The sequence below is a fragment of the Eulemur rufifrons genome, chromosome 15, assembly GCF_041146395.1.
Source record: "Eulemur rufifrons isolate Redbay chromosome 15, OSU_ERuf_1, whole genome shotgun sequence".
NCBI lineage: Eukaryota > Metazoa > Chordata > Mammalia > Primates > Lemuridae > Eulemur > Eulemur rufifrons.
The window spans coordinates 38,966,977-39,039,065 of NC_090997.1; the positions used below are offsets into that span (position 1 = coordinate 38,966,977).

Sequence of the window (72,089 nt, forward strand, 5' to 3'; positions counted from 1 at the left end):
GCCCAGGGCAATCGCTAAAAACCTGTGTATTGGGAAGACAGCCAAATCAGCTGAATTAGGAAAGGACAGGCAGTGTAGTCTGGCTAAAACATATGTGAATTAAAAGAAAAAAGTGTTAGGAAACATTTATGGATTTTTAATTCGTCCATCTAATTTTGTGGTTTATTCTTACATTTTTCCCTCTGCTTTTGATGACACACAGAAAACCATCCACAAATTGCTTGATAATGTTACAAGAAACATTGGGTAAAACCTTATACTGTTATTATCAATTAGGAGCAGGGTAAATCTTGGAGATTACTATCTGCCTTGGAGACATTAAAAAATCTGTAAGTCCAGATGGTTGTTAATTCCAGATATAAATGGCTGCAGCAGAGTTATTGTCATAATGAGATGGTTGGGAATGAAAAATATTTCTTCTATTATCCAAACTATACATGCAGAGCATTGTTTACATCTTTAAGACTTTTCCTCCAAAGTTCAGGTCCAGTTGCATCAGGCAATGAAGATCACAGGCTAGGTTGGCAATTAAGCGTACACCTGCAGCATGCTCAACAGCTTACCCTGCACATTTCAATGTATTACTGCACCTGAGCTGACAATAACCTTGAGAGGTCAGCCCAGCAACTATTATAGTAGCAGAGCAAGAAAAAGAATCTCACGGAGCATGAGTCAGATTATGTGGGAAAATTAATTTTCCAATATCCATTTTTCTACTTATTGGAAAATTAAAACACTTGAAGATATATTAGGTTAAATATTAATGGAAATAAAAAAAACCCCACTAAGATGATACTGTGCCATCAGCCACAGCCAGCAAAGCTGTTCCCCAGCTTTTGGGACAATCCAGGTTAAATGGCACATTTCAGCAGAGACATCTGTGTTTAGCAGAGCACGGTGATAGCACTGTACCATCTTAATTAGATATGACACATTAGTCTGAAGAAATCTGAGAATTAAGGCAAACAGAATCATTCTTAGCAGCTTCCTCAAAATAAGACCAAAGCTAAAGGTTCTGTCATCAGAGCAGCAGGGGTGCAGGAGCTGCTGGAAGCAGCTGGCTCAGTTACACCATCACATCACATCGACTCCCAGGCCTCCCAGGATGTATCTGGGACTTCACAGGCTAGAGTTAAAAGGGGCTTTAAATGTTCGTTTAGGTTTTCCTCCCAAATGACTCTTAGAAAAGATAGATCCCAGGAAGTATAGAGTCCTTTAAATCTCCAGAGCAGGAGATAACACAAAAATCCTTCCTCCTATGATTTATTCTTTTTAGCTAAAAGGTTACTTCAAAGTAGGTGCCAAAGATGTACTTCTAAGAAGTTTTACACCACGGCACAGTGCTTGGCTGGTCAGGAATCATACAGTTCCTTAGGTCACACTGCCCCGTCTACAGCATGTGTGGGAAAGAAATGTGCAGCCTTCTCTCGGCATTTTCAGAATTCTCTTCTGGAACCAAGGCCCTGCTCAGGAAACTGCTCAGGAAACAGTTCTTGATAGAGTTTGCTGCTCATGGAGACTTCTAGATGAATGAGAAAATTTCTAGCCCGGGCAATAGACATAGCCTAGGTACAAGTGAGCGTCAGAGAGGCTCTCTGCCTTCAGTGCTTTGGTCATTGGCCACAGCCTGTGGGCCCAAGGAGGGAGCTGTTGGGTTCCTGCTGATGTCCAGAACTATTGAGGCTTATCACTGTCACGACCTAGCTCCACTTGTCCTGTTAGCTGTTATAATTAATATTGTACTGCACTGTATGGTCATCAGCACTTGGACACATACACACATGGCACAGACAGCAACTCCACATGGTGGGCAGGGCAGTTATTATCATCCCCACTTTGCTGCTAGGGAAACTTCCTCAGAATACTACTACTTGGGCCCGAGGACACTGCTAGCTAACAACCCCTGGCTTCCACCCTTCAAGACAATGCTCTGTGCTTTATGTCACATATCTACTTTTCTTTTTGTCCTGTGTCATGTGTCAAGGAGACAATCTGATAAAGTAACAGAACACTCAAGGGAGGAGATCAGAAGTACTGGTCGCTGTCTGGATAAGAATTCTAGGCAGGAAAGGACAGAATTTTCTTGTAGCTTTTAGGGGTTCTGAAAGCAATGAGTAAATGTGTTGCCTATAGGCAACTCACCCCCAGAATCATTTGACTCTTTAAGAAAACTGGCTAAGATGATAGGATTCTGCTACACGTTGGGATGGGGGTGGAACTGAGAGATAGGTCTTGGGTACTATTAATATATCAATCAACTGTATGAAAACCCTCTGCCAGATCACTGCAGTTACTCAATTATGGAGTCATTCAGGATGTCTCTTGTGAACAATGGAGCAATTATTCTCACATATTTTAGTTCTGTTTTACTGGATTTTAGCAGCATTTTGGTGTCCAGAACAGCAGGATCCCTGCAGAAGAGTTATGAAGTGCTGTAAGACAGGACAAGAAAAGAAGAGTCAATGGGACTGTTTGCCTAAATGAGCCCTGGTCCAGAATATTCATGACAAGAATAGCTTACTGGGTCTTCTGATAAAGAAAAAGAAACTAAATCCTGAGGAATGCTTCTGGAGTCTCACCCAGAGTCAATCACTGGCTGGTAGAGAAATTTTAGCCCTAGTTGCTTCTGCCTACTGTAAGCAGTTATCACCACCCTTGTGGAAAATTTCTAAGAAAGGGAAAAGGTGATGATTCCTGAGTAGAGGATTGAACATGCTGGATTTTGAGAGATAGGAAACGCAGAAGCTGGGAAGCAGCATTTGGCCTCCATTAGACTAGTTAATCCCAGTAGCCTAAGATTCTACTAGTCAGGAAACTGTACTTCTATGAGCATGAAACACTGGAAAGCTAAAAATGACATTTCCCAGGCGTACTTAGATCTAGGATTCAGGAGGCTATCTTCCTCCTATTTGGGGCATTTTTCTGGTGGCAACCAAAACTGTGGAGACCCACAAATACAGTTTCCAGCTGCTGCAGGGGCAGCAGGAACCAAACGCTGGACTCCAGTATCCAGCAATTGTGGTGGTGGTGGCTTCCTAATTCTAGCTTTCTGTTCCCTGAATTGCAGCTGTGATGATGCGTTCCTGAAGACAGTTGGCCTCCTGACTGTGGCAGAGGAAGTGGTTCCCCCGTAGGTCAGTCAGCGAGGGTTCTGTAAATCATTCCCAACAAGAGCAATCTAGAGCCCGCTCCTCCAGTTCTCCTGATTTCATAAGCACCTCACTCCCTGTACTAAGTCCTTTCTGTTTAAAATATCTAGAGTGGCTTCTGTTTTATCCACTGAGCTCGATCTGATACACAGAGTACCAGAAAAAAAAAAAAAAAGAGAGAGACCTACATTAAACATGTCCTGTTAGCATTTTCATTTCAGTAATAGAGAAATAAAATCTAGGCAAACAAAAAAATTACTGGAAATGTGAATTAAAATAATAGTTCTTCTCTATAACACTGAACACCAGGAGAATGGGAGTGGTATCAAATTTGGGAATTGATGTATGTCCCAAAGATTCATAATCTGTAATTCATAATACAGACTCTGAGAAGCTTGAAATAAAGAAGCATCCTTAATTTTGTTTGCCCCAGTGTTTTCTAAATTCACTTCAGAATTAGTCATTGTTTGGGAAAGATTAGTTTACTTAATTTTGAGAGGAAAAGTATGGTTTCAATATTTGAAACATCAAAATTTAAAAAGATATGATATAGAAGAAAAATCAGTAAGCAGTAAAACCAATAATTAAAGTCTAAATAACAGTTAAAATGGTTATGAAATTTAGTATGTATATTAAGCAAAAGTCTTGAAAGGGAATATTAAGTAGAATAATGATAATATGAATTTAAATTGTATAATATTTGAACAAAAACTAAGAAATGGGAAAGGGAGAATTTTTTAAAATGCTAATGTTTTTATCTTCCACTGAAGGGGTCAATAAATTTGGGTTCAACCTAGACCCTGATAGAAAAATTTAGGACATAAATAAATGAATGAATAAATAAGTATTTAATGCAAAAGTAAGATAAAAGTATTATGATTGATAACTTTAAAATCAATAGAGAGGAAAAATGAAAACTTAATAGAGAAAAAAGATCAAGAAATCCTAATATTAGATAGCCAATGCTAAACAAAACCTAGTAGTGATGACTGTAAGTATAAAAAGCAAAAAACACTTATACAGGCTTTTAAAGAAATCCAAATTTATGCTCTTTATAAAAATCTATCAAAAACAAAATCATATAGAAAGCATAAAATTAATCAAGTGATGGACAAAAATATGAGAAATGCAAAGCAAAGAGAAGTAGAGGGGTCTTGATATCAATATCAAAACAATTCAAAGTAAAATAAATTACTTGGAGCAAAAGAGAAATTTTTATGTTGTTAAAAATTACACAGACATGACAACGGAGAGGGATGCCATTTTCTCCCTCTCTGAGTGCTCACCTCCCCTGCAATGGGAACTCCTCCACCTCTCAGAAGTGTTGAGGCCCACACCTCCAGAAGTGCTTCTCTTGGCTCTCATTTGTTCCTTCCACAGGGATGACTTATTTGATTAGTGAAATCAGAAAAGGATCATTGTGCAGTCCTGGACTCCTCTCTTTCGCATAGTCTCTTAGATTCACCTACCTGAAAACAGTATGAGTTCTGTGTGGAAACCTCCCTGCATGACAGAATGGTAGAATTAACATCTGGCTTTGGAGTAATTCAGCCCCTCCCCACCCAGGCCACTCCAATGAACAATAAATCAGTGTGCTTGCTGTGCAATCATGGCCTCAAGATATGCTCCCAAGCATGCTCTTTCAACTACATTGTTGCTTCTAGCACTGCTATTTACGATAGAAATTCTGGGGCCATCACCTTTTCCCATCCTCACTATTCCATTTATGACTAAATAGTTAAAGTGAGTGAGTACAGAAAGTGTATTTTGGCTAGAAATCCAAGCTAAATCCTCCATTCAGTGTAGCATGCAAGGAAGCTAATATTTCATCTCACTCTAATTTCTGAGTATCTTTCTCAATTAGTTTATAAGCTGGAAAGGAGAAAGTGTGGGTAATTAACACCCTCCAAACCTCCAAAATGTGGGCCATTAACTTTAATGAAAGTACATTAAAACAATATATAAGAAGAAATTGACAAAATCATGTTCTAAAAGAGAGACTTAAACACTGTCTTTCAATCCTTAACTGAGCAAAAGGACAAAGAGCAGAACAGGAGATAGGGGATTTAAACAAGTAAGAAGTTGAATGAAAGATAACATTGAAATTTGTGCTTTACAGAGTATACTCATTCTTTCCATCTGCAAAAACGTGATCATATACTAAGCCCCAAATAGAATTTCAATAAATTCCAAAAAGTGACAATTCTACCCGCCATATTCTGACTATAAAAATAAAATTGGAAATTAACAAGGCAAGAGTAGAATAAAATTAAAAATGTATTAGAAATAGCAAATAATCCTAATCATCTGGTCAAAGAAACAATTAAAACCACAGTTTCAGATAATTAAAATAAATTATATCATATGTCTCTTGGGTACCACCTCTCATCCTCTTGATCTCACTTCTGATTCCAGCTATATTGATGACAAATATTTCCACATTAAGTTACAACTTATTTTCTACAGAGCAGTCCTTGATAGGGTGAGTCAAACCCAGCATTCATGGATTCTCAACCAAGAAGTGTGGGGAAAGTTAATGCCTCCAATCGAGGGGGATAGCAGTCAATGGAGAGATACTTCTCCCCTTTGTAGCTTGAGGAGACAATTCTAAGACACATTCACTACAGTCCTTAGAATGTCCTTATCAATTCACTAATGCACACACATGTCAGCATTCCTTCTTTTCTGTTTCATTCTCTCTGCTCCTTCACTCCCACTTTCTGGAATCACTTTCCAAATCAACTACTTGTACACAAGTACTTGTCTCAGGCTCACCTTTCCTTTGCCCAGGAACACAAAGTCAGTCAAGCATGGTCCTGGAATGCAGACACTCAGGATAGTACCTGGAGCCCAACTCACCAGTCGGATGGCAACAAGAAGCCCACCATGGTGGGATGAACTTCAGAAAACTGAGAGGTGACTAGGGACATTACTGCAAAAAGATTGCCTATAAGCACTAAATATATCTGACTACAGAATTAAGACTAAAGCAAATGCAGAACAGGGTATCAGAACAGAGTGCAAATGTTTTATAACTTGATATGGAAATTATAAAACTAATAAAAATTGAGAATAGAAAGGAGAAAGATATAGTAGGTACATTGATTGACTCATCTGTAATAGTTTAGAGTTGAAAGAGATCATTTAAAGCTAATAAACCAGGTAGTAGAAATATATTAACATTTAACAATATAAAGAATAAGAAAGACAATATTATCAACTAAAATACGTTGTTGGAGAAAAGGGGTCAGGGAAAACATGCTAATTTTTAACACTGCTAAATAGGGAACTAATAGATACTGCCCAAAGTAATAGAGGGCCAAGGGTATTAGGCATTAGGAAAAAATCTGCAGACGTTTCTTAATATCAGGAAAAAAAAAAATACATGCACACTGACAAAGAAGACAAACCACATAGTGAAAGACATTTTAGGAACTGCTAAAACAGAGTACATAAGCTAATACAATGTAACAAAGTTCAAACTTATCTGAATATCAATAAATGTCAAGTTACTTAATTTATATGTTGAAAGAAAGATTTTCAGACTGGATTACAAAACAATATCCAACTCTATGTTTTATACAAGAAATATCCCCAAAACAAAATAATCCAGAAAGGGTAAAAATAAATACTAGGCAAATACCCCTTAATACAAAAATAGGATCAAGATCTTAATATCACAAAAGGTGAAATCAGACCAAAAAGCAATAAATAATCCATAAAAATAAGGACTTTCTTAAAGCTAAAGTATACAATTTACAGTAAGGGTATAATTATGAATCTTTTATGCATCAAATAATATTCCTTCATATCGTATAAGGCAAAAATTACAGAACCTACAAGGAGAAATTAAAACACATTCTACTAACATAATTAACCACATTATTAGACCTAAAGAGACAATCATATAATCCTATCTATAGGCACCAAAAAAGCATATGAAAAACAATTGAGCAGCCATTCTTGACTAAAAATACTCAAGTAAAATGGGAAAAGATGTATTAATATATTTGGTTAACATGATAAATCAGCCCAAAAGTCAGCATCATGTTTAAAGGGAAAACAATAGACACATTCCTATTAAAAATACATACCAGGCAATTATGACCACTATCGCCATTATTTTATGTGCTGAAGGAAGGAGCCAATGCAGTTAGCCAAGAGAAAGAAATTAGAGAGATGTAAAATGAAAATGAGTAAAACTATCATTATCAAAATGATTATGTACCTGGAAAACACAAAAAAATAGCTTTTACGTATACAAATAGTAATCAGATAAAAGATATGATGAAAGAAAAGAGTACATTTACAATAGCAACAAAAAAAGATTAAAATTCTAGGAGTCAGCAAGAAATGTGTAAGGCCTATACAAAAACTTAATTACAACAAAACTTTAAACCATTACTGAAGTATACAGAAGAAATGAACAAATGCAAACACTTACTATAGTCTTAGGTAAGTAGGCCAAACATTATAAAGGCATCAGTTTAACATGATTTTAATAAAAGTACTGAAAAACTTTTTTAAAAAAAGCTAAACAAAATGATTCTAAAGTTTATAAGGCAAAAATATATACATATCAAAAAAAAACTGAAAAACTTGAGTCATGGGGTAAAAAGTCTAGTACCACTAAATATTAAATACATTTTATAGTTTCAAAAATTAAAATAGTATGATATTGGTGCATGGATAGGCAACTAGTGAAACAAAATAGAAATTCCAGAAATAGATCCAAATACATAAAATAATTTAGTATATAATAAAGGTAGAATTTCAAATCAAACTCCAAAGATGGGCTTTTTAACAAATGGGTGTCAGGACAACTAGACAGCCATTTTGAAAAAAATAATTAAAGCCATATCTCACAGTATATATATGTATAAACTCTGTAGTGCCTGTAATCCCAGCTCTTTGGGAGGCCAAGGTGGGAGGATCCCTTGAGGCCACGAGTTTGAGACCAGCCTGAGCGATAGAGGTAGACTCTCTCTCAAATAAAAAAAAAGAAAGAAAGAAAGAAAGAAAAAAAACTTTAAGAAGTGTTAGATGGGCCAGACGTGGTGGCTCATGCCTGGGAGGCCAAGGCAGGGGGATTGCTTGAGCTCAGGAGTTCGAGACCAGCCTGAGCAAGAGCAAGACCCCGTCTCTACTAAAAAAATAGAAAGAAATTAGCTGGACAACTAAAAATATATAGAAAAAATTAGCCAGGCATGGTGGTGCATGCCTGTAGTCCCAGTTACTCAGGAGGCTCAGGCAGAAGGATTGCTTGAGCCCAGGAGTTTGAGGTTGCTGTGAGCTAGGCTGACACCATAGCACTCTACTCAAGACAACACAGTGAGACTCTGTCTCAAAAACAAAACAAAAAAAAAAAAGAGAAGAACTGGTAAATTAACTCTGGTATATCCATAAAAATGGAGTACCATGAAGTTATGTTTTAAAAGTGAAGATACTTTCTATATAATGATATAAAAATATCAGTGTATTAGTTTCCTAAGGCTGTGGGAACAAATGACCACAAACTGGGTGGCTTTAAAACAACAGAAATGAGAATATTCTTTCACAGTTCTGGAGACTAGAGGTCTGAAAAAAGGTGTTGGCAGAGCCATAATCCTTCTGAAGGCCCTAGGAAGGATCTATTCCATGCTTCTCTCAGCTTCTGGCGGTTGCTGGCAATCCTAGATGTTCCCTGGCTTGTAGACATTACTCCAATTTCTGTCTCCATCTTCACATAGCATTCTCCTCTAGATTAGTGTTTGGTTAAATAACTCGGTACTATAGCTAGCCAAGCTGACACATAAAACTAACAATCACAATAAGAAATATGGTAAATAAAAAATAAATCAAGGTATTACAGTAGTGTGTAAAATATGCCATCTTTTATTTACAAAATGGGAAGAATAAGAATTCATATTGTTTTTATTTGCATAAATTCTGGAAGGATTCCCAAGAAACCAATGAAAAGAGCTTTTTTATATATATGTGCATTTGTAACTAGTTAGATTAGAGACAAGGAAAAGAATAAGAATTTACTGTATACCTTTTTATATAATTTTGATTTTTGAGCCATGGGATGTATTGCCTAGGCAAAATGTTTAATTAAAAAAAAGATACAATAGTAAGATCTGTGGTACTGTGGCAGGAAAAGGAGGATCATTAGAACAGGACACAAAGTCCAGAAATAGGGACACACACACACACAACAACAAAAGTGGCATTTCAAATGAGTTGGTAGAACTATAAGTTAATTTTATGTTCTTTTACTTATCTGCATTATTCATTTCCTCAATGAACATAATTCTTCTATAGCAATAGAAAAACAATTTAAATGTCTTTAATACCTTTTAACATATTTAGCAGAGGCAAACAATTAAGAATCAAAGCCTTCTGAGAATCAAAAAATTCCTCTAGGCTGGGTGCGGTGGCTCACGCCTGTAATCCTAGCATTCTGGGAGGCTGAGGCGGGCGAATTGTTCGAGCTCAGCAGTTCGAGACCAGCCTGAGCAAGAGCAAGACCTCATCTCTACTAAAAATAGAAAGAAATTATATGGACAACTAAAAATATATGTAGAAAAAATCAGCTGGGCATGGTGGCCCATGCCTGTAGTCCCAGTTACTTGGGAGGCTGAGGCAGTAGGATTGCTTGAGCCCAGGAGTCTGAGGTTGCTGTGAGCTAGGCTGACGCCACAGCACTCACTCTAGCCCGGGCAACAGAGTGAGACTCTGTCTCAAATTTAAAAATAAATAAATAAATAAATAAATAATTCCTCTTCTTCCTAACAATGTTTAAATACTGATAGCCTCTTCTATTTAAAAAAAAAAAAAAAAGTATCCTTTTTACCTTGAAGGATTTGAAGAGAAGGAAGAATGAAGAAAGGGCCAGCAACTTCGTTAGTTGTACAATTCAGGTATTTATGAAACTCAGAATTAATAGTGGGAAATGATCTTTAGGAAAGTCATTTCCAAAACTTTGCTTTGGCATTAGGATTTCGTTAAAGGGAAACCATTTCCAAAGTGGAAGCTGTTTCACATAATCATTTTTTGTTATTATTGACTTGTTTGTATTCATGCTTTTTATATACTGAGTAACCTTGTGCAGATTCGTGGCTACAAATTCCACTTATGTGTGCCTGAGTCCCAGATCAGCATCTCTGGTGTAGATCTTCCTTCTGTTTGCTGCACATGTCCATATGGAAGTCCCACAATAAACTCAACATGTTTAAAATGGAGCTACTCACCACCTCCTACCTACCAAATCTGTTTTTTTTCTCATAGTCCCCATTTCCCCAGTGTCACTGTCATCTCCTCAGTTAGTGGAGGACCCTTCTCTCTCTCTCTCTCTCTCTCCCGTACATACAATTGATTACCAAGAGTTGTCAATTCTGTCTTATAAATAACTCTGTGATTCGTCTCTATAGTATTAATATATTCCCACTCTCATTATTTCTTATCTGAAATTCCTGAATGGTTTAATCCATCTTCCACATTAGTATAGAAGTGACTGTTTCAAAATGAAAATCTCATGTCATATTGCTATCTAAAAATCCTCTTATGACTTCTAGTAAATTGCATTATATAATAGGAGCTCCATAAATGCTTGATAATGAATGAGTAAATACACAACTGCATCATGGCCAGAAAGTAGATTCAGGCATAGTTCTTTTCATACTTTTTAGCCATAAAACAATTGTTAGAAGAAATGCCACCCAGTTAAAGCCATTTGCTAGTCTTTAACCTCTGAAATAACTGTCCATTTCACGTCAAACTATAACAGATGAAGCTCTGTTTTCCTTTATATGCTTCTTGATTTTATTTTATTAAATCAACCAGGGGAAATAATTTCAATTTATATGAAATTTTGGAATCAAATACACCAATAAATAATCACCATAATAATCACAATAGGATTTCTGCAGGACTATAGACACAATTGAGATGTATTTCCCAGGGGTGGTTTAAAATCCAGAGTTTTCTTCAGCTTCAAGTCCATATACATTGAGCAACCCAAAGGAATGTTCTCCCTAAAATAAAAATGACTAATTCTCATCCACTAAATTGTTATTCAAAACACATTTTTGTTAAGTATACCTAAACACATTTCTGCAATGCTAAAAGCATCCAGAGATATATAGCATTCATCTTGCTATAAATTTAAATGCAATCCTGACCTGTATTTTTATGAATTAATAAAAACGTTACTTCGGCAATCTGGTTTTTACAGTTAATCAAGAGAATTGTATCTTTAAGAGAGTATCCTAGCAACCTCTCAGCAGCTAAGAAAAAACCCAACTGACAATATATACCGATTTAATTATGCTGTTGGACTCCATCAAACTTTGCAGTTAATCAAAAAGATATTTAAAAACAGAAATAGAAATTAAGCTACAGCTGAAAATGAGAACTACTCATGAAGGGGACTAAAGGGAGAATTTCATAACTAAATGAGAACTTTACATGTTCTTCACACTGGAACATGTTTACCAATAAGCAGAGTAGCAAAAAAAATTGATAAAGTTATGATTCCAGTGGGAGTGTCAGATCAGAACCAATATGTTAGTTACTCTAAGAGATTGCTAGTTCCAGGGCCAAAATTATAATACATTGGGGTAATCACAGCTTTATAGATATATTCAAAACTTGCAATTCCACTACATTTTCATTGGCCTGTCCAAATGTACATTTTCTACTGGTGATGCATTTTATAAGACCTGAGCCCTGGAGAAATATGCTTCTTCTCTCTTCTACATTTGGAAATATAGCTATTTTCATCACCACCACCAGCCCCTGCCCCATCATCATCACCAATATTTAATACGGCCAAATACTTGGCACCACATACACACATTACACAGAAACAGGTCTGTTCCAGATGAGGTAGGTTTTTGTTTTGTTCTTGTAATACACACAAAAATCAAAGAAGCCAAAGAAAGACATGTATACTTTGTATAGCAATCAAAATCCAAACTTATGAAAACATGATCGGCTTTGTTAGTAAATAAACACTTCCTCTGGATGCCTTAATGTACAGAAATTCTTATTTATATACATGTCTTCACAAATGCTGAGGAGTGGACACATGATAAATCTAAATGCTGAGTTCTGTCTTATTTTTCTTTTATTTAAAATAATCCCTGTAAATAGGCTAATTTCTTTTAGATAATTTTAATGTTTCTTAGACCTTAAGCACAGAAATTGCTTGCCTGGACCAGTAAGTACACACACACACACACACACACATTTTTTTCTCAAACTTTCAAAACCCCGAAATTTTAAGAAAGCTATTGCTATAACAAAATGCATGTTCACAAAGAACATCAAATTTATATCACATTGATTAATTCTTCTTGAGGGAATGCTATAAGAACAATGCTTTAAAGGTTTTTCTGAAAGTCTGGGGATTATAGGTTATAATGGAGGAATACTTTGCGAATAACCTAATCTTTTTTGTTGTTGGTTATTCCAATAGAATTCCTCTTTCCTGACTAGTTCAAATTTTCTGACACATTAACCACAGAGAACTGACAGTTACAGATCACAAGACAGTGGTTTCTTTATAGTCCTGCGTGCAGTGTGAGGAGGGGAGTCTATATACTGCACCTGCCACACTGTGACCACAAGCCCTAAGTGCTAGATTTGAATATGCACAACCCTACTGGGTATCCATTTCTCTATACAAAGGAACACTCACTTGCTCCCACTAGTGTTACCTTAGAATAGTGGTTCTCAAACTTGAACTGCATCAGAATCACCTAGAGCAGTGGTCCCCAACTTTTTTGGCATCAGTTTCATGAAAGACAACTTTTCCATGGGCGGGGGGAGGGGGTTTGAGATGATTCAAGTACATTACATTTATTGTGCGCTTCATTTCTATTATTATTCAAACCTTTCTGCTAGGGATAATCTGTATTTGCAGCTGCTCCCCAGCACTAGCATCACTGCCTCAGCTCCACTCAGATCATCAGGCATTAGATTCTCATAAGGAGCGGGCGACGTAGATCCCTCGCATGCGCAGTGTACAGTAGGGTTTGCGCTCCTATGAGAATCTAATGCTGCCGCTGATCTAACAGGAGGCGGGGCTCAGGCAGTGATGAAAGCGCTTGGGAGCAGCTGTAAACACAGATGAACCTTCACTTGGTCGCCAGCTGCTCACCGCTGTTGTGTGGCCGGGTTTCCTAACAGGCCACGGACTGGTACCAGTCTGTGGCGGTTGGGGACTGCAGACCTAGAGAGCTTGTTCAAATCGATTGCTCACCCCCACCCCCAGAGTTTCTGATTTAGTAGTTCTGGATTGGAGCCTGACAATTGGTGTTTCTATCAAGTTCCGAGAGGACACTTCTGTGACTCTGGAGGACATACTTTGAAAACTATTGCCGAAGTATAAAGCAAATTTGACTATTTAAATAATGCTGAACCCATTCTTCAAGAGGGAAAATGGTGATTATTTTCCAGGAAAACACCACTATTTCCTGCCTAGCATGAGGGAATGCATGACATTTACTATAAAACTATACTTTGGAGTTATGGGTTCCATTGTTCTATATTCTGGACCCTGGTCATAGTGTATGAAGCAATAACAGTAACAGATTTTCCTAGCCTATGTTCTTTGGTTCTATTGATCCTATTTCTCTACCAAAAATTATTGTAGATGAAGAGCATGCGGGTTTGTGCTGATTTACTTGAAGAATCTCCTTTGTAAGTGCCTTGGAGAGTAAAATATTATGGGTAATCACATGGATTAGAAGCAAATAGTGAAGCTAAATTTAAGACTTGCGAGGACATTCTTACAGAAGGAAAAAAAAACGACTTCCCAGGTGTACCCACAAGTTTTCAGTATCCATGATTGTCTATGTCTTGGGATCTTTATATCAAGGTTAAAAAAAAAATCTGACATCTATGACGTCCTGTTATATAACAGATTGTGTGAAAAGTATAGCTAACCTGGATCAATGTTAACTGGGACAGGAAATCTGAAATTTTAGACTCAGGTCAGTTAAAAAGAGAAGACAGACGGCTGCATTTGGGCACAGTCATCAGGGCATTCCCCTAGCTCTATTCACAGGGAGTCTATCCTGAATTCTAATGCCCTGCCTTCAGACCAGGGTCTGCACTCCCAATTCGTATCTATTACTCCTCCATGGAAATGGCTGGTGACGCAAACTATGTGTGCAAAACTGCTTCTCCCACAGGCTGCTTGTCCACAAAAGCAGCAAAGTGCCTTCTATGGAAGACTATAACCTCTGATGGGTCTGTAAAGAAGAGAACCACTTCCATCAAAGATGACAGACTATGGGGTAAGATAACACATTTAGTTTTTAAGATTCCATATTGACAAGCTTCTGTTGTTAAAAAAAAAGCTGATATAGAAATTTTTTTTAAATGTCTCCCTCTGATATGCCTATGACTTATTTTTGTCTCTCAAAAATATGCTAACTTTGTAAGTTAATATCTAACTTTGTAAGATATGATCAGTCCCATTTCCCATGTGAAGAACATTAAGTTAAATTATTTGACTAAAGTTGTAATTAGTTAAGTGGCAAACTCCAACTTAACTCCTGACTCCTAAGTCAGCGTTGTTTCTCCTCCACCCTGACTGCCCATTTCTAATTTTTATTTTAGACTGAAGTAGCATATGCTAACTTATATATGGATATATATTTCACATATGTAGCGTCTAGTAGGGGAAAATGTTTTTGAGTCTCTCTTTTCTGTGAATTCTAAAATGTAAATGTCTTGCACATCGATCTTACCTACTGCTAAAATAGCTTACCCTTTACTAATCACCGAACTTCCTAGTGCAACACCATGGTTGCAATCACATCTTATTACAGAAACGCCTTGTTCCTGGGAATAATGAGTGCTGAATAAGTAACTAATGTTTATTCCATTAAAAGCCTTCTAATGTTTATTCCAGAAATGCTATTAGTTTAAAATTTCTAATTGAAAAATATATTAATAATACAGTTTTTTGTACATCCAAAATTCCTTCATCAGGGGAACCCTGTCTTCCCTATTCCACGGAAATCCTGTTAATTCCATGAAGAAGGTAAGAGTAGGGAGCCCATCCTTCTCCTGCACAAGAACACCAGCCCTGAAGGTGGGCACATAGCATAAATTGGTCCAATCAGGCTTCTACCAAAGCTATAGGAAAGATTTTTTGGGGTGTAATGACAACTGAAGAGATGAGGTGGCTTTGAGGCTGCCAATTGCGATATTATTACCAAATGCAAAGTTTATCTGAAAAAATGAGACCTAGCAAGGCTAAGAGGTATACACAATAAGCACTACTATTTGAACCTCCAGGTCCAACCACACTTTCTTGAGCTTTCCAGATTTGGGACAAAAGCAATGTCCTTATTTTGTTTAAGCTAGTTTGATTTGAATTAGTACTTATAAAGTACTAATACAAAACTTTCTAAAATAGACTATTTCTTTAGAATTTCTATATTGAGACTTTTGCCAATCTACTGTGTAGCCTAATGTGTAATCTATCACTTATAGATTATAATCTATTAGACTCAACTGTAAAATGGGAATAATAAAGTGGACTTGGAAAAAGCTTTGTGAAGAATAAATGAGCTAAAGCACATAAAAACACCAGCTGCTATGCCTGGCATTCAACAAACACAATTGGTCTCCTCTTTTCTCAATTGTCTTCCAAAACAACAATAGCAGGCAATATTTGAGTGCTTCTAGTTCTAAGTGTATTTCATGTATTAACTCATTTAATGCATGCAACCACCATGAGGTAGGTACTCCAATTAGCTTCACCTTATAGAGGAGGGAAAGGAAGTGCAGAGAGGTTTTGTAACTCATCCAAGATACACACAGACATTGTGGAATAGCTGGGGTATAAATTATCATATTATGTAACCAACTGGTTGCATGTTAAAGTCTCCTTTTATATCACTTGAAATTGCTCTCCTTTTATTAAATAGTATTTTTATCACATACTACATATTTTTTACATTACTAAAAGCTTTTAAAGACAGATTCTTTCTTGACAAGAAAAGTCCTGTTTTCCGGGTTTCATTTTCTCTTTGCTGTGAGGCTGTTAACTCTCACCTCTCCTTATGGCACTGAACCTGTCTTCAGAAAATCCTTCCAAGGTTTAGTTTTTCTACTCTTCTGTAGATTAGGAAACAAGCTCATCATCTTACTGCACATTTAATACAGAATAAAGTTAGGAAAGTTCTAAGTGCAGATCTAAGAGGCATAATATATTTAGTACAAGAGTTTTATGATAATTTGAAGGTTTAGAAGCTTTTTCTGCTTATGTTTTGTGCAAAGTATAGCATCAATGTATTATTTATACATACCTATATTATATTTTTTCAATTATTCCTTAAAAGAAACTCATAATTAGCCATGATAACAGCAGCTAATGTTTACTGAGTGCTTATAATGTGCCATGCACCCTGCCAAGCATTAACCTAAGTATTTCATTTACTCATAACCACCATAAGTATTGTAAAAGACCAACAACAGCCAAAGAAGCTAGAGACCAAGAACACACAGGGAACAGAGGGAGGGCAGGACTAGCTCACCATGCTCTTCATGCATTCTGTGAGGGCAGGAGCCCATCTGCCTTACTCTCCAAGCTCTCCTGCCACCTAACATAGTTCAGGGCATCCAGGAAGCACTCAAATATTTAATTTTAAAAATGCTTTCATAAAAGGAGAAAAATTTGAAGTGATATAAAAAAGAGACTTTAACATGGGAGAGGCAGGTATTGTGTAGAGGGGGAAAAGCTTTTAAAGGCAGATTCTTTCTTGATAATTTCTGGTAACTTTTTTTAGTCCTAAAAATTCCTTATTGTCACTAGGATATAAATTTCCCTTCCCCTTTTCATCAGATTGATTTGCATGCTCTATTCAACTACAAACCAGCCAGGAATACCAGAAGCTTAGTATCTCTAAAATGAGATGAAAAGGATGATCAGAAAAACAGTGAGTCAGCCATAAAATAAGTTTATGTTTATTTTATAATTCAATTTAATCCTCTTTACCCTCACCTTTATTTTAATATTATGAGCAATATGTGCCATTATGATAGCTATTAAGGGTGAATGGATTAATTAAAACTATAATTATCTGATAAGATTAGCATACTATCTAGCCTGATTTAGGGCAAATTCATCTACTTCAACTAAAAATACTGGACAGATAAAAAAAAGGTGAATAATGAAATAAAAATTAACCCTGCAGGTCTTGTTTCCACTATGTATTTTCTAAGCAACCTAAAGTATCATTCAAATAAAAGAGTCATGGTGTGTTTTTAATTTTTATTAATAAGAGTTCTGAATACAAATAAATTTAACTTGACATTTAGGAAAAAAAAGATTCACTCTCTAAGGTTTGTTCCTAAGGAAAAACCCGTTCTGTACATTTTAACCTCCAATTTTAATGTTTAACACCATAATGCTTTTAAGTCTATAAATTAATTTTAGGTTTAATTTTAATAATTCTGTCTTGTTGCATCTGGCTGAAGAGACCATCAGGCAGGAAAAAAGCAAGAGACTAATTAAAATGACCTGAATCAAAAAATTTACTTTTTAAAAAGACTTTAAAACAACCTAAAAATTAGCAGTTATGAACAAAATTAACATAATATTTCATCAAAAACTGCATTACAACTATTGTGTTTTACATATATTAGAATGATTTACAACATAGCAAATGCTTGCTTATATCAAGCATAAAAATCTTTTTATTAAAACTTTTTAATATAGTTTAGCATTTTTGGGAGATTCTGTTCCCAGTAAATGACAGGGACACAATATAGAAGATGAAGATGGTAAGTGGTACATCTTTTAATTAGAAACCTAACCAAGTAAATCTTGTCTGATAGTCATGAAATTCATCTACTTCAACTAAAAATACTGGACAGATAAAAAAAGGTGAACAAAATAAAAATTAACCCTGCAGGTCTTGTTTCCACTACGTATTTTCTAAGTATAAGAATTTATAAGAACTCAGGGTAAGATAGTAACTCTTCCCCCTCATCAGTATGTATGCTTGGCATCAGAAATCATAACACGAGCAAATACATAGTAAATTCTTGAAAAAAAAAAAAAAAAACAGTTCACTTTAGAATAAGTGCCAACCTAAATTTTTTATTCTTCCCAACACACTGTTTCTGCATCTCTTCATTTTAATAGTGTTTTCGCCTTGGTTGATGATGTGTTACTGCTTCTTAAAGACCAATCATACCCTGCATAATCCAAGGTCATCAACTTCTCTGCAGTTGAAGTGAACTACAAATAGCCCAAAGGAGACCAATGCATTTCAACAGAAAACTGTCCACTCTACTCAACAAGGCAGAAGCCCCATCCCTAAAAAACTTTTATCCAAAGTTACTTTAAAACTAATCCTATAAGTCCAATAGTATTACATTATTGCTGTCTCCTTTGTTTGAGGGCAAGTTCAAATCTTAGAAGTTTTACATTACTCTAGAAACATAATTGAGTTGAAAATCTTTCTATATTGGGATAAGGTTTCTTCTATTCCTTGTATTTGGTATGAAATCTTACACCGAGTCACTGAGACACAAAGAGGATAGGAGAACAAGGAGAGAAATTACATTGTACCCAAGCCTCTGTGAGGCACCACTCACAGAAGGACTCACAGAGGAACTGTCCACGTAAACAGAGAAATGTTTTCTGAATTCAATCTAACATTCTAACAGAGTTGTAGGTAAGTGACTTCAGGAAACTTGTAATTAGAAAATGAGTAGTGTTTAACCGTGGAGACTTCCAGAGGAATAGGAAATCCCAATGTTGTGACTACTACCACCCAAGAGTAGCTCAGCCTTGCCTCTACCCCTAAAAGGCAGGGCTCCTGAGTAGCAATGTTCCTCCACCACCTGGGAGCTGCACTTCTCAACACAGAGCCTATCACCTTGAATTTCCATTTGGCAATCAGTGGGAAGGCTGTATTTAGCTCAGTGCAAGTATGATCAAAAATAAATACATAAATAGAGATAAAAGTAGGAAATGAATACAACCTCCAATGAAGTAAAACTTCCCATAGAGCCAGTTGAAGAGGTAAAAGCTATTTGTAAGTAAAAAGCCAAAAGAAAGTAAGATAAATCTCTATTTTTGGTTTCATTCAAAAAAGTCTCCTTCATTCCTGGGAAACTAGCTATGTGGTGTGTATGTGATCTACTTCTTTTTAATTACATTGTATTTAGCTATTAAAAATCATTCCTTAACAAGGACTTTTTTAACATTAAAAAGTCTAAATGTTTATAATAAATACTATATTAAAATATCTTAATATTTACAATTGGAAAAATGTCAGTTTTTCTAGTCAGTCATCTCAGTGCTACTTCTTCAATTTCATCTTCTACAGAATCAACTGCTTTTACTGCTGGTTTATTATTTGCATGTTTTAATCGGTGTCTGTTTGAATTAAAACTTCTTCCTTCACTGAGGAAAAAGTCTTCGTCTTCATCATGGTCTCTATCCCTGCTGCTTTTATCCCCAGGGAGAAAATTTAGAGGATCAAAGTCTCCTTTGCTGGCAGCCAGAGAATTTGGATCACTGCTTTTAGAAGAAATGGTGCTGCTGCCACTGGCACCAAATAGCTGTTCCATCAGATTAGCTTTTTTCTCCTTTCTTGTAAATAAATCTACACTGTCTTTACTGAGTTTTTCCGTATTGTTTTTTTGGAAATCCAAATCACCACTTTTATGGCCGAATAGAGTTGACTTCTCTGATGTTTTTGCAAATGAAGGCACATAGCTACCAAATACAAACTCATTTGGAGAAGCTGGACTTCTAATATTTCCTGGATTCTGACCCTCTCCTTTTGGAGTTAAAAAACGAGTATCTTGCAAATGATGCCCATTAAATAATCTTTCAGAGCACTCAGAGAACGTGTATGTTTTGGGGCTTCTCTCTGGGGAGTGCAGTTTTGATTCCAAATGAGGTAGCAATGGCAAAGGAGGACATTTTAGACTCTGAGAATCTTGGACTTCTCTGCTGATTTCATTCAGTTTAGCAAGTAGCATTTCCCTCTTCAGTCTATCTTCTTCCTCTTCTTGCAATTTATCATCAATATTTTGAATTTGATACATTTCCATTTGATACCTTCCAGTTTCCAACTCTGGCTTTTCTTCTCTCTCCAGTAAAGATGTCTTTTCTTTTTGCTTTTTATCAAGTTCTTCTCTTTCCCATTCTGTATGAAATCAAATTTTTAAAATGGGATTTTATAACAGTCAATATTTTTTAAATAAGAAAACTCAACTACTACCCTTAAGGAACAATCATCTTTATCTAATTTGGGTATTACAAGTACAGTGAGAAAGGACATCATGAATTTCATTTCTACACTTGATACTGTGTATATATATAAAATATATTTAATATATATTACATTTAAAATTCACATTTATAGAAAAAAAATTGTTCTTCAAGATAGGGGTGGGAAAGAAGGTTCTCTGCTTATTTTTTTTAAACTAATATAGTGAAGTATCCTGAATGATGGGTGGTGGGATGGATGAACGAATGGATTGATGAATAGATGAAGGAAAAATTTTTAATCTTAAAAATGAATTAAAATTTGGATGTCACAGCCTACAGATTATACATTAACCTGAATCTAATTAAGAGAAAACTTCAGACAAACCCAAAATTAGGAACAGTCTATTTTAAAAAATGGGTCTGTATTCAACAAAAATGTTAATCTGACCATATATATATATGTTTTTGCTTATATATATAAAAATCTCCTCCAAATTAAAGGAGACTGAAGAGTTATGGCAGCTAAATGTAATTCATGATCATGTTCTGAAAGCAAGAAAATGCTATCAAGAACAATATTGTGTCAACTGACAAAATTGTAATATGGATAGTAGATTAGGTAAATGTGTTATATCAAATACATTTCCTGAAGTTGAAACTATATTGGATAAGAGAATGCCCTAGTTTTTGAGAAATATACATGCAAGTATTTAAGGGTGTAAGCATGAGATATATAACTCATTCTTAAATATTTAATAGTTCTTTGGTTTTTCTTGCCACTTTTCTATAATTTTGAAATTACTTCCAAATGAAAAAATTAATATTAAAATATGTAAAAACACTACAAGTATGGTTAACTTTATTAAATGGCATATATTTTCACTAATGTCAGAGATTATTCCATACAGAATCCAGGAAAAAATTCAGTCAAAAGGACAAAGAGAACTGATAGTCTTCTGCTACCTTATTCCTATTCCTGTTACCTAGACAGAACTGACCATAATACCTAATTTTCTATTCTGCAGATTAACATATGAAAGGATCTTGCTCTGTGCATTAGCCAACAGTGATGCAAATATAGCTTATATTAAAACCATTATACTGCTTATATATACTGTGTATATAAATATATATCTACAAAAACACATACACACATATATGTATGAACATACCCACACACACTTTCTCTCTATCTCTCTCTAATTTAAGCAACAATGGGCCATGATTTTATGTTCCATTACTTTCAGCTCAAGGAAAAAAAGGGGATTTCTCTGTAAGCAGCTATTATATAACTAATAGAATACATTCAGAAGATTAGTCTGGGATCCCTCTTGCCCACACCTTTAAGACATTTTATCCAGATGGAAATTAATTTATTCCTGAACTTCATTTCCATATCTAAAACTCTGTGAGTTCGTTCACTAAACTTCCACATTAATGGTTAAACACGTTAAAGATTTACATTACACATTAAAACCAAGGAAAAATTATAGGAATATATTCAGAACCTCATAATTCATTGATTTTTATGCATAAGCTAGTCTGTGGACTAGAGATTGTCAAGGCCAAGTCAATTAAAGAGGGCTGTCTTTCAATTACATCTTCATTAAGCTTTAGTTAATATACAAAGAATTTTTTTCCCTTCATCTGAATTTTCTAAAGGTAACTTGTCCTTATTCCTTAACCCCAAATAGTGACTGACCTACAGTCTTCAATTTTTTTCTTTCCCTAATAACTTTATTCAAATGTTTGTGACTCCAGGTACACCATCCACTGCCACTGCATCAACCTTCTCTTTTTCTATACAACTAATTAACAGTTCAGCTGGAAGATACTAGGGGAGGCTAACCCTTTCTTTCCCAAGGGACACTGACTCATCACTTGCTTAAACAAAGTCTTTTTCTTACCATCCTCCAGCTTCTCAACCTCCTGTTTTACAATATGGAGTCCTTGATCTTTAATGGATTTTTCTTCTCTTTCCACAATTGGATTTAGCATCCCTGCTTCTCCATGGTTATCTTGCTCTTGGGGTTCCAGGTCCTATTATACATTTTTTTAGAAATGCAAGTTCACATATAGAAAAGGGGGGAAAACTAAACATCATAGATTTATCTTTCAATAAGCATGATTACCAACTCAGTTAAAAATTAAAGCATATTTTAATTAAGAAATCAGGAAATCATAAGTTAATACCCTTTGAAAGATGCTTCAAAAACACATAGGATTATTTCTTACTTTAGTTAAAATTTTAAAGAAGCACTTATAAGACACATTAGAACTAATACAAAGTAAAGCCAATCCCTGACAGAAAATTCTGAAGAGGCAAGTTTCATAAGTATCCTTGCTTTGTACATTTTCACAACAAAATCTGATTAATTCAGTTAACCAGAAATGGCCACTAACCAGCTATGGTGGCCAACTGAGATGATGTTGTACTTATTATAACAGGCAGTGACAATTGCATTGAATCTTTCCAGTTTATATTTAATACTATGCCCAAAGCCTCCAGTTCATAAATTTTATAATATTCAAATCAAATCAGTGTTATAAACTTAAAATTCCTTGTTTCTTATGGCCCCTTTCAAATGTGTGTGTAATTTTTCTTAATAAAAGTGAAATATCTATTATTAGTAAAGACTTGTCTAATAGAGAGAATTGTACCCTAGTATGCATTTCACCTTCCTTTTAGTAACAATCTCCTGAGTTTTAGCAGGACATAGGGCTGCTCAGCTGGAGACTACATTTGCTAGCATCCCTTGCAGCTAGATAGGACCAATGGAAGGTAAGTGGAAGCATGTGTGCATATGCTGATCACATTTACAAAAATGAAAACTGCTTGCCCTCTACTTCCTCATTTCCCCTTCTCACAGCGGTGGTGAGCCAGTTCCAACCACAGAGAAAAGGCCTATACTCTAAAATGGAAGCTCAATAAGATAGGGGATGATTACCATGGAATAAAGCTGTCTAACAATCTGGGATTACCCACTGACTTCAGTCTATTACAAGAGAAAGAAACTTGTTTCTTACTTAAGCCACTATATTGAGTCTCTTTCCAATAGCAACTTAGCCTGTACTCTAACTAACCTATCATTTGCTGAGGCCCTTTACAGTGTGGTGAGCTCAGTCTCAAGAGCTTTATAAACTTCATGATTAGTCATTATCACAATCCTGAAAAGTAACCCACCCCCATTTTACAGATGAGAAAATTGAGCTCCAAGAAGTCACACAACTAAATGTTAGAATCAGAATTTAACTAAAAAGCAGATCTAACTCCAACTCTTTTCACTATACCAAGTTGCTACTTTTCCTGCTGAATCTTAAAGTATAAAGACCAATTATTTTTACCCATTTAAAGTTAAGAATTACTTCATTATTCTATACTTTATCACTTCAAAGAAATAAACATTCTAGTCTCAATAATATTTCAAATACAAAAAGAAATACACTTAGCAGATACAACTAACTTGTCTAAATTATAAAATAAAAATAAACACACAAATAATAAAAAAAAAAAAAAAAACTAGAGTATATAGAGGAACCAAATCAGTCCATCCTTTCTGTTTTATACCCAAGAAGAGATTTCAGGGTCACTGGGAAACTTACAAGGTACAAAAACATAATATTATATGAAATATGATGGACCGCTGATATACTGTTTTCTTTGTAGTTTAAATTGTAAACACTAATGATAAAACCCTCCTAGAGAAATAGACTTGCCAGTGATCCAGTGTGAAAGTCCTTTTAAATGAAGGTCCAACACATAACCCCTGAATTCCACTCTAATTTAAATGGTATAAAGTCAGAATCTACTGCAATTACCTTGTTCAGCGTTCTGTAAAATTCTCCTACATAGGAGGCTCAAAAACATTAATCAAATTCTAACAAATCATTTGAAAATTACTACAATTTGCTTTTAAACATAAAAGCATTGAGGGTTTTCCAAGAATATCTGGGTAGATAAAAGATAAGAAATTTAGAAAGAAATTCTTCTCTTCTACCTCCAACCCAGAAAGTACAATAAATCTTTCTGAAGCCCCTGAAAGATGCAATGTAAACTAAAAGAGTCAATTCAAAGGAATTTTAGGAAATACATAGATGTTATCTCTTTCTCTTTAAAAGGCTAGTTGCATATTCATACAGATATAGTACTAGCTTCATTACTCAAACTTTAATGTTTGATACTGTGTTTTTAGGAATAACTTCAAACCTAGTGTTTGACACATAATCATATTGCTAAACTCACCAAAGTAAGACGTTCTGGTTCTTCCCATTTGTTTTCATAATACATAATTGTTTGTGGTGCTATATGAAATCCTTCCACCTCTAAGTCTTCAATGGTTTGTACTCCTTTTGTACACAGGTCTGTAAAATCACTCTGGCATGCAGCTACCATGAAAATTATAAAAGAATGTTTCTGATCACATTGAACAATGCTAAGATATATGGAATTCAACTGGTATATTCACCACCTAAATGAGATAATGCATGTTTTGCTCAGCTCAGTGAATACTCACTATTACTATTTTCGTTTCTAGTATTTATTGGCAATTATTGATTTGGGGACAATTCTGACTATAAATGCTATAAAGTTTTTATAATTATAAGTTTGAAAATTTTTGCAGTTCACAGAAGTAAACAAAAGTTTACTTTGTTAAAAAAACAAAAGTAGGCCAGGAGTGGTGGCTCACGCCTGTAACCCTAGCACTTGGGAGGCCGAGGCAGGCGGATCCTTTGAGCTCAGGAGTTCAAGACCAGCCTGAGTGAGAGCGAGACCCCATCTCTACTAAAAATAGAAAGAAATTATATGGACAACTAAAAATATATAGAAAAAATTAGCCGGGCATGGTGGCGCATGCCTGTAGTCCCAGCTACTCGGGAGGCTGAGGCAGGAGGATTGCTTGAGCCCAGGAGTTTGAGGATGCTGTGAGCTAGGAGGACGCCACGGCACTCACTCTAGCCCAGGCAACAGAGCGAGACTCTGTTTCGAAAAACAAAAAAACAAAAAAAAGCAAAAGTAAAGCTATGCATAACAATACCAAGTATTTATGAGTGAAATAGTATCTGAGATCTGCCTTAAAATACTCTAGAAAAAATAGATGAAATAAAATTGGTAAAAAGTATAATTGCTAAAGCTAGGTGATTCATAAATGAAGGTTCATTATACTATTCCCTCTACTTTGGGGTATGTTTATACATTTTCATGAAGGTTTTTAAATTACAATAAGAAAATTTCAAAAAATATGTAAAGCATAATTTTCCCCCTCTCTTCAGGGGAAAGAACTGAGAAAGTTAAAAGGATTTCTGAAAATTCACTATAAAAAAATTTAAGTTGTAAAAAATACATTTAATTTAAATGTATTTCAATGAGGTTCTTTCCTTTTTCTTCCATTTCAGAATTTATCATATTATTAACTAATAGATATAATACCAGTTTTTCAACAATAATAGCTACTATACCATTTTTTCTTGATATAAGTTCTTTTTCCTTCTTTGGAGAGCACTTTGGCAGACGATTAGAATATATATTTTTTATATCCAGTTCTCTCTCCTTTTCCTGAAAACAAATTCAATACAATTAAGGAAGCAGAGTCTCAGTTTAAAACAAAACAATAACCCTTACCTTGTCAACTGTTTTTTATTTTGTTTTGTTTTGTTTTGTTTACTATATTGAAATATACCTGGCTCAGCTTCCTTTTGTAACTACCAAACTATAGAATGGAATGTCTCTAGTACGTTAAGGTTAGGGTAGACCAATTATTGTCCCTAAAAATTCCAGTATATACTGACAGTAAAAAAGCTATTAAGGCAAATTTCATTTTCTACCCATTCTTACCTGATAGAGCTAGTATTGTCTTAACTGTCATCCAGACTTAGCCACAGAGACAAAGAATTTAGTTAGCATCTCTCAAGTATGGGTTCTGAATTACAGATGAGTTACAAATTAGACCACTCTTTTTAAACACAAGTGTTCTTGACCATTTGGGGGCTATGGCTTTTTCGGAGAATTTGATTAACAAAAGAAAACTCTGTAATGATAATGCATAATTTGGTACAATTCTGCACAAAATTTCCACCCATCAATGACTTCTAGATAGAATTAAGAACATTTAATTTAACAAAATTAAATAATTTGAATCCTTCATCTAAACACTATGAAAATAAAAGACATCATTTGAGACAACTTTAAAAATGACGAATCATGGGGTGAGCTGAGGAAGAACACTGGGTTTATTCAACCATGCAGCACAGAACAATTTTAGTTCCCATAATTTTCTTCCAGGATTTTACAATTTACGTCAGTTACATCATTCCTATTAGTGTATTCAATGTTTCACTTTGTTATACTAATTATACCAACAAACATTTTCTAAGTGCCAATATAAGAATTTTGTAAATTTTATTGTACCAACTTACAAATATTAGTAAGTGTTCTAAAATATTTGCTTTTCATCTAGTATGTATTACAAGAAAAATAATGCAATTTAAAATAAAGTGCTTACTTTTAATTTGTGATATAGTTGTTGTAACTCCTTTTGAAGAACTTTATTTTCATCATGAGCCTCATATGCCCTTTTCCTTTCAGCAAGCAACTGTCTTTGGAAACTGTTAGTACTCAGCTCAAGGTTTTTTGATAGTTCCTATATGTATAAACACATAAAAAATAGTACTATTTTTAAAAAAATAAGAATCCAACAGTAAAAACTAGCACGTAGGCTGGGCGCGGTGGCTCATGCCTGTAATTCTAGCACTCTGGGAGGCTGAGGCGGGAGGATCGCTTGAGGTCAGGAGTTCGAGACCAGCCTGAGCAAGAGCGAGACCCTGTCTCTACTAAAAATAGAAAGAAATGATCTGGACAGCTAAAAAATATATATATATAGAAAAAAAATTAGCTGGGCATGGTGGCACATGCCAGTAGTCCCAGCTATTCAGGAGGCTGAGGCAGAAGGATTGTTTGAACTCAGGAGTTTGATGTCACGGCACTCTAGCCCGGGCAACAGAGAGAGACTCTTGTCTCAAGGAAAAAAAAAAAAACAAACTAGCACATAGCAGTGTCAAATAATGTTTTTTGCTGGTCCTGTATAAGACATATAAATCAGGCTTAACTTAGCATTCATGAACATAAAATAAACTGGGAAATAGATTTACCAATAATTTAATAAGACACCTACCCTATTATTACTTTATTTTTCACAATAATTTACAAATGAATTCTTAAGCATTTGTCTGAAGCACACATGGATAGACACTTAAGTTGAAGGTAAAAGACGGCCAAACACAGCCTTTCAAAACTCGTTGTTGAAGCAAATAATTGGACACCAAGACATCTAAAATTATTCAGTGCTATTCAAGAGTCACAGAATACCTAAGTAAAACAACTCTAGATAAAAACAATAGCCATTTTCATGGTCTTCAAACATGTTCCATGAAGTTTATGAAAGAACTTAAGTTAAAATATTTTCTTTTAAAATAACTTAAGTTGTTAAAATACCATTTCTAACTTCTGGATGAAAAAAAGGTTTTCATATATATATAAATATTTATTACAAATGAAATAAATGTTTAAAGTATTAGGAAATCACAAAGAAAAATATAAAATAAAAAGCAGTTACAATTCTATTACCCAGTGACAATCACTGTCAACATTTTGGTGTCTATAATTTGAGACTTTAATACAGTTTTCTCACTAAATATACATACATATGTATCCTCAAAACTTCAGTAATAAGAAATCAAACAGCTCAGTAAAAAATGGAGGAAATAATTTGAACACATAATTCACCAAAGAAGGTATACAGAGACAAATGGGCACACTGAACAATACTTCAATATCATTAGCTATAAAGGAAATACAAATTAAAGCCACAATGAAACAATACTACTTATCTATTAGAATGTCTAAAACTAGAAAAACTGAGCATACAAAATGTTGGCGAGGATGAGCAGCACCCAGAACTCTCTTATACTTTTGGTGGGAATGTAAAATGGCATAACCATTTTGGAAGACAGCTGGACAGTAAAACATGCACCTGCTATATCACACAATCATTCCACACTTAGGTCTTTACCCTAGTGGGGTAAAGGCCTGTGCCCACGCAAAGACTTATGCATAAATGTTCTTAACAGCTTTATTTGTGATATCCAAAAACTGGAAACAATCCAAACGTCCATCATTTGTTTATCTATCAATAAACTAATGGATAAACAAAATATGGTATAGATCTATACAGTAAGGGTATTTACTACTCAGTAATAAAAAAGAATGAACAATTCATACATGTAACATGCTTGAATCACAAAATAATTTTTGCTGAATGAAAGAAACCAGGAATAAAAGAATATATACTGTATGATTCCACTTATATAAAATTCTTGAAAATGCAAACCAATTTTATAGGGACAAAAAGTAGATCAACTGGGGATTAGTGGGCAGGGACTGAAAAAACAGAGGGAATCCAAAGAGACATTAAAACATGTTATACATCAAAAAAAGCACTAATAATTGAAGTTTACAAGTAGAAAGAAGTTTCTGGGTTGACAGACATTTATACAATTTTAAACCTTTTGAAAACCATAACCAAAATGCCCTCAGGAAAGGTTGTAACAATTTATATTCTCTTTGAAAAGTAGAGTAGCCTTTTCACTACATTCTTGTAATAAGTGGATATTGTAATTCTTTAATCTATCAGATTGGCCCAAAAAAGACTGTAATTATTTTAACTTGTATTTCTTTGATTACTACTAAAGTTAATTTTCATGTTTATTGGCCATCCATATTCTCTATGAAATGTGTTTATAATGTAATAGTAATCTAAAATATAATGACAAAATCAGAGAAAAGCAAATTGAAAAACAAAAACAAAAAAAGCTAAGAATGTTCAGAATTGAAGATACAAAGAGAGATATGAAATAGAAAAAATTATCACAACAAAGGTTGGATCAGGAAAAAATAATCAAAGAATGCTAAGTTTTGATGACAAATAAGGTAATTTACGTATTCTTAAAGCAGCTCTTCACTGACTGTTTATTGGTTTCATTGTAAGGAGAAGAACATTATATACAGTACACAAATACACCAATACTTTGGCCAGGTGATCAAAATAAACATTACCGATAAAGGTCAGGTGAACATTATATGCCTCTAGAGGTGATATCTTTTTTTTTTTTTTTTTTGAGATAGTCTTGCTCCGTCTCCCTGGCTGGAGTGCCATGGCGTAATCATAGCTCACTGGAACCTCAAACTCCTGGGCTTAACGGATCCTCCTGCCTCAGACTCCGAGTAGCTGGGACTATAGGCGCACACCACCATGCTCCGCTAATTTTTCTATTTTTTGTAAAAACAGTATCTCCTGCTTTTTCAGAACTCCTGACCTCAAGAAATCCTCCCACCTCGGCCTCCCAGAGTGCTAGGATTACAGCAGTGATTTATTGCACCTGGCCAAAAAGTGACATCTTAAGGAGGAAATAACATCACCTATTCAATATTTGCACCAAGAACGGAAAAACCTCAGTCACAATGAAACATCAGAGAAATATAAAATCTAGATATTCTATTAAGTGAAAACGGATAGGGGACAATATTCTTCAAAAAATGTGAATGTCATAAAAAGACAACAAAAGTTATGTGGATATGTTCCAGATAAAAGAAGGTCAGAGACCTGGACAATGCAGCATAATTCCTGACTCTGGACTGGATCCTATACTGGAGGAGGCAAAGTGTTATTAATATAAAAGACATCAAGTCAACTGAAAAAATTATACTGTGGACAGCAGATTAGAGGTAATCACTGTAGAAATATAAATCATAGTACTACCATAATTGTACTATGGTTATATAAGGGCACATCCTTATTCTTAAAAAATACACACTGATATATTCAGGGGTAAAGAGCATGATGTATACAACTTGCCCTCAGAAGAAAAAAATTACCGATGTACATGTGTATGACACGGAGAGATAACATGAGAGAGCATGTGCACATATAAATTCGGTAAAATGTTAACAATAGGTATTTCTGGGTTATGTGTATAGGATTGTTCTTTGTACTATTTTTAAATTTACAACTCTGTAAGATCGAAATTATTTCTATACAAAAAGTTAATTAAAAAATCCTACCCATAGATAATTTTGATACAAAACAGGAAACCATTCAACTTAAAGAAAAAAATGTTAAAAGGTACTAGAGATAATATATACTCAAGTCCCAAATGATAATAATGTCAACCTAGAATCCAAGTAAAATTATCATTCAAGAATGAAGATAAAATACTTTCAGACAAAGACTAAAAAATTTTGCCACTCAAAAGCACTCAATGAAAGAACAATTTCAATAAGAACAAAATGAGGCTGGGCGCAGTGGTGGCTCATGCCTGTAATCCTAGCACTTTGGGAGGTTGAGGCGGGAGGATCACTCGAGGTCAGGAGTTCGAGACCAACCTGAGTAAGACTGAGACCCCGTCTCTACTAAAAATAGAAAGAAATTAGCTGGACAACTAAAAATATATATAAAAAATTAGCCGGGCATGGTGGTGCATGCCTGTAGTCCCAGCTACTCAAGAGGCTGAGGCAGAAGGATTGCTTGAGCCCAGGAGTTTGAGGTTGCTGTGAGCTAGGCTGATGCCATGGCACTCTAGCCCAGGCAACAGAATGAGACTCTGTCTCAAAAAAAAAAACAAAAAAAAAAAAACAAAAAAAAAAAGAAATTAAACGGAATAAGAATAAAGTGCAAATAGTAGCTATCTTTGGTTGGTAGGATTATACATATTTTCCCCCAATTTACTGTATATTTCAAAATCTGTTTAAACAAACATTTTATTTAATAGTAATTCAAAAAATGTAAACATACTTAACTTTTTTTCCAAAAGGAAATATTACAGAATTCTTTAACAGAAATAAAGGATTAACATAATTTAATAATTTTTCTAGGCAAACCCAAAGAATAACCTTCACTTTTTTATTAATAAAGAAATATATGCTTAACAATACTGCATTTGTTAAAACAGGTCTATAAATGTCAGTTGTTTTAATCTCTGCTCAGTGTTGTTGCAGCTCAATTCTAAAGACTTAGACCCGTGTGTAAGAAAGGACCCTAGAGGTCATCTCATTAGTCCACTTTCTAGGAATGCCTCTTACAATCTTCCTAGAAGGTTAGACATTGAGCCTTTGCACAATACTTCTGGTGGAAGAAAGCTTGATAATTCAAAGGGTACTCATTATTCGACAATTACAATTATTTAGAAAGCTCTTCCTTATGAAAGCGTAGAAACCAGTTTCCCAGTAATAACTGTTAGGAACATCCAAAAGCAAATTCATTGCTCCTCTTCCATGTGACACCCTCATACATAATAAAGTAAATTACATTTTCCCTTAATCTTATCCATGATTTCATGTTTCTTCCACTGTTTCTTATACACCAGTTTTTTGACCTTCTGGTTACCTTACTCTCCACATGTCAGTCTGTTACCTAAAATTTGGTACCTATTATCATAAGTAATCTGATCAGTAAAATTAGAGTTATTATGACCTCCTAGGGCCAGAGCGTCGAATGTTGCAAGTACAAAATCAAATAAGACTTGTTCTTGCTGGTAAGGAACCTGGTCAAATTCACTGCTCAACATGCTGAAAAGGATAGGGCATAAGATGGCAACCCAGAACACACACCTAGAAACCTTCTCTCCAAGTTGACAGCTATTTATTTATCTGCACCCTTTGGGTACAGTTACTGATCCAATTGTAAAGTTTTCAAACATTATTTTCAACCAGTCTACATTTCTCCATTAAAAAAAAAAACCATGAAAGACTTAACTGTACTTACTATATACTACCTGTTATGTCTACTATATTCTAGTAGATACAGTATAGTTATAGAATATAAATGTATATAGTACATGTATTTATTTACTATATACATGGTATAGTATAACATGTAGCATAGACTATAATACAGATATCTAGTATATGGTATATACACATAGGAGGATATAGATTAATGTACCAGTCTGGTAATACTAAGCGGAAAAAAAGCAAAAATAGTTCTAAGTGAGCAGTATTTTCCAAAATACATTCAAAATTTGGTAGAGACTTGGCAACAAGCTTACTGATTGATAATTGCTAACATCTACCTCTGCCTACTTTTGGAAACACTAGTACTTGCCTTTTCTCACTTTCTTACTTCTAGTCTTCCTAACTCCCCAAGGTACACTAACAAAGGCTCTGAAATCATATTTGCAAAGTTCCTCAGTCCTCTGGGGTATAATTCATCTGAATCTGTAGTGAGTTCACTTAAATGAGCTATCTATGTCTTATTATTTTTTCATCTGCTGTAAGCAGGACAGGATAGAAGCAAACTTATAATCCAATAGTTATGTTTCTTCTGTGCATTGTAAGTCAGCCCTAAATAGTGGGCCTTCTTCTTCTTCTAATGAAACCTGTTTTCTTTAAGTTTTCTCTAAAAATGTTTGCAAGCCTTTCCTTACTCTGAGCTTTTGTCTTCCAACATAGCTAGATTTTACTCCACAGTATTTATCATAGTATTTACTACAGCACCAAAAATAAAACAGATTTTAGAAGTGTTTCCTGCTTCACAAATCACTTATAAAGAATAAGCTGGGGCCGGGCGCGGTGGCTCACGCCTGTAATCCTAGCACTCTGGGAGGCCGAGGCGGGTGGATCGCTCAAGGTCAGGAGTTCGAGACCAGCCTGAGCAAGAGTGAGACCCCGTCTCTACTAAAAATAGAAAAAAATTATATGGACAACTAAAAATATATATATAGAAAAATTAGCCGGGCATAGTGGCGCATGCCTGTAGTCCCAGCTACTCGGGAGGCTGAGGCAGGAGGATCACTTGAGCCCAGGAGTTTGAGGTTGCTGTGAGCTAGGCTGACACCACGGCACTCACTCTAGCCTGGGCAACAAAGTGAGACTCTGTCTCAAAAAAAAAAAGAATAAGCTGATATGACAGACTTTGAAAATGATTTGTTAACTTTTACAGTTTGTAGATCATTTTATCAAAAGATGCTGATGAAATAACCAAAATTTCAATGTTTTAATTCACACTACATTAAAAATTATGAAAAACCACAATGTACTATTAAGAGGAACCTATTACTCAGCTTTTAAATACGTGATAAAATTCCAAGGATTTTACTAAAATGATAATGGAATAATAGAGCAACAGAATGGGAGACAGAAGACTGTAATTCTAGTCCCACACATGTGGTCCTAGCGACCTATGAGAGTCTATGTGACCTAGAAGAAGGTAAATAACATCTCTGTCTCAGTTTCCTCAATAGTTCAATGTTTGAGTTGGACTAGATTGGAGAGTTACCCATAGAGGTATTTCAGAGGCTGCTTCAGGTTGTTGGGCAAGTGAGTTTCTGAAGCCCTCTCTGTAGCCTAACCATCACAGAACAATTCAGCCTTTATCTGGCTGCCTGTGAAGAACTGCCAAAATTTGAAAACTCAATGGACCAAATCAGTAGTTTCAAACCTTAAAAAAAGAAAAAACGTTTCAAGTCCACTGAGCACAATTTGAAAACCAAAGCATTAAACTATTTCCATGGTCCCTTCAAACTCCAGAATGCTACAATGCTTTGATATATTTACATTTAATTAATGAACTTTCAGTGTATTTATTTTATTTTTTTTACTGATATATTAAGTGCCTGATCAGTACCAGGCACTGAGGCAGACTCATTATGAACTTTAACATTGTTTATCACCACTTGCAAAGTTTTACAGACTGGAAACAGGTTCAGATAATCTAAATGTTATATCACATCACAAAGCTAGAATGGTATATAACCAGAATTTGAACCTTCTTTGTTTATATAACGTGTATATGTATAAAATTCCCAGTTTCATTAGGAACTTAATAGGTTAAGAGATAGGCATTAGTTAATAACATAATTAAAATATAAACTAAATAATTTTTTATTTGACTTTGCATTCTAATCCAATAATTTCTGACTCAACTAAGTTAGCAAAGCCCATCAATATTTCCATATTAAAGTTGCTTTCATAAAAATGCAAATGCTTTAAAATCTCCTAATGATACTAACCACAAAAAAGGCCAATTTAATCTTCCCCAAATAGAAAAATTTAACTGTAATTATTCCAAGAAAAACTATTATTCAGTAGCATTCCTTAGAAATATTATATTAATAAATAGTCAAAAACAATTTTTAAATATTTTATTGACCCAGTGACTTCCTCATCCAGGAATTTTCCATAAGTATACTAATGTGTAATACAAAGGCTATGTTTAATGTCTTGCATCTTTTATACTACCTCAAAACAAAACAAAAAATATATATAATGTTAAAAGAAAAACTTTAGGCAAATTAAATTTAACAGAATTTAAATGAGCAAAGAACGATTTGCAAATTAGGCAGTACCCAGAACCAAAATAGGGTCAGAGTGACTCCAAGAATGCTAGATGGTCAGATAACATTTATGGACAGAAAAAAGGAAAGTGATGTACAGTAAACAGAAATGAGGTACAGAAACAGCTGGACTGGTTACAGCTCTGTGTTTGCCTTATTTGAACACAGTTTAAACATCTGGCCACCTGTTATTGGTCAAAACTCTATGATTGGTAGAAGAGTAGGTTATAGTCTGTTTACACATTCAATTAGGTTACAGTTAACTATGTATGGAGAAACCTTTAAGCCAAACTTAAAATATGTAAGGAGGTAGCTGTAGGGTAAACTTAATTTAACATTAATAAGGGAAGGGTTCATCATATTATGATTTATCTACACAATGAAATAGTATGCAGCCTTTTAAAAGCATGAAGCTAGGCTGGGCGCAGTGGCTCACGTCTGTAATCCTAGCATTCTGGGAGGCCGAGACAGGTGGATCGTTTGAGCCAGGAGTTCGAGATCAGCCTGAGCAAGAGCAAGACCCCGTCTCTACTAAAAAAAAATAGAAAGAAATTAGCTGGACAACTAAAAATATTTAGAAAAAATTAGGTGGGCATGGTGGCGCATGCCTGTAGTCCCAGCTACTTGGGTGGCTGAGGCAGAAGGATTGCTTGAGCCCAGGAGTTTGAGATTGCTGTGAGCTACGCTGACACCAGGCACTCTAGCCTGGGCAACAGAGTGAGACCTTGTCTCAAAAGAAAAACAAACAAACAAACAAAAAAGCATGAAGCTGATTATATGTGTGTAAAAATATATATACATATATATATAAATCATATACACATACCTAATAATATGTAAAGAACATCAAAATATACTTTTCAGTGAAAGAACCATGCATTGAGTAATGTGCATGGTACATTTATATCTATGATAAGAGGGGGGAAAAAAGGACATTAATATATAGACATGAGCTTGCCAATGTAGAGACAATTTCTTAACAGTGATTGCTTCTTGGGAAGGGGCCTACAAGCATAACATAGAAGAGAAACTATTTCACTGCATACCTCTTTGTATTATTTGAATTTTTTAAGCCCTTCTTTAGTGCTTGTATTACTTTTTCAATAGGAAAATTATCTTAAATATTAGCACAAAATTGCTTTAACAATGGTTCTATCTAAATGGGCAGTTTCTAAGGCTCCTGCAAAATTTATTAATATTTTATGAAATGGTTTTAATCTTTACCCTTCAATCATAAATCTCATGATTTCATTGTAAATCTTTTCCCTCCAGAAATGATAAAAATACATATAAATAACAAAATCTAGCCAATTCTTTAGATTATATAATGAAAAAATTAGTAGGATCGCAATGAAAGATATTTTACTTTATAAGCAATTCTTTTCAACACTAGGAATTTTTCATCTCTTCAACACAATAGATATAATAAGGACTTAACTGGGGGGATAAATATGGTTTAAACATTTTTGGAATATAAAACACTTTTGGCATATAAAAGCCCCAAAAGTATGAATTTAGACACATCAGATTTCAGAACTTTCATGAAAGACACTTCAGAAATCATTCCATTTAATTCCTCAGATGAAGCAACTGAAACCTGGCAGTTAAGAGAATTGTACAAGGTCAGAGTAGGACAGGAACAGAGCTGACCTGTTTTGACCTCCACTATTCTGTCCTAATTTGCTTCATTTGTTAGAAAAAATACAGAACAGGTAGAAGAGGCAAAAGGCAGGGCTTCTTGATTTGGGTTTCTGAAGGGTGAAAGGGCAGGAAAACTTTTAGAACAGATACCTAGCCTCTAGATTAAGGTATGGCAGGGAAAGAAGAAGGAAAATGGACCTAGACAGCTTAACTCTATTAACAGTTCTGATTAAACTAGGAAGACTAAGGGAAGATAATGCTGAATCAGTTTCTACTTTTGAAAATGGCTTACAGTGGGAAGCAATATTATTTTATCACCAAGAAACAAACATCTACTTGAGGGCTACTCAGGGCCCAAAGGAATTTGAATGCCAGTCTTTTATAGGAAAATCTACTAAAAGAAAAATTCTATTCAAACTTCCTTTCACAGTTCTATGATACTGAGCTCTATGACACTCAAACCATTCTCCCAAATCTTCAGAAATTTTTTTTTAAAAGTAGAGAAAGTCTTAATAGTTTCATTCAGTTTTCCCAACAAAGTAAATCACTCTGTGCCAATTCAATGTTAAAAATATACTTGGATATTTTTATGTAGTAAATGTGTACCTACAGTTTACTAGAGTCCTTTTAATAATAATTATGTACATACTATTGGTCAGGTACAGTGGCTCTGGTCTGAAAAGGCAAATTTGTCAAGGCAGTAATCCTAGCACTCTGGGAGGCCAAGGCAGGATGATCACTTGAGGTCAAGAGTTCGATACCAGCCTGAGCAAGAGCAAGAGAGTCTCTACTAAAAATAGAAAAAATTAGCCAGGTGTGCTGGCATGCACCTATAGTCCCAGCTACTTGGGAGGCTGAGCCAGGAGGATCCCTTGATCCCAGGAGTTTGAGGTTGCTGTGAGCTATACTGACACCATGGCACTCTAGCCCTGGTGACAGAGCAAGACTCTGTCTCAAAAAAAAAAAAAAAAGAAAAGAAAAAAGAAAGATAAGAACACAATTTAGAAGTTTTTAAAAAAGTAAAAAAATGAAAAAAAAAAGAAATAATTATGTACATGCTACTAACATTTATGATATTTTCATAAAGCTTAGAAGATAATTTCCTATTTTATGATTATGGATTCTTATGATAGTTACAATTCATGGTATTTTTTATGATATACTGTTGGTCATAGCTATGATTAATCTGCTACTGCATCCTTGGTAACAAATATAAACCCAACTATACCTCTTTCTTACGAGAGATTAGGACTGAATTGGTATACTTTACCTTCAGCCCCTATTTGAGGCCAGTCTCAGGCTCAGTAAGAAATAGTGCTATTTGGCAGTCACTAAAAGAAACTATATACTAGGGAATCACTAATGAAGTTGCTAACAAAGAACTGCCTATGTTAAGTAAGTGAATCACCAAGAGTGGTATGGAAACCCCTAAAGATCCTTAAACAGCTTTGGGGGGTCTTCAAGGTCAAAACTATTTTATAATAATAAGATATTCTCACTTGTTTTCACTCATATTGTATCATGAGTATATAGTGGAGTTTTCCAAAAGCTACATGACATGTGACATTATACAATGAAATCTGTCAACACTTGGAAAATCTGATAACTCAACGAACCAATATTTTCCAAATGACCAATGCATGATGTAAAACATCCAAAGGAGAAAAAAAAATCAATGGATTTTAATGTAAGCAAATACAAAAAGTTCATCAATATGATTTCAAATTCTACATCATAACGAATCATTAAGAAATCACTTGTTAAGTTTTAGTGTAATATCAAGGAAGACTATCTTGTTATCTGAAAAGGCTATTAAAATATTCTTCCATTTTCTAACTACTTTAGACATCTGTGTAAGGCTTAATTTTCTTCATACTTATCAGCTGCAACAACATATTGTAATAGAGTGAATACAAAAGAAGATATGAGGCCCTGGTTGTCTTCCACTAAGCCAGGCATTAAAGAAATTTGCAAATATATAAAATGATCCCACTCCTGTCCTAATTTATTTTTGGTTTGGAAAATATAGATATTTTTTGTTAAAAGATTTTATAACATGCAATGAGCATTATTACTGAAGTGAATTAAGAAATATTTTAAAGTGCTCTCAATTTTAATTTCTAATGTGGTAAACATCAATATATCTACACCCACATCAACAAAAGCTCAGGAGTAGTGGTGGAGGTGTCCTCAATTATTTTTAAGGGTATAAAAGGGTCTTGACAGAAACAGTTTGAAAACCACCACTTTATATAACTAAAAAATGTTTTTCTGCTATAAAAGTTAGGTTGTACATACACTGTACTTTTATTTAAATATTAAATTAATAACATGTATAACGATTGTTAAAATAAATAAATATATTGAGGCTGCTATGTTGACAGGACTCTATTCAATAAATTTATTGAAGTAAAAGCCAAAATAAACATATAAAGTCAACTCTAAATAAGGAAGTAAGTTTGCGGTCTCATTTAGCAGCCTGCCCTTTCTACAGCTCAACAAGTTTAACCCCATGAAGTAGTTCTCCATCCTTGGTAAATGACCTGGGATAAGAGCAAACCATATCTCACAAGGTAGGTAGGCTGATTTCTGAAGGAGGAAAGACAATTGTCATGGTGGTTGTCCCCACTGATACCTTTGGCTGTTTGTCCCTCTGACCATGTATCTATTTCTAAACTACTGTAATCCTAAATTACTGAGATTCTGTGCATTGTCACTCCCATAAACTAACAAAATAAGCCTGCACCCAAATTATAGACTGATGTTCAAAGGGAAAGTTTTTCACAGCTCAAATGGTTATAGATGATCTTGAAGAATGCTTCCTCTCCGCCCGCCTTAGGAAGGAAATGCAACTAACAAGACGAATAAGAGTTGTGGCCTGAAATCCTTCCTAAAATGAGACAAGCTATAAACAAATAAACAAAAATGCCAGCCACAGTTCCAGCCTTGTTTTATCTTAAAATAAATCAAAAAGCCATAACAAAAGAAAAACAAAAAACCAACACCATATAGACAGCCATCCTTAGGAAAGAAAAGCACAGAATTTAAAGATAGCACAACTAGGATTTTACTGCAATTTCAAAGGATATCTAGGACTCTCTTGGGTTTTAGCTAATTTGGAAAATGAAACAACACAATCAAGCTCCTAGCTTTCTCCCTTAACCAATTAGTAGTATCACTATAACCTACTGAGTTAGAAGAAAAAAGATTAACTTAGTGTTGAACAAAGTAAAATTTGAAAAACTGAATGAGGTACAAAAACAAAGGCTAAATTTCACAATAAAGTAAGAAACTCAATAGTAAATATTTCAAATTCTGGGTTGATTGCTGAGATCATGAAAGATATTAACCACACATAATGGGTTAAAATCCAGAGGCTGAAGTAAGATTACTGATTTCAGAGAAGTAGGTTCATAATAGTATATTAAATTTTTATTCCAATATAATTTCACTTACAGGAAAAATGAAGCAGCTATGTTTGATTTTGTAAGAAACTGCCATTCTCTTTTCTAAAATAGTAGTACCATTTATACTAACCCAACTTGAGGCATAAAGCTGATAAACCCAATACTACTAAAATTTGAGAGTAAACTTCTAAAACCAAGTCATTCCGTGGTGTGAATAAAGCATTCATAACCCCTTGTGAAAATAACCTTACAACAAAAATAAGATTTGAAATTCAAAAATAAAAGTTCAAAAGTAATTTTCTAATTCAGAAAGAACTGAGACCATTTACAATTGCTCCAAAGAAAATAAAATTTTTAGGTATAAATGTAACAAAACATGTACAGATTTGTATCCTGAAAGTTACAAAATGATGATGAAAGAAATCAAAGATGACCTAAGTAAATGGAAAGATATACTATGCTCAAAGAATTGGAAGATTCAACATAGTAAAGATGTCAGTTCTCCATAAATTGATCTATGTTTAATGTAATCCCTATCAAAACCCCAGGAAGGTGTTTGTAGACATAGACAAGCTTATTCTAAAATTTATATACAAAGACAGAGGATCTAGTATAGCTAAAATTTTTAAAATGAAGCATAACATGAGAGGACTCACTCTATCTAATGTTAAGGTTACTATGAAGTCTGTGATCAAGAGAGTGTGGTAACAGCAAAGGAACACACAGGAAGACCAATAGAACAGAACAGAGCATCCGGAAATAAACCCACAAAAATATGCCCAACTCATTTTTGACAAAGGTGCCAAAGCAATTCAATGAAGGAATTTTTAACAAATGATGCTAGAGCAACTGGGCATCCACAGCAAAAAAAAAAAAAAAAATGTGAACTTCAAGGTAAACTTCACACTCTATACAAATATTAACTCAAAATGAAAATCATGGACTTAGATGTAAAGCATAAAATCATAAGACTTTTACAAAGCATCAAATTGTATACCTTAAATATATACAATTTTTATTTGTCAGTTAGACCTCAATAAAGCCAGAGGAAAACAACTTTTGAAAAAGCATAGGCAAAAATCTTTGTGGCAACAGGGACAATAGGGATAGGCAAAGAGTCCTTAGTCTTGACACCAAAGCACAATCCATGAAAGAAAAATCTGATAAAATTGACCACAAGAAAATTTAAAACTTCCTCTGAAAGACCCTGTGAAGAGGACAACTAACTACAGACTAAGAGAAAATATTTGCAAACCACATATCTGACAAAGGATTTGTATCTAGAATATGCAAAGAACTCTCAAAAGTCAACAGTAAAAGCAAAAACAATCCAAGTAGAAAATGGGCAAAAATATGAACAAAAATAGATCTACAGATGGCAAATAAGTGCATGAAAAGATGCTCAACATCATTAGCCATTAGGAAAATGCAAATTAAACCACAATGAGATCGTGCTACACACCTATCAGAATGGCTAAAATAAAAAATAGCATTAACACCCATTACTGGTAAGAATGCTGAGAAATTTGACAACTTATACACTGCTGTTAGAAATATAAAATGGTACTAGTATTTTAGAAAAGACAATGGCAGTTTCTTACAAAATCAAACACATGCTACAACCCAGAAAACACACTTTCAGGCATATATCCCAGAGAAATGAAAATCTATGTTCAAACAAAAATCTGTACATAAAATGGTCATAGCAATTTTATTAGTTAATAGCCAAAAACTGGAAACAAACCGAATGTCTGTAACACAATGTACCATAACACTCTGTGGTACATCCATGCCATGGGATAGTACTCAGGGAATAAAAGGAACTACTGATAAATGCAACAACCTAGATGACTAAGTTAGTGAAATCTGCCAATGTCAAAAGATTATATTCTGTATGATTCTATTTATATAACATTCTTGAAATGACAAAATTATAGAGATGATGAACAGAGTAGTGGATGTCACAGGTTAGAGAGGGGGAAGGCAGGAAGTAGCTGTGGTTATAAAAGGGTAATGTAAGGGATCCTTGTGATGGAACTGGTCTGTATCTTGACGTGTGACAGTGGTTACAGAAGTCTATACATGTGATAAAATTGCATAGAGCCAAAGCCATACACAAATACATGTAAAACTAAGGTTGATGGATATCAATGTATCACAACCAACTTCCTGGCTGTAACATTTTATTATAGTTATGCAATATGTTACCACTACAAGAAACTTAGGTAAAAGGTATATGGGATCTTTCTATGTAATTTTCTTATAAGTGCATGGCAACCTACAATTAACTAAAAATAGAAAGTTAAAAACTTCTTAAAATCCAATATAAAAAATTGAGGACACTATATGGTTAACTATTTCAAAGACTTATCATTACAGATGACCAATTTTCACACTCCCAAATGAGCAGCCATATATTAATAATTTACCTCCATTTACAACTCAGAATACACAAGCCAATTCCTATTTTTCCTCCCTTCCTTCTTTCTCCTCTCTCCCCACCACTAATCAATCCCCTTCATAACTGGCTATATGAGAGAACTGCAGGATATAGTGGTAGGGGTGTGTGTGTGTGGGGGGGTGTGCACTGCAATTTTATGTTCTCTCTATACATGTAGTTTAATACACAAACACACTCAGTTATTTACCATATTTGTTAGCAACTTAGGCTCTTCATTCCTAATTTTAAAATCTATTATGTGGCATATTTCCCCTTAAAAATAATTAAAATGTTATTTGTCTGTGTATGGTGATAACAGCTTCCAGTACTCATTCCCACTCCACCTCATGAGTAAGTGGCCCTTAAGAAAAAAAGTTTCCATATGTTTGCTTTGCACTTTGAGCTGACCATTGGTAGAGCCTATATAATGGGATATCTCCTGTGTTCTAAACATAAGATAATAATTGCAAATTTTGGAGAGTAAATTAGGCACTTTTCTGGCCACTGATATACATTGTATTTAATAAACCACTGTTGCTGGGCATGGCATATGATACAGACTAAGTACTATAACATGTCATGTATTAAAAATACCTAATTAATATATTCAGAAGTCTAATTTATTTATAGTTCTAAGCTTCCTTTGCTCAGAGAACTCTCACAGCAGGCATTATTCCCATACTTTTTCCTACCTTTGCTTTCCAAACTACTTGTCAATTTTGAGCAACAGAACCTGACTCAGGGCTTCTGAATGATCTATATATAGCAGATGGCATCTGATATAAGTTCCCTGTGTAAAAGTCATGGTATAGAATTCTTTTGATCTCTCCATTCAAGAAAGAAACATTTTTTAAAAGATCTCCTGTACTCTCAGACTAGTTATTTAATATTCTACCTACTCTCCTATCAGTTTTTATTTTGGGAAGTAGCACATACCTTATCCCAAAAGATGTAGTATTATCACTCTTAAATAATATGCAAAGAAATAAAAACAAAAAGCATTGTTAATGTGGCATTTCTTACATAATGGCCCCAGAAGGTCAGTTTTATATACTATGGCTACCATAGCATCATTTTCAACTTTAGAGAAACAATCAGATAACCAATTAGAGTATTTTCCCAAAATGACTAAGATCCAAGGGATTAAACATTCATCCAACAACATGTGTCTCATTAACATAAACAATCTTTTGCATCTTGCTCTTAAATATACAATCTTAAATTTATCTCTTACTCAGAAAGGTAACACTAAAAATAGCTTTCATTTCCAAGCAAACTCCGAACTGCAATAAGTAGTTTAAACAGAGTACATTAAATGCCCAATGAGAAACAACCAAAGAGAACAATTAGAAGCTGTCGAACACTTACCTTAATTCTCCTCTCAGTGTCATCTAACTTTAACTCTGCCGAAACTAGTTTCTTTGCCAAATCATCTCGTTCAGGTAGATGTCTGGCTTCAGAGATCTTTTTCAGTTTCTGTAAGGAAAATTTTGTCCTAAATAGTTCACTTTCTGTATCTTTCACCCTTTTCTCAGTTGCCCGTTCTTTCTCTTGAGATTTTCTTAAGCGTTCTTTGAGTGCTGTAATCTCATTGTTATGGCGAACTATAAGTTGTGAGATTTCATTTTCTGCATCTTCATACTTATTCAGGGCTTTCTCCTGTCTGTACTGAAGCCTTTTCAAAGATTTATTTTCTTTTAGCAGCTCAGCTAACTTGACCTGAAGTTCAGATACTTCATTCTGCAATTCATTGATTTTTAGCAGTCTTGCAGAAAGAACCCGTTTTGTAACAAAATCAGTATCTTTCCGAAGTGGCTCTCTGTTGAGGCTCTGGGAGCGAAATCCCACTCTGACTCCCTTTCTGTTTGGTAGACCCTTAGGGGTTGGTTTCCTAGGGGCTAAAAAAGAAATAGTAATAACATAAAGTGAAAGATGTATCAAAGGTTATGTGATTTAGTGATACTAACACTAGTGAGTCCATAAAATTCTTTAGTTATTTTTGTCTCTAAAAAAAGGGTTTTGCAATATTTTGTCAAATATCAGGCTTTATTTAGAGCTCTAAATGTTTCTATTAAGGTTTGCAATATTTTCAGAAAGGTCAAGAATACTCCAATCCATCAAAAATTATATCCCAATAGTTATATGTAATTATTCTACATTGCTTAAAAGAAGACAGTATCAGGCTTTAACTATTTTTAACTTCATAGGTAAGATGGCAAGTCAGAATTCAAACACGGGCATCATTAGTATTAGCATGTACGTAACAAACATTGGAAAAAACATTGTGGTATTCAAGTCAGTTGTGCCGAGATATTTGTGATCAATATTTGAAATGTGAAAAATGCATATTTCCTCTAAATTAATTACAACTTCGTTTAGGGACAGGATGACAGCATATTGTACAGAGCAGGAGATTTGAGACTTAAAGTCATCACTCAGTAACTCCTTGGGTAATTCAATGAAACCTTCCCAAGGCTGTGAGAGTTAAATGAACTATATATGTAAAACATAAAGTTCTACATATTTTTTGTTAAGAACTTCATCTCATTTATCAGTGACTGAAAATGGAAAACAGCAGTACAGTTGTGATTCTAAATGCTTTCTCAGATTTATATTGTGTGATATTCAAATCAAAAACACCTGACATAATTTGAGAAGATAAAAACAAAATATCACATCCTAAAACATATAAGCATATGAAATCTTTAAAGTGTACATATTAAATCATATTTCTCAAGAATTTGGAATAATGTTTTTATTTTTACCAAAAGTTCACTAAACTTAAGCATCAGTATACAGAGCACCTGCCCTTTAAAAGAAGCATCTCAAAGTCTGCTACAGTTAAGAATAATGAATGTTATAGGCTCCAAGGTGACTGCACTTTTCAAGGAGAAAATGCATTCCAGAGTTAAAAAAAAAATGACGAAAAACTAAAATATCCAACCTTCCCCTCCCCATCTCACCAGCCACGAATACCTGAGTCCATTATATAAACAAGTTAAAAAAAAAAAACAAGTATTTTTACAATTTAACATTATAAAATTTCATTAAAAAATAGAATTTTATAGAAGCTGTTTTGAATGTGTGCTGCTTTGGGGTTACAGCTCTATAAATGCTTGAATACATTTAAAGAAAAGTGGTAATAAAAAGAAATGAGGGAATTCTTTTTTTTTTTTTAATTTTATTTACTTTTTTTGTTTGTTTTTCAGCTCATTAAGTGGGTACAAAAGATCAGGCTATATACCATGCCTCCCCATCCCCCTGAGTCTGCGCTTCAATTGTGGCCATTCCCTAGACAGTGCACATCACACTCATCATGTAGGTGTGCACCCCTCCCCTCCCCCCACCCCATCCCCCCCAGTCAGAACTTCAAGCGTGTCCATTCGCCAGGCAGTGCGCATCGCACTCATCAAGTAGGTATACACCCATCCCTTCCACCCAGCCCCGACCTCTGTCCGATACCCAATTGGTGTTATTCCCAAATGTGCACTCAGGGAAACCAGTCTGCTGGTGAGTACATGTGGTGCTTATTTTTCCATTCTTGGGATACTTCACGTAATAGAATGGGTTCCAGCTCTCTCCAGGAGAACCAAAGAGATGCCATATCGCCATTATTTCTAATAGCTGAGTAATATTCCATGGTATACATATACCACATTTTGCTAATCCATTCATGAATTGATGGGCATTTGGGTTGTTTCCACATCTTTGCGATTGTGAATTGTGCTGCTATAAACATTCGGGTGCAGGTGTCTTTTTTATAGAATGACTTTTGTTCTTCTGGGTAGATGCCCAATAATGGAATTGCTAGAAATGGGGGAATTCTTAATTACAACTCTGAAACCACACTATCCAATAGCCACATATGGCTATTGAGAAACTTGAAGTGGGTAGTCCAAATTGAGATATGCTGTAACTGTGAAATACACACTGGATTTTGAACACTTAGTTCAAAAAAATGCACAATATTTCATAAACAATGTTTTATACTGACTATACGTAGAAATGATAATATTTTAGATATTTAAATCCAAATACTGGATTGGGTTAAATAAAATATATTAAAATCAATTTCATCTGTTTTTCTTTTTTTAATATGGTTACTAGAAAATATAAAATTACATTTGTGGCTTGCATTTGTGATTTGCATCGTATTTCCACTGCACAGCATTACTTCAGAATATAATTTTAAATTTGAAGTGTCCATCATTTCAAATTTTCTTTCTTTTCCAGTATCTGAGTTAACAAAATTTGCGGATATATATAATGGTATTTGTACACAGCTCTTGAAATAGCAGAAACTTTATACATAAAAATCATTATACATAAAGGTGAATGTCAATTGTTCCAATCTCTGATCTTTACGTATAAAATTACATTGCTCAGAAAACAAGATTTCACACAAAAGCAATTTATTTGAAAAATTAAAGCCTAATAATGTAGGAATTAGGCTAAAAATGTTTCACTAATACTTTCTTCAACTATTTAGTCACATACAAAAGGGTTTCCACAGTCAACTTTTTGACATCCTAAAACTCTGAACATTTACTTTTTAGCATATTCTACTAGTATGACTACAAACTGATCATTAACCTAAACACAGAAATATTTCCCAACTTTCATCTACCTTTTTTTATTTTCATTTTTCAAATTATCAAGGTGAAATATAGTGCTAATAGAATTAGATAATTGGCTGTTGTATATGTCATTCTTCATCTCCCTCTTGTTAAGTCACTACTAAAAAGTGGGTGGAAAAAATATTGCTTTTTCTTCCTTCAGATGTTAAAAATAAACTTGACTCATTTAAAAAAAACATGTAGGACAAATAAACTATGCATCTACCAAAAATCAAGATACGTTTATATTACTGGTAAAACAAAGAATGGATAAATATACCGAAGACAAATATGTATAAACAAAACTATTATTAAATTTTATCATACATACAAATTCTGATAGAGCACCAATTTTATTTTTTAAAATAATAAAAAATGCTGCCAGGCACAATGGCTCACGCCTGTAATCCTAACACTTTGGGAGGCTGAGGTGGGAGGATCACTTGAGGTCAGGAGTTCAAGACCAGCCTGCACAAGAGCAAGACCCTGTCTCTACAAAAAATAGAAAACTTAGCCAGTTGTGATGACGCATGCCTGTTGTCCCACCTACTAAGGAGGCTGAGGCAGGTGGATCACTTTAGCCCAGGCGTTTGAGGCGGCAGCAAGCTATGATGATGCCACTGCACTCTAGTGGGGTGACAGAGCCAAGAACGTGTCTCAAATAAATAAATAAATAAAATATGCTGAAAATTAAAAAGGAGGGAGAAGGAAGAATATGCTACCAAACATGCAAATCTGCAAATTCAAGTGCTATTTTAATCACAGTTGTTTTTTCCTTAGTTTATTCTACACTAATTGCAATTTAAACAGAAAGAAATTAACTTAGTGTTTAAAGAAAGGTATCAGTTTGGTACTGTTATTTGGTCTAAGACAAACAAATTACCACAGATTTTAATTCAAAAGACAGTGCAGGGCTGGGCGCGGTGGCTCACGCCTATAATCCTAGCACTCTGGGAGGCCGAGGCGGGTGGATTGTTTGAGCTCAGGAGTTTGAGACCAGCCTGAGTAAGAGCGAGACCCCCGTCTCTACTAAAATAAAAATAGAAAGAAATTATCTGGACAGCTAAAAATATATATAGAAAAATTAGCCGGGCATGGTGGCACATGCCTGTAGTCCCAGCTACTCGGGAGGCTGAGGCAGGAGGATCGCTTGAGTCCAAGAGTTTGAGGTTGCTGTGAGCTAGGCTGATGCCACGACACTCTGGCCCCGGCAACAGATTGAGATTCTGTCTCAAAAAAAAAAAAAGACAGTGCAAAGTAGAAAACAGTACTAGTCTGAAGATAATAACTACAGACTGAAGATAATTGAAATTTTCTGGGTGATGCTAGAACTGTTTTTCACAGTTTTTCTCAATTATTTTCTTAAATAAGGTAAGGCTTACAAAGTTCTGACTCCTTAATTGGGTGGCCTCCTAAGTTCCTTCTGGGGAACAAAGAAAAAATTAAAGTATTCCTTACCAATAATACCCTATTATTTCTTGGGAAAAATAGGCATTTTTCTAAGGTTCAACCCTAAGATCTGTTTGTTCTTAATTATATAGCAAAAGTTTAATATCAGATCATGCTCTCAACTACAAAACCATAACAAGCACTCCTCGATGAGACAGACTTGGAGAAAAAGACCCCTAAATAAATAAACAAACAAACTGAAAACACTGTACTTGCAAAAAAAAAGAAAGAAAGAAAGAAAAGGAAAAGGTGTTAGAAGTATGGACATCCCTGAGAAGCTAGATTGAGGGTGCATGAAAGGTTTCCTTTCAAAAGGAATACATACTCTTGTAGTTTTTAATGAGCAAATATTATTTTTTCAAAGTAAAAATTTATAAAGGCAAATTATACCCTTCCTTAAATCTTTTCTATCACTATTCTCCACATAAATAGTCAATATATTAGCATAGGATGCAAGGTTTTCATAATGTGGCCTCTGTTTTCCTTTTCAGCTCCCAGTTTCACCACTCCCTACCTTGCAATCTAAACTGTCACCGTTCTAAGCCACTGCTGTTATAACTGTACTACATTTATTAATGCATACTGTAATTTCCTCATTTGCCTTAGCTTATTTTTCTATGTTGTACTTGTAGACCTCACATATTTTGTTACTAGGTACAATGGAGTTTTCTTGACCAGAGATTTATTGAGATAAATAAGACATTTACAGAACATTATATGGTAAAATATGTATTAATACTTAGTTCCACACTGGTAACATTTTAATAACAAAAAATTTTTTTAATGATTAATCCAGTTTCCATTATAACACAGATAAATAGAAAACAAATTAGACTTGTGGTCCCAAGTTCCCAATTCCATTCCTAGGTTCAATCTGAACTTTTGCAGTAAATACTAGAGTTACTCAGAGTAAGTTAGTTTACTCAATCTATAAAAATGCACCTTAGTCACTTTATATCAATGCCTTTCACTACCTTTAAAAAATACAGAAAAGTAAAAATGTTTTGTAATTTTTTTTTTTTTTTTTTGCCTTTACAGTATCTTAGAAACCCCAAGAAAAGCATCTATTTAGGAAGAAGAGAAGCCTTAGCTATGTTACCTTCTTCTATATATTTTACGACTCTGAATATAACAAAGGGTAATACTTATTACCTTAAGCAATATTTACGTAAATTTGTAAACATATAACCAATCCTATATGAAAATCAGCCCACTTCTGTGTATATATTTAATAACATACATACTAATAGAAGAGATTATTCATACAAGTTTTCCTTAAGTACTCAAAATGAGTCTTCTAGGTTCACCAGAATCTTTTAAAGAATACTTACCTTGGTGGTACACTTGGCTATCTGAAGTCTGTCTTTTAGGATTTTTTCCCCTAACACTTGTAGGGGGCGAAGAATCGACCAGCGATGACTGGCCAGAGGACTGTGGTGTAGTTCCAAAATCAGAAGAATAGTAAGAATAATGGTGTTTGCCTGCTGTTTTTTCTTGATCAGTACCTGGACTTCTTGCTTCTTCCCCCATTGTTTTGAAAAATGGTCTCTTTTCACATAATTTCACAGATTCTTTTCTCCAGAAGAGTCTGTGACAACACTGAAGAAAAATTTCATAAGATCCTGGGAAGAATATTCATTGCTGTGCAATTTGTTTTCTCCACAACATATCCGTAGACCACAATTCACATTAGCAGCTCGAAGTTAACACTTTTTTACCCTATAATTAAGGAAAGGAAGGGAAACTCAGCATATAGTCATGAAATAGATTTCCACCATTAATTACAATGAAAGATACAAAAAGCAAAATTATATACAACTTACAATTTTAAAAAGAGGCTATAATTTATCAATATTTTCACACATAAGTTATTTACAGTATTTAAAGACAGACTCTGTCATAGCCTAGACAACACGTAAAGTACCTGAAATATAATTGCTTCTGAATAAATGTTAAATAAATGTGATTCCCTTGCATCTTAAGAGTTATAATAAACACAATTGCTGAATTTTAACAGGACAATAATGATCAAATTGCCAGTTTTTTCTTTATTTTTTAAGGGGGTAAGAGGTGGTGGTGGTGATAAAGAACAAACCCGCTAATAAGAACAAAGAAAATTATCTAAGATTGATCATATAAAAATGTAAAACTAAAGTATATTTAAAAAATAACTAAATTAAAAGAATAAACATTTGATGAAAAACATTTTCAAACATGACAGAAAAATGGTTATCATCCTTAGTACGTAAATAAATACCTTGCATCATCCATAAGAAAAATATGAGGTCACAAGTTAAATGGGAAAAATACATGATGAGACCCAAAACAGGCAATACAAATGATAGACACATAAAAATATTCAACCTCAGATACCATTTTTAAAGTATCAAATTATCCAACATTTTTCAAAACAGTAACACTCAATGCTGCCAGAGTTGCTATCAGGAAAAGATCCATAGTTTTTGGATAAAAAGTTGGCAAAATGTATTAGGACTTTATGCTTTTAATCTTTGATCCAATAGTTTCATTCCTAGATTCCAGGAAAATAACTCTAAAATTAGGGGAAGAGCTATCTGCAAATGTTTAATGTAGTACAGTACAATTTTTTTTTAAAAAAATGGAAGCAACCTAAATGTCTAACCATCACAAAATAAGTAAGAAAAGTATTGTAAAAACCCATACAATATAATAGGATGAAATGGCTGGAAATCCTCATAGCTGAAAAATAAAAAGAAATACTTATTGCTCCTTTATCCAAGTCCTTCTCCCTGGGACAACTGACATATACTTCTATGCTTACATTGTTTCTTGAATTAGCAATTTTAGACCATGAAAAATGAGAATTTAATTCACCCTTTGTTTTAGATGGTTATAACTTGCAACTACTTATGGTTTATGCAGAGTTTTTTTCTCATAAAATTCTAATTGTCTTTTTTTTCTTATTGGGAGGAAAAGACATGTTTCTTATCATATCACTAATATCTACCAGCTTCTTCATCTATCAATAGCCTGAAATCCACTCCATTCTTCTGCTTAAAGACATTTTTCTTGGATTTTCTATTCTAATTTAAACCAATTACTTTCTAGACCTGTTGCACTGTTATCATTCTGGAATTACTTGTATTGAATTCCTAAGTTAGTGCACTATTTTTTTTAGCCCATGTCATCGTCTTTATTACTTTTCGTCATCATTTTATCGGCCCATATCCTTAATAACTCTTTCAGAAACGTTTTATGGTTTAAGAAGTAAATATTCTAAGTCCCTGCATGCCTGGGAATGTGTTTATTTTACCTCATACTTGATAGTTTTCATAGGTTCAAAATTCTAGGTTATTTTCTCTCAGAACCTTGAAGACACTGCCTTATTGTCTTTTAAACCCTCAGTGTTGCTTGTGAGACACTTGTTATGGTCATTCTTTTATTCAAAATATATCTTTTGAGCTCTCACAATTTAACAGTAATGAACAATAACAAAAACAAAAACTGCCTGCCCTTAGGGATTTTACACTCTAGTTATACTCATCTGATTCTCATTCCTTTACAGGATATCTTTTTTCTTTTTTTCTCCCTAGGAGCTTTTCGGACTTTCCCTCCTGCTACACTGAAATTTCACAATGGTATGAATAGGAGTGGGTCTTTCTTCATTGTGTTGAGCCCTTTTCTCTCCCTCTTCCTTTCAATCTGGAAATTTGTATCTTTAAGCATTAGAGATTTTCTTATATTACTTTTCTGATAATTGACCTTTTCCATTTTATGTTTTTGAAACTTCTACTAGTTAAATAACAAACCTGTTCTTTGTCTTTTTGCTCTATTTTCAGAGTTTTACTCAATTTATCTTCTAACCATCATTTTTAAAATTATGCCAATAACTTAATTTCCAATAACTTTTTGTTCTGATTTTTAAAATAATTATTCTGTTCTTGCTTTATTAAGGAAACTTTTTTTTTCTTCTGAGAATATTAAATAGACATTTTCTTTTTAAGGTCTTTTCTGATCCAAGAGTTATCTGCTTCACATGGTACTAGTTTTTGTTTTATTTATGTACTGTTGGTTTTGTTTTATTTCTTTGAAGATAATTTTTGGTTTACCATTGACACTTTAAAAAGAAGAAAAAAGAAGAGTGAATGGAAACACTATACATGCGAGCAGGGCTTCCTGACTGGAATACTTTGCTTTAGGTCAGATGAAAAACAAAGAATCAGCCATTAAACAGGCTATATATTATATAGGGAATTCCCTAAAAGCTAGAATGAGGAGGGCTTATCTGCAGACACAAGCGTCTGCAATGGCAATGCTATTTTTCCTTTATTGTTGTCTTTGTTTTTATTTACAGAAGAAATAACCTCTGTATATTTTGATGTGAAAGAGAGACAGGAGTGAGTTAAGAAATGGGGAGTATTACAGGAACTGTCACTGTGCATGGGTCTGAGTGAGAAAGGAGCACAACTATTCCATACATCAATTATTTCTCCTTTCTCGTTTTCAACCATCCTTTGTCTCTGACCTTTTCAATCCCAAGATTCTCTGAGATTCTATTGAATATATCAGAATTTTCCTTTGCTGCAACCCCTTCTTGAATATTTTGGGACACAGTTTTCTGTTATAATCTGTTCCATCCATCACTACTCTTTATGTCTTTCAGAAATGTGTTGTAATCTCTTGTCTACTGAGAATACTCTGCTTTCCCTTCAATATGATAAGTTTATTCTTTTTACTTTAGTATTATTTTAATATTGTCTCCAAGGAGAGAGGAGACAAACACACGGTCAGATCTATATCTATCACAGCAAATATACATCATTTAAGTCAATTATTTCTAATAATTATTCTCATCCTTTTAGACAACTTGATATAAACGACAAATTTTCCAAAGTCTATGAAGCTACTATTCAATTCATGTACCCATTTGGTCAAGAAAAACTTCTGAGAATACACAGATGCCATTTTAGACAATGAAGAAACCAAGAAAGCAAGAATATACTATGGATTCTTTTAAGGCAGGGTCTAGCTCTTCCACGGAAGAGATGTAATTTAGAAAAAATGTCACAATAAAGTATGTATTATCCTTTATAGATTCCCTTAAAAGATTACATACTAGTTACATAAAAATACTTCCTTAATAGTGATAACAAACTCAAGAAAAGCCCCAGGAACACTAAAGAATATTTTATGTTTGCCAGACTTCTAATTATTAATATTTAGGCTCTATTTTGAAATAAGGTATTTCTAACCTACCTATAGCACTTGTATCATCTCATATTATGTTACAGTTCTTCACAGCATTTAATAAACAGGTTCTCCTTAGGAAATAATAACAACCCAAATAGCTAAGCTTTCCTAGAGAATGTAAATTTAGACACTTGTGGAAAAAATTCACTTTTAAGAATTAGTTCTTGGTCCTTGTAGAAATACTGCTGCCTGGCTGACAGTGCTTTCAGAAAAATAGCTCACATAAGCAAACAGGCTTATTATAAGTTAAAGAAAAAAGAAAGAAAAGAAATAAAGAAAGGAAGAAAGAAAAGATGAGGTAAAGAACAATAACACTAATTTCTCTTATAAAGGAAACAGATAAAGTACTATAGCTTAATGGGATAAATAACAATTTACCACTGGAAGAGACTCTAGGGAATCACTTCTGTCTTTGCAAAGATTAAGGAAACTGGGGCCGGGCGTGGTGGCTCACGCCTGTAATTCTAGCACTCTGGGAGGCCGAGGCGGGTGGATAGCTCGAGGTCAGGAGTTCGAGACCAGCCTGAGCAAGAGCGAGACCCCGTCTCCACTAAAAATAGAAAGAAATTATATGGACAACTAAAAATATATATAGAAAAAATTAGCCAGGCATGGTGGTGCATGCCTGTAGTCCCAGGTACTCGGGAGGCTGAGGCAGTAGGATCGCTTAAGCCCAGGAGTTTGAGGTTGCTGTGAGCTAGGCTGACGCCACGGCACTCACTCTAGCCCGGGCAACAGAGCGAGACTCTGTCTCAAAAAAAAAAAAAAAAAAGGAAGCTGAGACCCAGAAAAAAGGAATGACTTACCTAAGTTCACAAATAATTTACGTAAGGTCACAAAACTCAGTTAGTAAAACCTGAAATAGACTATAAGTTTTCTGACTCTTAGTTAAGAGACCTATTTAATATTTTAATTAAAACAATCAAGGCTAGGCACGATGGCTCACACCTGTAATCCTAGCACTTGGGAGGTCTAGGTTGGAAGATCACTCAAGGCCAGGAGTTCGAGACCAGCTTGAGCAAGAGAAAGACCCCACTTCTACAAAAAATAGAAAAATTAGCCAGGTGTGGTAGCACCTGCCTGTAGTCCTAGCTACTCTGGAGGCTGAGGCAGGAGGATGGCTTGAGCCCAGGAGTTTGAGATTTCAATGAGCTATGATGATGCCATAGCACTCTAGCCCAGGTGATGCAGCGAGACTCTGTCTTCAAAAAAAAAAAAAAAAGAAAGAAAGAAAGAAAAGAAAAAGAAAAAAAAACCTCAATTACAACAATCAAATGAGAACTACTTCATCTCTGAAGCCACTTCCACCTGTATCTATCCAATACTCTGCCCTCCCAACCCCGCTAAAATTGAAGAAGCCTTTCTGCTTCTTTTTAAACTTAAACCTTTTTACTTGTCTTCTTTCCCATACTATCTCTCAATGTCCAGGATTGTGCTCCTGCAATTGTGCCCTCTCTATAGGATCATTCCTATGAAAGAGGCTCTAGTGAAGCTCATACTTGACTCCATGTACTACTGCATCAACAATCCAATTTCTCTACTCCTATTTTCCAATAAAATTTTTTTGAAGAGTAATATATAATCTAGAACATTATCTCCACTTTTTTTCCAACCATTTTCTTTTGAACCCACACTAGTCAGGTTTTTATCCCCACCACTCCACTGAAATAGCTTTTGTCAAAATCAATGACATTCATCTTCCTAAATCCATTAGCCAATTTCCTATCCTATTCCAACTTGACCTCACAGCAGTGTCTGACACAACCAATCATTTCCTCCTTCCTAAAACATTCTCTTTTCCTACTTAGTTTCCATAGTCCTCTACTATACTGGTTTTCTTACTACCTCACTGGCTGTCTTTTCTCAGTCTCCTTTATTGAATCTGCCTCCTCTTCCTGATCTCTAAGCACATGTTGGCCCTCTTTTCTTTACCTACACTCTCTCCTTAGGTAATCTCATCTAGACCTCATTTACCCTGACTTTCAGATTCATATATGTTCACCTTCCTACTTGACAACTCCATTTGGATATCTAAAAATCATTTTAAATTTATGTGTCCAAAACTGAAATCTGTCCCCTTTCCACCTCTACTCTTTCCTACCTTTCTTATCTCATTAAATGGTATGTCCATCTACTAAATTACTCATGACACAAATCTAAGGATCATCCCAGATTCCTTCTGCCCTCACATCCCACATCTAAACCATCTGTAAAAAACCAGACAGTTTAACCTCCAAAATATATTCCAGATCTGACCATTTCTTACCATCCACTGCTACTGCCCTAGTCCAAGCCATGTTTCCTCACTTGGACTTCTGCAGTAGACTCTTAATTGATATCCTGTTTTCATCCTTGTCTTCCCCCCAGTTCTTCACATGGCAATCAGAAAAAGTGACTTGAAACAGAGATCAAATGCACTGCTCTCTTACTTAATACACCCCAATGGTGTCCTATGGCCATCAGATTCCCCAGGCCTGCAAACTCATACACAATCTAGCTCTTCTGCCCACTTCATTCTTACATCATGCCACTTCTCCCCTCATCTCTTTTTTCAGGCAAACTTGCCTTCTTTTGTGCCTCCAACATACCAAGCTTGTTACTAACTCACAGCCTTTGCACTTGCTGCACGCTCTACCTAGAACACAAAGGTGGCTCCTCCTCTTCTTCCTGTTCTCAGCACAAATGTCACCTTCAAGGATGGCTCCCCTGACAATTCTGTTTAAGTGAACCCAGTCACATTATCCTATTACTCTACTTTAATTTCTTCATAGACCTTGTCACTATTGGAAATTAATCTTATATTTCTTGTCTTACCCCTCCTACTAAATGTAAGACCTATGAGAACAGAAATCTTGTCTGTCACCACAATAACCACAACATTAATTCATTAATTATTTGTGGAATGAATGATTATTCTATAATTTTATTCCAAATAGAATATTAATGGTCTCATTTTATAAAATTTCCCTTTTTGTTTTAAAGGAAATGTTAAGTCTTCCCTCTTTCAAAATAATTACATAAGACTTACTTAATCTCTAAAATTCCCAAGAGGGAAAAGTTAGTAAATCAAAAAATTTTGCTCAGAGCCATTGCCATTGTAAAGTTGGAATATTTTTTTGCATTAATTTTAAATAAATAATATGACCTACTAAAGGTTCAGATAATAAATTTTGCCTGCAGTTACACCAATAATTTCTATTTGACTAACATAACCTAGTCATAATATGATTAAGTGAACGGTTATTCTTTCTCTTAAAAGAGTTATCTAGATTAACAGATAAGAAACTGAGGATGTATATTCCATGTATAGTTCTCTAATTTAAACTAATTCATGGTAACCAAGAATGAATCAGTTAACAGTTGTTCACCTATTTCCCCTGTTTGTGTTTGTGTGTTGGGGGAGGGAGGTTGTATGCATTCCATTAGCTCTTTCTCAATAAGCAACAAATTAACTAATTAAAGCAAAAAAGAAAAATTATAAGTCTTGCCCAATTTCAATTCCTAAGAATGGTTTATTTTCTAAATATGGCCAAGAGTACTACTACAGCAATGCTAGAAAGCTATCAAATCTAATACTTATCATTTTTCATCCAAAAATAAACTTTCCTTTTTAAAAAAAGTCCCAAACAGTATAGGTTACACATAAACAGTTCAGAAAGATTACCAGAATGTTTCATTTATATCCTGTTACAAATGAATCAGAAAGCAAATCTAAGCTATAGCGTCTGCTGTATATAGAATATCATAATGATCACCTGAATTTATGTGACTCTAAGAAGCCTCTTAGTTTTAAGAAAAAACTGTGTAAAATCAACTAACTGTTAATTTCTTGACATATCCCTGTGCTCATCTTCTTTGTATAAAACATTGCTAACTGTCTACCTCTGCTGCCAGCAAAAGAGGTCACATAACAGGCAACCAGGCAAGTAAACGAAAATAAACTAGGAAAGATACACATAAGGAGATCTCTCTCCCAAAAAGGAAAACAAGCCAGCTAAAGATGAGATAAAGGTGAAAGCTATATTGCTACATTAAAACTATAACTGCTCCAAAGAAGAAAAGACTAAGAAACAAATAAAACCAAGTTTTTCTGTTCCTCTATTATATGTTTCTGCATACTTCTAAACAATTTCCTTATCCTACTACATTTATTAATATTTGCACAATACCTATTCTTGCTTAAAAATCAAACTATTTGGTTAAAAAGAAAATAAAACTTAAAAAAATAAAAATAAATTATGTTTGGATTTTAAGTATGATATTAAGTATAATCAGTCAGATCACAGTAAATGCTAGATTTAAAATTTATGGCATAATCAGATTCTTTTAAACAGCATTTTGAAACAATAGGTGAAATTAAAGCATCGTAACTACAGTATGTATTCCTAAATTTTAGCCAGTCAAATGAAAACATCACAGAACACTCACTCATTATTTTATAAGAAATTTACTAAATACCTACTAAGTGTTAGGTACTGAACTATAGATGAAGCTGGAGATACAAAAAAATGAATAAGACACAACTGATCCCCTACTATTAAGGAATTCCCAGCCAAGAGAAGAAAGATAATGCAACAAAGTACTAATGATAAAAGGAAGTAAAGGAGACTAAGCAACCTCAAAACTAAGTTGGAGGACAGAAGGGACTTTGAGACTGTTTCCAGAGGAGATAATGCCTAAATTGAGTCTTAAGATATTAGCAAAGGTTAAGCACAAGTATAATTGTGTGTGTGTGTGTGTGTGTGTGTGTGTTTGGAAAGTGGGGTGGTAAATGACGTTAGAAAAAGAAAGCAGTTAGTGAAGCAAGACCCTGTTTCAATAAGAGGATGCAGCATGTGCAAAAGTAAAATAAATTAGATAAGCATGGCATATCACTTAACTGCAAATACTCTACAATTGTGCTGTCCAACAGAATGGCTTCTGAGCACCTGAAATGTAACTAGTCAGAACTGACATATGCTGGAAGTGTAAAATACATGAGAAAGTTTGAAACATAAAATACCTTTTTGATCTATTTTTTTATATTTTGGATATACTGGGTTATATGAACTATATTATTAAAATTAATTTCATCTGTTTGTATTTTCTTGTGTGACTACTGAAAAAATATGTATATGGCTCACATTTATTTCTATTGGACAATACTGGTTTAAACTGCATCGGCTGAGGAGTAGTGAGAAAGTAGTAAGTGATAACAAGAGTTGGTTGAAAACAAAGGATCTTCAATGGAGGTAAAATGATCAGATTTGACGTTTAGAAAGATTCATCTCCAACCAAGAACTGGAGGGCAGTAAGACTGGAAGAAGAATACCAGTTGGGCTTGATACCAGCTGACAGATGATAGTGGTGTGAATGAAGGTAGTGAAACTAGAGATATATAGAATTGATTCCAGAAATGTTTATCAAGAAATAAACTAGACTTGATGGCAGATTAAATGTGGAATATGAGATGAGAGAAGAACCTGAATGAATTCCGAAGTTTTGGGCTTACAAAATTAGGAGAATATGGTACCATTCAATTGGGAATACTTTGGCAGGGAAAGGTGATAGGTTCAATATCATAATACTGAGTTTGGGATGCCTGTGGGAAATCTATGTGGAAATATCAAAAATTAGCTAGAAAAGTTTGATGGTAACTAAAGAGTTCCAAGACAGAGATTAAAAAAAAAAAAAAAAAAAAAACTGGGAGTGCGTTAATAAAGTATAGATGGTAAAAGCCAAAGGAGAGGATGAACTCAGCCCAGAAGATGACATAGAATAAAAAGAGAAGACAGAAGACAGAGTTATGGAAAAAAATAATAATTAAATGGTGGACAGAGGAAGAGTATCCTCCAAAGGAGTGGAAGAATGACAAGCAGGAGAAGAACCAGGAGAGAACGTAGCATCTTTATTGTAATGGGCTCCTATTGTGTCTTACAGAATTATGGTTCCATAAAATGTTTAACAGAAGAGATGTGACTTTGAAAAAACAAAAATCTCTTTTCCAAGGTCATCAATTACTTTTGATATTTTACAAATATTATTTGAAATGACACTGTCAACTTAGAAAATCAAAACAAACTATTATTTCCTATTACGTGTTTGAACAAACATATTGGTCAACATGCAACAAATCACAGGGTGAAATATTTAAAATAGTAATAAAAAATTCCAATGTGTAACTACAACTGGAAAAAACACAGATTAAAATAACAACCATGCTAAAGAGAAGAATTGGAACCTTATCGGTTTTAACTTTTTCCAAAATGCATACAGCCGACCCCCAAAAAAATCATTTAAACGATGACTTTTGATTCCAAACATTCATCGAATCCAAGTTCTTAACCTGAAGGTAAAGGACAGACATAAACATGTATGTGTTCATGTGACTAAGTGTACTTTCCTAAGGAAAAGAGCCTAAACCTTCTTTAGATTTTGGGAAGGGAGAGGAGTGTCAATGATGGAAAAAAAGTTAAGAAAATCTCCAGTCAACGCAGCCCAAAGAATAGCTCACACACTAAATATTCTAAAAACAAATTCACTTTAACGAACCATCCATTTTTTTTCATTTACCTAAGTATAAGTACAATAAAATTAATCCTCACAACAAATCTATCCCAAATAGAAAAAAAAAAAAATGACGCTAGTCATTTGTTACTAATTGATGTTAATAATTAGTCCAGGCCACAAAGTGAACAAAGGAGGAGTTTATATTCAGGTGAAGTGAGCCAGCGCTCTCCACGGTCCATCCGAAACAAAACACCAAGTATTTGAATACCCGCTCCAACTCACATGTGCCAACAAGGCACATTTCTTGCTAACCATCTTTACTCCTCTCATCCCATCTCTGAAGACTATGTGTAAAATTTTCACTGCCTGGACAAATGTGCCTTTCACTCTAATCACAGTTTAAAAATAAACCTATTATTTATCCCAAAGCCATCAAAAGCCTTCTTCCCCTTCTTGGCCCTTGGCTTCGTCCCTCCTCTCCCGCCCTGAGTCTCCTTGGGCCTCCAGAGTCTTTGTTTTGTTTCTAATAACTCTTAACACTTTCTCTAGATACGCCTGCACTATGCTCCCTTCCTTCTCTTCCCCATCCCAGGAAATAACCTTTTCCCAACTCCTCCTAACTTCCCAATCCTCCATCTGTCGGTCAACCTCCGCTCCTCCCGACCCTCTCCCAGCTGCCCCGCTCTCGACTTATTTTCCTAGGACTTTCTTCTCCCCTGTCCCCAAATCCTCCCCCATCCCTAATCCTTTCATCCTCCTTGCTTTAATAACTCCACCCGCAGGCGCCCATCCACGAACGCCCCCATCGGCAGCTTCCCGCGCCCACGCACCGCCCCCCACGCTTCACCCTAGTCTCACCTCGCGCCTCCACCTCCCCCACGGTCTCCACGCCACCCCCAAACCCACCCCCAACCCGCCCTCGCTCCTCCTCAGAGCCGACGCGGCGTCCCGCCTCCTTGCCTTCCCTCCCCGGACCGAAATCCCCACCGGGGCCTCAGCGTCCGGCCGTCTCTTTGGCGGGTGCCTGGCTCCTGCAGAGACTGGGGGGCGGCTGCTGAGGTTACCCGAGTGCGAAAAGTTTGAACACTGGGATGGGACAGGGGCGGGAACCGCAGATCCTGGGTGGCAGCGGCGCCGCGACCTCGGCTCCACGGTAACGGAGGCGGAGACCCAGACTGCACTGCGAGACGACCAGAACCAATGATAATGCCTCTTCCGGAGCTCCCATTGGCCTCTGTTTCCAATGGCCCTTTTTATTGGCTTCAGTGAAACTGGAAGGCGGGACAAAGAGTGCGGGAGAAGGCGGCCATTGGTCGATCGGTCTAGCTATAGCTCCGACCGCGCGTAGGGAAGTTGTTCGCGGCGAAGCGCAAAGCGTGCCTTGCTCTTTTGAGCTGTGTGGAGCAAACGTGACTGCTGAGCCTGCTGGGCCCTGCGGAGAAAGACGCGGGCGAAGGGGAAAGAGGGTTCGTGTAAAGAATTGTAAAATTGGCGACTGCTGAATTAAAAACATTGGCATATGTCGCGACTCCTTTTTGAAAATAAATCGGTTTTAAATTATAAAGAAATTATAAACAAACGGCTCGTACTTCTCGGTCTTTTTACTGAAATTTCTGATTTTTAGGAGGACGTGGGGTTAGTGCACGAATGTTTCTACCTCCAGGTCCTGGCCTTCCTGATTTAAGAACGCGCCGTGAGTTTGGCTTGAAAATGATTTTTAGGATTTGGAACGGGTTTGGTGTGGAATGGCATTTGAAACATTAGCACACAATTTTTTTAAAGAAATGTCCTGGGGTGCATGTCAGTAGCCTATTGAGAGCTGCTGTGTGGCATATTTTCCCCTTCAAGAATTGGCAGCGCCTTAAACGGCATTAATTGCAGGAGCAGGGAAGGTAAAAAGAAAATCCTCTCTTTGAAGAGGGTTTTAAGCCGCTCTGAGCCTTCTGATCATAGAGACGGTTTAACATGTACTCTGCTGTTCTCACAATGTCAATTTCTCCCTCAGTTTTACCTCCATTCTGCAAAACTCTTGAAGACAAATGCGTTTTAATCAATCTTCTGACCACGAAGACTGGTAATGCCTGCTTCTCGCTTGACTTCGTTTTCCCACCTTTGCACTAATTCAAAGCATTCATTTTATCTTGTCAAGATATTTTACTTCAAGTTACACGGACTAGCCCACCTAAACAATATTGTAATTAAATGGGATTTCTGTATGCGCAATAAATCTGTAGGAGATGGCAATCATCTGTTAGTGAAAATAAAATGAGCAATCCCCAATTTGCACTGAAATACTTTTTATTCAATTCGATAATCTATCTCTGCTAATACTCTGTTTAAATAGCTCACTGGTTAATATTGACTCTGTTAGAGTTAATACTATGTAGATTACTAAATGTATGGGCGGATTCTTTTTAAAGGAAGTTGCTAGGAAGAGTTAAGAAACATGCTGTGTTTATGTGGACAAAGAAACGTCTGTCACCAAAGAGTCAAATCGGTATTGTTAGCACTCAAGGACAGCTGAGGATGAAATTACCATTTATTCGGCACTCAGAATGTTCCAGGCAGTGTACTCTCATTCTATCTTCATTCAAGACTCTGGGCAGGTATTGTTATTCATCGTTTATACCCGAGGAAACAGATTCAGAGAGGTTAAAGAATGTACCATGAGATACTAAAATAGTAAGTGGTAATGCCAGGATGCAAGCTTAGGTCTGCTAAATTCCAAATTTTTTGGTTTCAAATTTAACGCCTTCGGTGTGTTACCCTACGGGTTAATAGAGTTACCAGTAAACAAGAACTACTTAAAAGGTCTGAAGCCTACAAAAAATTGGCTAGTTGTATGTAACATATTCTCAAGATCCTTAAAATGTGCAATTTTATTCACCCTATTATATTCTTAATAACATAACTATTTGACCTTGAAAAAAAGACCAAAATAATTTGTAAACTTACAGAAGTGAAAGCCAATTTATTGAATTAATATTTCTAAAAGGTCAGCCCAAAATATTAGGTAACAATTTCAAAAGTTTTTATGTGATATTACATGGTTTTAATATAATCATTTTTGATAGGACTAGAACTTTCTAAGAATATACCATTTAACATTTCATTTCACTATATACTATATAGGATTTTGCTGTTCAGAAAAAAAGGAAACAAAGTTAAAAAAACCACATTTTTATATGTTTGCCACTTGAAATTATATTTAGCAGAAATCAGGTTCCTTATTGTTCTTAAAGATTACATTATGGAATAAATTCTACTAATGGTCATTAAGCAATATGTAGTTTTATTTTTAATATTCCTGGGCTTCCATTGATAATGCAATATTTCCATATTTGTGATACTGCTAACTGTTCATTTTCTGCAGGACTTTGTCTTGTTTAGTGCTATGTGGAAATGATACAGTTATTATACAGTTAAAAATCTTCCTACAAATGCTTACTAACAGGATTATTCCCATTTTCCTTATGGGGAAAGGTACAGAGTTTGATTGATAGAATTTTCATAAAAATTAATAAGTAGAATAATAAGTAGGCTTTCCAACTGTAGACAATCCAGAAATCACAATGACTAATTTTTAAAGCGGTGACATATTGTATATAATGTCTTGGAATGCACACCTTTTAATACCATTCTAAAAAAAAAATGTACTGTCACAGTTCTGTATGTTTTACCTACATATGTGATAAGTAAAAAAATTAAACAATTTTTTTTTTTTTTTTTGAGACAGAGTCTCGCTTTGTTGCCCAGGCTAGAGTGAGTGCCGTGGCATCAGCCTAGCTAACAGCAACCTCAAACTCCTGGGCTTAAGCGATCCTACTGCCTCAGCCTCCCGAGTAGCTGGGACTACAGGCATGCACCACCATGCCCAGCTAATTTTTTGTATATATATTTTAGTTGGCCAGATAATTTCTTTCTATTTTTAGTAGAGATGGGGGTCTTCCTGTTGCTAAAGCTGGTCTTGAACTCCTGACCTTGAGTGATCCACCCGCCTCGGCCTCCCAGAGTGCTAGGATTACAGGCGTGAGCCACTGCACCTGGCCTGATTATTGCTCTATTTAAAGGCTAAAATTTTTAAGCACTTGATAAAATTTACAAGTTAATTATTTTGTTAGTGGAGAAAGAAATGAAATCATTGAGATGTTTACTATTAATAGTAATTTTCTTATTTTATAATTGGTGGTTGAATCAGTAAAGTCTGAATTTTATAGAGTTTATTTTAATTTTGGGGACTTGTTTTACTTAAAAAGAATAAAACCAAAAGTTGGTTAAAGCTATTTTTTTTTAATTTTTTTTTTTTTTGAGACAGAGTCTCACTCTGTTGCCCAGGCTAGAGTGAGTGCTGTGGCGTCAGCCTAGCTCACAGCAACCTCAAACTCCTGAGCTCAAGGGATCCTCCTGTCTCAGCCTCCCGAGTAGCTGGGACTACAGGCATGCACCACCATGCCCGGCTAATTTTTTCTATATATATTTTTAGCTGTCCATATAATTTCTTTCTATTTTTAGTAGAGATGGGGTCTCGCTCTTGCTCAGGCTGGTCTCGAACTCCTGAGCTCAAACGATCCGCCCACCTCGGCCTCCCAGAGTGCTAGGATTACAGGCGTGAGCCACCACGCCTGGCCTTTAATTTTTTTAAAGCTATTTTTAAATGTATACTTTCAGATTTTGTTGCTCCTCAATGATATCTTTAAGTAAAATTGCCTATAAATCAAATTCTATCTCCAAAGCAGTTGGAGTAGCATTAAAGGAAACCATAGCAGTTCTATTTGTATTCACTTCATTAGATTTGGAAGAAAGAATTTTTTTTTTTTGAGACAGAGTCTCACTCTGTTGCCCAGGCTAGAGTGCTGTGGCATCAGCCTAGCTCACAGCAACCTCAAACTCCTGGGCTCAAGCAATGCTACTGCCTCAGCCTCCCAAGTAGCTGGGACTACTGGCATGCGCCACCATGCCCGGCTAATTTTTTATATATATTTTTAGTTGTCAGATAATTTCTTCCTATTTTTTAGTAGAGAACTGGGTCTCGCTCTTGCTCAGGCTAGTCTCGAACTTCTGAGCTCAAATGATCCACCCGCCTCAGCCTCCCAGAGTGCTAGGATTACAGGCGTGAGCCACTACGCCTGGCCAGAAAGAATATTAATATGATTTTCTTAGTAAATAATTGCCTGTTCCCAACTGAAGATAATCCACAGGAGAGTCTGTTAAAATCAGTGACTATATTTTTAATTGACAATAAATCTGCTTAGGTAAAGAAAAAAGTGTTTTTATTACTTTGGTATTATTGGCATACTAAACTAGCCAGCTATTTCTCTGGTGCAAGAGGCAAATGGCATAGCAAAATTGCAATGGAAAATTTCTAAGTTAGAAACCTTCATTCATTCAATACATATTGAGTACTTGTCAGGTAACTTTCTGGAATACGGAGATAAAAAGTGAAGCCTGATCATCCAGCTGCTCACTGTCTAATGAACAAGAAAGAGAACTCAAACTGTGATTGCAGGTGCTGTGTAATAAGGTTGATTAAATGATATGCATACGGTGCTAAAGGGACTTGGAGGTGGGACTCAACTTAGCCTGGTGATCCATGTATACTTCCCAGAAATAACTCCTGAATTGGAGTTTATGTTACATAAGAGCTAATCAGAAGAGATGTGGGAAGATATATAAGGCAGAAACAAATCGCTACATACCCAGGCACTAGAGAGGCAGAGCAAATCATTTTTTAGTAAGACATGGTGGGGGAAAGTCCGGAGTCACTGGAAAAGAAATGGCTGGCTGGAGAGAGGCAAAGGGTAATGCTTAAATGCCTTTTTATGAAGCTTATGTTCAATCCCAAAAGCCACAGGTAGCAGCTAATGAATTTTTGAACAGAGGACTGATATGATTGCATCTGCATTTTAGAAAGATTGTTATCTCAGTGGCATGCAGGATGAGACTAGAAGCAAAATGTTCAGCTAGACCTTTAAAACTTCAAAAAGGGACTGGTATCATAGGGAAGAAATGAGGAAGGTCTGGATGAACTAATATTAATTGAGCACCTTCTCTTCCTGGCCCTGAGCTTATAATTCTACATATTCATTTTAATCCTTACTACAACTTTATGATATGGTATCATTATTATTTCTTTGTTACAAGTGAAGGTTGGGGCTGAAAGAGGCTAAGTGTTTTGCCCAAAATTACAGTTAGGAAACAGAGGAACAGGCGTTTAAACCCTTGTCTGTGTGAGCTTTCAACTGCCTGCTTTTCAAACTAAGGTTGTAACTCATTAATGAATCATTAAATCAATTTATGGTTTATGAACACATTTTTAAAATGAATATAGAGCAGAACAGAAAATATCAGGATATATTATGTACAGTAAGGATAAGTATCATTTTATGAAAATTTTATTTCAATTATTTTTATATACATGTAATGCATTTTTTTAAAAGTTATGGGTCAAAGTAAAAAACTTTGAAAATGGCTGCACTATGTTATATTGTAGTCATAGTGAGGAAAGAAAGAAAATGAATAGGCACTACCCTTGTTGCAAGAGTGGGTGCGGGAGGGGTACAGCATAAGAAGGAACCTAGGCTGACCCTAAATTTATGGCTCAGACACCAGGCACCCTTCACTAAGATGGTGAATATGGAAGTGCAAGTGTGAGGTAAAGGATAAAGGACAGTAATAAGTAGTTAAGGGACTATGTTTAAGATACCTATGGGACATAAAGGTCAAAATGCACAGATGGCAGTTTCTTATGGAGCATACATTTCTAACATTACCTCATAATTTTACTTCATGTTATTTATACATGAGAAATAAAAACATATATCAAAAAATACTTATTAACAGTGTTTATAGCAGCTTTATCCATAGTAGGCAAAACAGGAAACAACCTAAATATCCATCAAAATGAGAATAAATTTTAAAAATAGTCTATCCTTACAACAACATAATGCTGGTCCATCAATGGAATGAACAACTGATCAATATGGATGAATTTCAAAGACATAATGTTGAGCAAAAGAAGTCCAATACAAAAGAATATATTCTATATAATTCCACCAATAAGTGGTTCAAAAACGGGCAAAATTCATCTATACTGGTACAAATCAGAACAATCATTGTCTATGGGGTAGGGATTGAATAGAAGGAAATAAAAGATATTTTTGGAGTTATGTAAATATGCTATATCTTGATTGAAGTGATGGTTAAAAGAATTTCCTTTATCAAAACTCATCAGAATATACACTTAAGATATGTATTTTTCACTGTATGTGAATTTTACCTCAATTTTTTAAATGGCTCTAAAGAAAAAAGGGAATTAATTGGCTTATATCAGTGGTCCCCAACCTTTTTGGAACCACGGACTGGTTTCATGGAAGACAATTTTACCACGGACGGGGTGGTGGAGGGTGGGGAGAGGGGAAGAGGGATGGTTTCAGGATGATTCAAGCACGTTACATTTATTCTTCAGTCAAACCTCTCTGCTGATGATAATCTGTATTTGCAACTGCTCCTCAGTGCTAGCATCACCACCTCAGCTCCACCTCAGATCATCAGACATCAGATTCTCATAATGATCGTGCAACCTAGATCACTTGCATGTGCAATTTACAGTAGGGTTCGGACTCCTATGAGAATCTGATGTCACCACTGATCTGACAGGAGGCAGAGCTCAGATGATGCCAGCCATGAGGAGAGGCTATAAACACAGACTAAGCTTTCCTGGATCACCCACCCACTCACCTCCTGCAGTGTGGCCTGGTTCCTAACAGGCCACAAACCAGTACTGATCTGCAGCCTGGGGATTGGGGACCACAGGCTTATATGATAAAAAAAATCTATAAGTAGACCTAGCTGCGTGTGTGGTTGGATCCAAGTGCTGGATGTCATTAAAATGTTGTCTTCTCTTTATCTCTTAGATATACTTTTCTATGTGTTGGTTTTATTTTGGGCAGGCTTTCCCTTCTAGGTATGGCCATCAAAGCTCCAAACTTAACATTCTATTCACCTAGCAACCCCATTAGAAAAGGAATACCTCTTTTCTGATTGGTCCAGCAGAGATCCTTATATTAACTCTGACTGCCCATCCCTGAACATGAACTAATTACTGTGGCCAAATGTTTGCTTGGGCAGGGAAAGGGGGAAAGAATATGATCAAGTCAGCTAAATTTTCATCTTGTCCCAGAAGAGTTGAGAGAGGTGGTTCTCCAGTGGAACACTGGAATGCCATTACTAGAAGAAGAAATACTGGACAAAACTAATAGATGTCCCCAAAAATGAGGATGATAATTTTATTCAAACAAGTTCATAAACCAGTCTGATGGGCTTGTTTTTTAATTTAAGAAAAACTCATGTGATTCTAAGTTCCCAAGTCTAAAAATATAGATAAGATCAACCAAATTTTATTATCTTTTTACCTCCACCCCCAAAAGACTTTCCCAGCAATAATTTCTGGAACTTCCACGAGAGTATCTCATACCTACAAACATACCTACCTTTACTGGTAGCCCCGCTAGGCAGGACAGCAGGACCACTGCTCTGTCAGGCAACTGTCTATCCTACTTTTCTCCAGAACCCAGCAGCTTCCACTTGTGGCCGCTACTAAGTCACTGAGTATTACCACATATATTAGTGCCAAAGTGGAACTGGAATTGTGCCAGTTATGTGCCTATTGTTTCTCAGATCCTAGCCTGCCTTTCTATATTCTGTTCAGTGCTGCAGCTGGGACTCAGGAAACATTTTCCAGACTCCCTTGCTAGTTGGCTCATTGGTAGGTTCTGCCAAAATTAGGCACTTCGGGAGAGGTTGGAAGGTGGGGAAAAAGAAGTTTCTTCTTGACGTCCCTGTTTCTATCCAGCAGCAGTTGGCTCTCGTCTAACAAGTCTTTTGCTCATAGAATATAAATGAGACTGAATGAATGTATCCATTATTATATTTGTAGACTACCCAGGGGTCCCCAACCTGTGGTGAGTTGTATAATTATTTCATTATATATTACAATGTAGTAATAATAGAAATGAAGTGCACAATAAATGTAATGCACTTAAATCACCCGGAAACCCCCCCCCCCACCGACCCTCCTAGTCTGTGAAAAAATTGTCTTCCATGAAAATGACCCGTGGTGCCAAAAAGGTTGGGGATCACTGACCTACGCTATTACTTTACCTCCTCCCTCACCACCAAAAAAGTGTATATATAAAAACAATAGCAAAAGAAAAATACTCCATAAAACTTTTACCACCTTACAGGGAAAAACTAACACAGTTGGTGACCACATGACATATCTTGAAACATGGTCTTACATTTGTGTAGTGCTCTGTGGAGTACTTTCGTGGAAGATTCCCTCGTGTGATCTTAGACAACCCTAAGAAATAGAAAGGGCAGATATTTTCCACTTTTAGTAGATGAGGAAACTGACCCTGAGGTTTAAATCAGATTTGTCTAATAGAAATAGCATGTGAACCACATTTATTTAATTTTAAATTTTTTAGTAGTCACACTAAAATACAAAAGTAAAATTATTTTGTACAATATATTTTATTTAATGTAATATATCCAAAGTATTATCATTTCAACTTGCAGGCAATATTTTAAAATTACCAATGAGATATTTCACATTCTTTCTTTGCACTAAGATTTCAACACCTAGTATGTATTTTACAGTTCCAGTACATTTCAGTTCAGACCATCCCCATTTCAAGTACTCAGTAGTCACATGTGGGTCATGGCTTCCCTATTAGAAAACACAGCGTTAGATTATTTACCCAGAGGCATATAATAGGAAATAGTGGTCCCAAGGAGCCAGCATCCAAAAAAGAAAATCATAATGGTCTGGAAACCTAGACACCTTAATTCCAGACATGACTCTACCTCTTATTGATTGTGGGATAGCAGACAAGGCATTCTTCTTTAAAGTTTGGTTTGGTTTCTGGGTTTGTTAAAGCAAATGGCATCAATCAGTTGTCTTTATTTCCCCCCTCCCCCCTCTGCAGCAGAAACCTTTCTGAAATAAAATCTTATATGGAAACCCCATATTTAAAACATAAGAGGCATATTTAAAACATAGGAACTGGCTCTTTGTTGAAGGGGGCGTGGCAGCAGGAGAGGAGGGGATTACAACCTGTTCCCCTGCACCCACACACACAAGGAGGCGTCTTCTGAGGGGGCTCTGATGAATCCTTTGGGTAGATTTGAAACCTCTAATAAGAAATCATCTCTATTGGCCTTCTCATTTTAAACAGGCCTATGATAATGTGGATATAATTTCACTCAGATGTGATTGACTCTTTCAGCCAATGTTTAGTTTAAGATTTAACCAAGAAAGAGAAAGTACTATTCTAAGTCCAGTACTGTCCACAGACGTAAGTATATTGGCGTTTGATTCACATTTTTCGTTTCATAGAATCATCAGTTTTTATAATCGTAGGGGGGACTTTATTCAAGTGGTTTTCTGATGTTATTTTTTCTTTACTAATATACTCTTCTCTTTAAACAATATCTTGTACAGAAATATAAAATACTCCATGTTAGTTAAAATCAGGACTGCCTTGAAAAGTTGAAGTAGATGTGAGGAAATAGAACACTAACAACTCAGCATCTTCCAAATACCCACTTCCATAAGTGGCCCCCAAGAATCCTCTCTCAAACAACTAGAACAAACCAATGCACAATTTTAACAACCAGAGATTAAGCCCAGCTCCAAACCCTTCAACAGATGAGGAAACTGAGGCCCAGCGAGGTGCTCAAAGTCCCACGCCCAGTTGGTGTCAGAGCTGGAATACAATCCAATCACCGATGTGCTAGAACCAGCTGGCTGGTACTGGCTTACAAAATCCGATTGTTACATTTTCAGAAATTTTGCAAGCCAGTTGACCTCACACTGGTAGCTTCAAATCAGCCATGGTGAAAATATTTACATCATAAAAATCAGCAAAGGCTACAAATCAGAGCTTTCCTCACAGAACAAGTACACGTCAGAATCCAGCATTCCTGAGTCTGGGTCTTTAAAAACTATACAGCAACGTGAGAATAGATGCACTGAATTTTGATAGGACACAAAAATTTAAGTTAATAAAAAATTTAAGTAAACCAAAGTAGAAATTTTGTCTGTTCATGAATAAGAACTTAACACCTGAAATAGCAATTTTTCTCAGAATTTACCATTTCCTATTGTCCAGTGGATACTGGTTCCTTTAATTCTTTCAAGCTGTTATTTGGAGTATTCAGCTACGGTAGGGAATGATTTTTAATATTAAGTGGTCTAGGCAAGTAAAAGCTCTACAACATTATTTTTAAATATTTAAAATTTAAAATGTTTTTAAATTGTTTAAAATTAAAGCCTGATCATAAATTAAGGAGAAAATAGGAAAAGTTATTGAAACTGTTGCTTGAGCAGCGAATGATCTGATATACCTTCTCCTCAGTCTCCCTCTGGTTCTATTTCTGGCTGAGAAGGTTATTGAAAGGTCGGTGTAAACAACTGCTGAAGTCTTCAAGCTTCTCAGCTGGCCTTGTGTCTCCTCTGACTTAATCTTCCCAACTGAACTTCTGACTCATTATTTTAACAATGACCTGTTTCCCTTTGCTGTCCCTCCCCTTCCCTGGCCATTTTCCTTCTGCTTTGTAGTGCTGTTGCTGCGGCCCTACCTCCAGGCCTGTCTGGGCATGCTTGTGATGTCAGATGCCTGCATTTCAGCTGTCCTTTTGTATCCATGGTGATGGATGAAAAATAAGCTGCTTTGCAGTGATTTGAACTTTAATCCAGTCAAATGATGCGTGCTTTATTACTCAGGTGACTTTTCTAAATACTTTCAGACCACTGAAATCTTGAATTATTAAAGAGGAATTAACATATTTGCTTTTTTTCCTTTTCCTTCTTTTCTTTTTCTTTTTTAACTATTACTATGCTTTGGTAAATTCAAATAATCTTTGATCTCGGCACCTGAAAAATTTTGTCTTGATAATTAAATCAACAGGAAAATTCAGAAATAAGATTCCAAAGAAATTATAAAAGATATTTAAAATTCCCTCTCACTACATGTACATAAATTACTGTGT

The 72,089-nt window shown here is 35.3% G+C and overlaps 1 protein-coding gene across 1 annotated transcript; it reads right to left on the reverse strand.

Annotated features, from left to right (window-relative positions):
* Window positions 1–19,454: 19,454 nt before the first annotated feature.
* Window positions 19,455–49,850, reverse strand: LCA5 (lebercilin LCA5). The gene is made up of 7 exons (XM_069488591.1): window positions 49,652–49,850; window positions 43,624–44,153; window positions 26,886–27,023; window positions 25,843–25,939; window positions 24,629–24,771; window positions 22,293–22,425; window positions 19,455–20,320 (listed from the first exon to the last, which is right to left on the reverse strand). The coding sequence occupies exons 1-7, from the start codon at window positions 49,848–49,850 to the stop codon at window positions 19,455–19,457; spliced, it is 2,106 nt and encodes a 701-aa protein (XP_069344692.1).
* Between the last annotated feature and the right edge of the window lie 22,239 nt (window positions 49,851–72,089).

Excerpts from the sequence above, each read along its gene's own strand:
- LCA5 (XM_069488591.1), bottom strand. The coding sequence starts at position 49,850 with ATGGGGGAAGAAGCAAGAAGTCCAGGTACTGATCAAGAAAAAACAGCA. Across the intron at positions 27,024-43,623 it reads ACACTGAGAGGAGAATTAAG|GAACTATCAAAAAACCTTGA; the intron begins GTAAGTGTTCGA and ends TTATACATATAG. Across the intron at positions 24,772-25,842 it reads ACTTATATCAAGAAAAAATG|CTGCATGCCAGAGTGATTTT; the intron begins GTATAGTAGCTA and ends TTTTCATGGTAG.